Here is a 72,089-nt window from a genome sequence, read left to right as displayed (position 1 = left end):
GCATGTGTTTCTATCTCAAGCATGTTTGTCAATGTTAGTGATCAAAACTATGAGTCTTGATTTATAGCCTACATAGCTAAGTCTCGGACTAGGATAAAAAAGTGTAGTTGAGCTCAAGGACTTTATGGCGATTCATCATACCACGACGAATATCTACTCAAGAAACCGTGGAACTTCATCAAAAAAAAGTTATGTGGAGACTTGAACTTATCTATCAATCAAAAGTCTATCTCTTCTATCTCTTACTTCTTATGAGACAAAAGTCGTATGCTATATAGACTATACCATACACATTTGATATTTCGAGCCGAGTATATCTCGCCTATCTATATCTCGAAATCATGTGTTGGTAAAGCGTTCGCTTTGATCAAGTTTATCTCCACCTAGTGACGAAAGTCATGAAAAGTTTCAATCACTTTGAGAATTGCTCTGACGTGAATCGGTCTATGAATATCGGTTACATAGCGTCCTCTGAGAATGTCTCAATGATTGAAATGAGAGTTTAGATTACATAACCATGTATTCCTTGAACCAAAGTTTTCGAAATTTGTTGATCAAGAGAAATCGGAAGGATTGTGGAATTGGCTTGCCAAGTCCGCGAACCCAGTCCGCAGACTCAGTCCGCGAACTGTCGGAATTTCTCGACTGAGAATTTCTTCTGGATTTTCCAAAACTCTTTTGTGTGCTAAGTCCGCGAACTCAGTACGCAAACCCAGTCCGCGAACGGAAGTTCTCTTTCCGAGAATTTCTGCTGAGTTTGGAAAACTCAACCGATTAACTTAAGTCCGCGAACTTGTTTGTGAACTTCAGAGTTTATGATCTAAAGATGTGCTCTGAACATGAAACTTAAATTACTAAGGAATGTTTTATGCAAACCGTGGCTATAAAGTTTATGAACTGATTCAATCGAATCGAATCATCTTTGTTTCAATTGTGTATTGTGTAGTTACATAAGATCTCATGGAAATTGAACAACTCTTTAACTAGTTAATTTGAGTCATTTGAACTAGTTATGGTGAAGAAGAACAAGGTTAATATGAAATGATCATATGGTTAACCTTTTGGGTTACTATGTTGAACCAACATACACGTACACCTTTGGGCATGGTTTTCGCAAACCCAGTAAACGTATACCCAAGTGTGTGTGACAAGCTAAGTTTTCGATCTAACGGTTGAGAAATATTAACTTGAATCTAAATCAGGTTTTCATCTAACGGTGAATATGGATTGCTTTGTAACTAAGGCAAACCCTGATTTGAAGACTATAGAAAGGAGACATCTAGCTTCGAGCAAAACTAATCCCCACACGTCTGTGTGATACTAGTGCGCTCGCTAGAGTCGATTCTCCTTTAACCTTTGGTTTTCTTCTCTAAAACCAGGTTAATGACTTAAATACTTCATTGGGATTGTGAAGCCAGGTCGATACTACTTTTATCGTAGTTGTGTGATCTGATCTTGCATCTTCTATCGTACGAGTACAATCGATTGATTGGCTTGAGATCGTGAGAGTTCTCCTATAGGCAAGATAAAGAAGTCACAAACATCTTCGTCTCGCTGTTTGTGATTCCTCGACAAACCGCCTGTGTAGTCAGGAAGGATTTTAGAGAGGTGATTGATTAATCTAGGCTGTTCTTCGGGAATATAAGACCGGATTATCAATTGGTTCTTGTTCACCTTGATTTTATATCTTAAGATGGAGCAAAACCTAGGGTTTACCTGTGGGAGACAAATTTATCCTATGATAGACTTTTCTATCTGAGACAGATCTGTTTATTATTAAGTCTGTGATTTTTGGTTGCACAGACTTAATAAAATTAGCTTGGAGTAGGCTAGTGTCTGTAGCGGCTTAATACAGTGTGTATTCAATCTGGACTAGGTTCCGGGGTTTTTATGCATTTGCGGTTTCCTCGTTAACAAAATTTCTGGTGTCTGTGTTATTTCTTTTCCGCGTTATATCTTATATAATTGAAATAATACAAGTTGTGCGTTCGTGATCATCAATTGGAAATCCAACCTTTGGTTGTTGATTGATATTGATTGATCCTTGGACATTGGTCTTTGGTACCGTCCAAGTATTCCTTGTGTTTGATTAGGACTCGCTTATTTCTATTAGCTTGAGTAATATCAAAAACAAGAGAGAGATATTAACTCTTTGATATAATTTTATCTAGATTGAGTCTGACTGTCTAGTTGATTCTCTAGCAAAATATTTCGGAGTTAGTCCATACAGATTGCTAAGCGAAATATTGGGTGGTGTTGTTAGACACCCGCTTTTTCAATTGGTATCAGAGCAGGCGTACATGTTTAAGACCTAACAAGTCCGTGTTTGTAGCGATCTGACTCTATGGACAATAGTATTATCTCTGAAAACGCAACATCAGTACAAGACTACTCAGATAAATTTCAAAAATCTGAAACCACTGAGGAAAACTTCTTATCGTCTCCTTCAACCGAATCTAAATCCAACTAGAGGAAATCTCTTGATGAACAATTGGATGATCTCTCGGATGATAGTGATTCTGAAGAAGGACAGAGTCTTGATGAGGAAGTTTCTCAATACATCAAGTTGTTTAATCCTTAATTGAAGGAAACAAGGACAACTGATTGCTTGAGAAAGTATATGAGTCCTCTCTGTCCAGAAAACAGAAAGTTGAGAAAACTCTTCTAAGGTTACGATGGTGGGTACAAACTGTTACAATCTACCGTTAAAGATCATGAAGAAGAGGTTCGCTCAAAAAGATTTGAATGTGATAATCTTCTTCGTAACCTCTGTATATTAAAAGAGAGGCTTGCCGAAAGTGAAGCAAGATGTGAATCTCAACAGAAGTGTTTCAATGATAAAGAACGCAGTCTTCTTATCAGAGAGAAATCCTTGGAAACCAAACTCACTGTTGCTCTTAACAAGGTAAAATCACTGGAAGAGAATCTAAATAGGTTCGGTTCTAGCACTACAAAACTATCTTCTATGCTGGGAGCCTGTAAAGAACATCATGATAAACGTGGTCTGGGATATAAAGGAATTGACGCTCCTAACAGTGGTAAGACTAAGTTTGTTAAAGCTGTTAATATTTCTCCATGTGAAGAACCTGTGTCATCTTGCAAAAACAAGGATTCTACTTCTTCTAAAAGAGAACTACTGAACGTAGATCCTTCAACTGCTATTACTGCGGAAACAAAGGACACTCTGAGCGAAGGTTTCACCTTCGGATAAGGAATGAAAAATTTCACAACATTCTTACTTGGATGTCAGAAGAAGTTGTTAAACCTATATCACATATTGGAATCATTCCTGTCCGGCCTCAAGGGACATACTGTGATCGGGATTTTCCTAATTATGTATTCAAACTGAAGGATGCCTACAATGGTGGAAGGAAAAACAACAAAAGTGTGACAGATGTTGTAAATCATTCTTGAAGGAGAACAAGGAACAGGAGAAAGAAAAACGAGTCAAGTTCCCCGAATTTTCTCAAAAGGGACTGTGAATCCAAGACTTCCAATTAAGACTTCCTACATGTCAACAATCGAGTCTCTGATCTGAAGATTCACATAAACAGACTGAGACGGAATATCGAGAAAACATGGAATGATGTTAACCCAGGTACCTCTAAATCTTCTCTTGATAATGCTTCTTCAACTAAACCAGGTAGTTTGTTAAATACCGATGAAAAGGAAAAAAAAGAAGTGAATAATGATGAGCAAGATGCTCGTCTTCTTACAACCTGACATGTTCATGTTGCATCTCTTTTTAATTTTTTGTCTTGTTAAAAAGAGATGCTCATGGTTCTCAGGATTTTCATATTGAGAAAGCTGTCAGGACTGTATTGCATTCGTTGTTAAATTATTCCATTTGCTCCTCAACATATTTTTCTTTTTCTTTTTGGGCTTCCTTGGTCTATCATAGGACCGATTCTCTAGTACACGCACCAACCCTCACGAACGTGTTTCCTAGGGTTTGATGGAATCCCTTATTTTTATAATGTGTTCCAGAGGTGCAAAAATATTTTATAAAAGTCTTTTTGGTGCACAATGGAGGGAAGCAACAAGGTTGATGATGTTGAGCTATGTCCTATTGATATCTCATGCTTTCATGCTCTTGATCATGAAAACGAAGACAAACTGCCAGTTCAGATCTCTTCACAACTGGTAGGAAATCTTCTTGGAGATTTTAAGGTCGTTCGTGAACAACTTGGTATCGCAACACGGAATCTAGACTTCCTAAAAGACGAACTAAGGAAGGCAACTGAGGAACTCGTTCTGGTTCAATCCCTGGTTGCAGACATGATTTAGTTTTTCGTCTGATCTTGGTTCTAGTTGGCTGCCTAGTATGTCTTCTTTTTGGATTAGTTGGAAGAATAACTAGTGCTTTGAATAGCGATGATTGTAAGTACACATAACTATTTTTGTTTTCATCTTCTTGCTATTATTTTTTAGGTTTATTAGTTTTAAATTCTAAATTTTTTTGGAGGATGATGTTATTGCAGTATTGATCTTTATGATTTTGTGATATTGCAATTTGTTTATGGGATATGTATTGTTTGTGGCCGTGAATTTGAAGGTCCCATATGCGGTCAATAGTAAAATCGTTCATGAAATAGTATTCATATTGATGAAAGGACGAATGGACTTTTGACAAATACAAAAGTTATGCCTATGCAGTCATGTATTTGATGGAAAATAGGATAAAGTCTTTTGTTTGACAAGGATAAAGTCTATTATATCGTTATGATTGAAAATATAATAGATCCTTGTATGTTATCCACGATATTGATCTTCATTGATCCATCTTGTTATGTTTTACCGTGAAGGCTCCATTATGTGTCTTATGTTGAGCACGATACAACTAAGTCGATTTTTCTTATTGGGTTGTTGGTTGTTCCGTAAGATGCTATATGTCGAGCATTAAGAACTAAATCAATCATCTTGGTTGGTTATTTAGTTATTTTCTCCGAAAGTATTCTTTTGTCGAGTGGTAATGTTTTTGATTGTCGTTGTTTTTTTAGTAAATAGGATTCGAACTCTAAGACTTGTTAAGATTAATTTTAAAGGAATAAAATAGAGAGTTACTGGGTCTAGGATTCGTCCAAACTCATATCAATAGGTTCAATTATTCATTCTCAAACAATTATCGCTCGACAAATAAAACAACATCGACTCTTATTCTTGCCAAGGTAGATTTTCCAAACATTAGTTATAAATCGTGAGCATGGGACATCAAACATCTAAGCAAGCATGACCCATCTAATAAAATGATAACTAATTTTTTCAAATCATAATTCTATTTTAATTAAGTGTAAAAGTCAAATAGAAAATAAAACAAATTCACCCATGTATGAAGTCCGGCTTCCTCCGTCGACCCAGTGTTGGGGTCTAGCTTCTCATGATGAAAACACACTCAAAAAATATAATTAATAGCTCAAATGGTGTTTACAATGGTGAAAATGAAAAAAAATTAAATGCAACAATTTTGCTCTACCAAAACTCCCCCCTCTTTTTCCTGTTTGGTCATATTAGCACCCTATTTATACACAACAACCCATTACTCAAACATCTTTTCAAAATATTCTTCCATAACTCCACCAGATCTTCTCTTTGATGAAAGATATCTCAGGAATAATTTCTTTCTCCATTATCACACATCTTCCTCTATTTGCTAGAATAAAATCCTGAGGATATTATTATTATTTTTTATTTATAAATAAAACCACAGATTTTATTTCTCCTTTTCAATAAAACCAAACTCATCAATATATTATCTCTTTTAACTTCAAGATATGAAAACTTCTTGTATAATAGGCAACAAGATATCTTTGCCTTAAATCTTTGAGATCTCCCATAAATTATGTGAATCTGTTTCAAATGAAGAAGAAGAGGGTGCCTCTATCCATTTGTTCATTTGTTGGGTGTATTTAACAAGTTGGGTGACCGTATCTGAAATGATGGGTGCCTTTATCAGTTCCTCTGGCTGCTTTTAACACTTTTTTCGATCTATTTTTCCAAAAGAGCTTATTTCCTTGAAAATACTTAAAACAAGTTTATTAGTGATAAAATGAGTCTCAGCTAATGTATTTATGGGTGAAAATGCGTCGCACTTTCGTGCTTATCATCGAGGAAAACCTTTTGACAATTAAATTGATTACCTTTGTAATTAGTTTGGTTATTTGTATTCCAATTAGATTAATTATAAGTTCTCTTGTAATTAGTCTAGTTGAGTTTTCATATATTCCACAAATTCTTGTGTTGAGTATATAAACGGCTATACTAATCATGTGTTTATTGGTTAATGTAGTCGTATATTCCGTAGGTTCTCCTTATGTTGAGTATGTGAACGATTAAGTTAGTCATCTCCGCATTATTACCTTAGTCGTAGCTTCATAAGTCTACTTATGTTGATCATCTTCAATTAAATTGATCACTTTTGTGGTTTGATTTAGTTGAGTATTCCAATTAAATTAATCATGGGTTTACTTGTGATTAATTTGGTTGAGTTTTTGGATATAGAAAATCATTTCTATGGTTTTTGGTGTCCAATTAAAAAAAAATCCTTCTTTTTTTTCGAAATTAAGGTCGCTCTTGTTGTTCTCTCGGAAATGACATCAAATGGGGGAGAGTCCTTTTGAACTTGTGCTTAATGGTAATATCTTGCGGGGTATGCGGCTGTGGAACTTTATAGGGGTTATCTTGTATCTTAAAACTCCTTGATGAATGCATTTAGCTTCGGCTTTATGATTGCATCTAAATTAAGTTGGTATGTATTTTTCTTTTAGTCTATGAAATGTCTCTTGTGGAAATTTCATTATGATCCCGTTCTTGTACCTTTGCCAATTTTATTGACAAAAAGGGGGAGAAATAATGTAGTTCACACTACAAATACATATGGTTTTCGGATCATTGTGTAAGGGGGAGTGGTTTCCATGATCGAGATGGAGTATTGACTAAGGGGAGTGATACATATCACCGTAGTATTATTGTTAAAGTCGTGATCCAATTGGACTTTGATGTTACATAATAATACTATGTCACTGTATAATAATGATCGAGAATCTCGATTACTCTCATTGTTATAGCTACGGATCTTCAACAACGGTGATGCTAAACTTACAACTTTGGGATCATTGGAGTACTTGGAAGGACGAAGATTTCAGGGAACGTTGAAGATTAGACTATGGAATAGGAGCCACTAAAGTTTATCTTTTTTCTATTTCATATATATTAATAGTTTTGTCACTAAAATTGACAAAGGGGGAGATTGTTAGAGCATAGATCAGTCAACCTCGCATGCGTTGCTATCTCAAGCATGTTTGTCAATGTTAGTGATCAAAACTATGAATCTTGATTTCTAGCCTACAAATCTAAGTCTCGGACTAGGATAGAAAAGTGTAGTTGAGCTCAAGGACTTCATGGAGATTCATCATACAACGGCGAAGATTTATACAAGGAGCCGTGGAACTTCATCAACAAAAAGGCATGTGGAGACTTGAACTTATCTATCACTCAAAAGTATATCTCTTCTATCTCCTACTTCTTATGAGACAAAAGTCGTATGCTATATAGACTAAAGCATACACATTTGACATTTCGAGCTGAGCATTCATTGCTTATCTTTTTCTCGAAATCATGTGTTGGTAAAGCGTTTCGCTTTGATCAAGTTTATCTTCACCTAGTGACGAAAGTCATGAAAAGTTTCAATCACTTTGAGAATTGCTCTGACGTAAATCGACTTGTGAATAACGGCTACATAGCGTCCTCTGAGAATGTCTCACTAATTAAAATGAGATTTTAGATTACATAACCATGTATTCCTTGAACCGAAGTTTTCGAACTTTGTTGATCAAGAGAAATCAAAAGGATTGTGGAATTGGATTGCCAAGTCCGCAAGCCCAGTCCGCAGACTCAGTCCGCGAACTGTCGGAAGTTCTCGACCGAGAATTTCTGCTGGATTTTCCAAAACTCGTTTGTGTGCTAAGTCCGCGAACTGGTGGAAGTTCTCTTTCCGAGAATTTCTGCTGAGTTTGGAAAACTCAACCGATAAACTTAAGTCTGCGAACTTGTTTGTGAACTTAAGAGGTTATGATCTAAAGATGTGCTCTGAACATGAAACTTAAATTACTAAAGAATGCTTTATGCAAACCGTGGTTATAAAGTTCATGAGCCGATTCAATCGAATATAATCATCTTTGTTTCAATTGTGTCTTGTGTAGTTACATAAGATCTCATAGCAATTGAACAACTCTTTAACTAGTTCATTTGAGCCATTTGAACTAGTTATGGTGAAGAATAACAAGGTTACTATGAAATGCTGATATGGTTAACCTTTTGGGTTACTATGTTGAACCAACATACACGTACACGTTTGGGCATGGTTTTCACAAACCCAGTAAACGTATACCCAAGTGTGTGTGACAAGCTAAGTTTTCGATCTAACGGTTGAGAAATATTAACTTGAATCTAAATCAGGTTTTCATCTAACGGTGAATATGGATTGCTTTGTAACTAAGGAAAAATCCTGATTTTAAGGCTACATAAAGGAGACATCTAGCTTTGAGCAAAACTAATCCCCACACGTCTGTGTGATACTAGTGCGCTCGCTAGAGTCGATTCTCCTTTAACCTTAGGTTTTCTTCTCTGAAACCAGGTTAACGACTTAAAGACTTCATTGAGATTGTGAAGCCAAACCGATACTACTTTTATCGTAGTTGTGTGATCTGATCTTGCATCTTCTATCGTACGAGTACAATCGATTGATTGGCTTGAGATCGTGAGAGTTCTCTGATAGGAAAGATAAAGAAGTCGCAAACATCTTCGTCTCACTGTTTGTGATTCCTCGACAAACCGCCTGTGTAGTCAGGAAGGATTGTAGAGAGGTGATTGATTAATCTAGGATGTTCTTCGGGAATATAAGACAGTATTATCAATTGGTTCCTGTTCACCTTGATTTTATATCTTAAGACGGAACAAAACCTAGGGTTTATCTGTGGGAGACAAATGTATCCTTTGATATACTTTTATGTGTGAGACAGATCTGTTTATTATCAAGTATGTGATTTTGGGTTGCAACAACTCTTGGTTGTGGGTGAGATCAGCTAAGGGAATCAAGTGCGCAATATCCTGCTGGGATCAGAGGCGTAGGAGTACAACTGTACCTTGGATCGGTGGGAGACTGATTGGGGTTCAACTATAGTCCAGTCCGAACCGATTTCCAAACCAAAACTGTATATTCATGTTTGTGTTTCTTTTTTTTTTGTTTTACCAAAAAAAAAAATCAGTCGAAAAGCCAAACTCATATTTATCCATCATCCCATGCATGGATCTGTTTTGGTAGTATTGGTCAACAATTCTGTTGATTATGATGTTTGAGATAAAATGCTATAATTACTAGTACTCTCTGTTGGATCAATACCACTTTTGTAATTCAAAGCTAGAAGATTGATCAAAAACTTCTTTATTAATTCTCATTAGCACACTATGGGATGTCATCTTAATGGCATATGCGCTTTTGGCGTAGTTCCTTGTTAGTTGACTTTCTTCTTTAGTTCTAAAAGAGTCACACACAGAGAAGTATGATGTTGTTTTGGTTTAAAAATGGGTTCAGTAGAGATTTAAACCAAAATGGTAAGTTAAAATGTTTTATTTATTTATTTTAGTTTCCTTTTTCTACTCGATCTCTTAACTGTCTACGAATTTTGTATTTTAGGTATGTATACATCTGTAGGTACACATTTCATCTTCCGCCACGTGTCCACAAAGACACACGTGGAGGACATGCGGCTGAGAGCATCAAGATATGATATCACACGCGGACAGCCAAGAGTCACTTTATCCTATCCCCAGAAAGATCTACGATCTACGGCTGAGGATAGTCCGACTGACGCAGAAAAGACAGGGGCAGAAGACAGCTGTCTACCGCGGACAGACATCTCAACTACCCGCATTAAATACCCTCAAACAGCATACGTGTCAGTCAGCCTGTGGAGGAAGCGCAGATAGTACTGCATATTCAAACAGAACACGCAGAGAGAGCCGAGAACACGAAGACTTCTGCGTAAGCGGCACAAGACACAAGAGGATAAGGTTATAACGGGCTTCAGAAATGGACCCCACGTAACCACCCTATAAATACCCCTCTCTTCCAAGTGAAGAGGGGATCCGAGAATATTGAGAGGAGAATAGGAGAGAGAAATAGAGAAAGTGTAAGTGAAATTCCTCCTGCTACGCATGCTTATGTAGATCTCAAAGTCATTCGACTATTTCTGTAACCATCATACATATAATGAAAAACCCAAACCCGCAGACAGAGATCTGAGTGATGAATCATATAAGTTAATCGTTTCATCTATATTCATGCATTTATACTTTACATATTCGATTCGATATTTATGGTACATCATGTTCGTACGTTTTATACTTCATCCATTATTTATCTTATTATGCGAGCTAAGAACAATGATTGTAGTTGATGAGACGAGGAAGAGTTTTAAGACTCTGAGTCAAGGATTCAACATAACCAATTCATCCCCCTCAGGCGCAGCCTATTTAATATATTGTCATGAGTCTGCGCGCATTATTTGTGAACACTCATATGACAATGATATTTGTGTTCACAACATCGACACATGTCAAATTTCTAATGGTGGCACACGGGGAGACACGGAAATAGGAGACAGGCGATCCGGAACCGTATGATGTTGGATAAAATTGGTCCCACCAATTTCTTCCGATTCGTAGAACTAGATAAAGCAAAAATTACCAAATAAAAATTATTCCTTGAGCATCTGTTGTCAAAGATATGCCACGAGTGAACAGACTAGAAACATGAACATGCACTGCTGTCTAATAGGCTAACAAGAACATGAAACCAGATTAAAGTTCATATTTGGTCTCCATCTCGACCGATTTATGATATTCGGATCAGCTTTATACAAAGAAAGTTCCAAATTGAGCCATTTCCTTCGCCCTTTTGATCAGTGTGAGCTCAATGAGATAAGGACTTAAGGTAACAGTAAACCGTTATTCTAAAGCATCCAATTTTAGAACAGAACCAGCGCCACAGTTTAGGTTCACACCAGTTCTTTGTCAATTATTTATTTATTGACAGGTATTGTTACGATTCTGTTGTCCTGCTTGTATCCAATCGGATTGGATAAAAAGTGTTCATTTTAAAAAAGAAATATTTATATGATTCCTTTGGATGGGCAACAACTCTACAGTGTGACAAGAATACAGTTTTCTCAAAGTTTGGACAACAAAATATTTCGATATTGGTTCCATATCTAATCCGGATACTAATGCTCTTGAGTGTGTTTTAGGTCTCACTTACCTATATCTTGGTCGCCATGGGAGCGATCCAACAGGGGAAATCCGAGGATAGTGTAGGACAGTAAGTTTCAGCATCAGATTTATTAAAGTGGTCAAAAACCAAATGGAATAATGGTCCAATTCACATCCTTCTACAAGCAAGAATTACAAGGAAAGAGCGGACCAAGGCTAAATGACTCGGTGATCATGTTAGTGCAACCGCGTCAGAGACCAACTTCTTCTCAAACACGGCGAAGTGTCACTTATAAGCTGTTCAATGGCGTCAGTATCCCAATTTCTACTAGACATGCAAACAATAAGACAAATAAATCCTCAGCATCCCAATTTCAATCCACTGACGTATCTCTAGATGGGGGAGTTGATGATTATTTCGTATTCAACTTTGTACCAAACTGCCGACCGTTTTATATGTCCACCGTAGTCCACAAATACGTTTTCTCAAACAGAATAAAAATAGGAGTATGTATTACGCACCCAGCTGAGGAAAAAAAGCTAGCGACGCCACTATATAAAGAATGAAAGGAGTTGTAGAAATAACGTAATCAGATTTATTTTTTAAAAAACAAACAAATCTCCGTCTCAAAAACCTTTTCTTTCTTTTATCTATTCTCTCTGAAAAAACCTTCGAAGATTTCAATCTTTTCTTTCTTCCTGGTTAATAGATAGATATAATAGAAGAGGAAAGGAGAGATTTTTATTAGAGAAATGCCGGCGTTTCTTCACGCCGGATTTCTGATCTTTACTTTAGGGTTAATTTTATTACCAGTAGCTTTTGTTTATAGTAATCATTATCTAACTCTTGAAAGAATTATTCCGAATAATCATAATATTGGATTGAATGAGTTAAAGAATAGAGATAGAACAAGACATGGTAGAATCTTGCAACAACAACAATCTTCAATTGGTGTTGTTGATTTCTCTGTTCAAGGTGCTGCTGATCCTTACACTGTCGGGTAATCAATATTCTTGCTTTTTTAATTCCTGGGGTTTTATTGTTTAGTTGAACGTGATTATGTTTTCATTGAAAATTCTCGGAAAATCTTGATTTTTTTTTGGGAAAGATTCCTCCTTTATTTGTTATTTGGGCTTAAATTGATTTGGTATTGATTATCTGTGATTTTTGAATTTTGGGTTTTATGGGTTTGATTTATGTAGGTTATATTTCACGAGAGTGAAATTAGGCTCACCACCAAAGGAATTCAATGTACAGATTGATACAGGAAGCGATATTTTGTGGGTTAATTGCAATTCATGCAGTGGTTGTCCGAAAAGCAGTGGACTTGGAGTAAGATTTTCTTTTTCCTTTCTAATGTCCTTTGCTATGCCAATTTAATCTTGAGAATCAGATTTGTCAGTGAGTAAAAATATTGTGTATTTCTGGTTTGCAGATAGAGCTGCAGTTCTTTGATCCTGGCAGTTCATCTTCAGCTTCTCCAATATCATGTACTGATAGCGTATGCAGCTCTGTTGTTCAAACTGCCGAGGCTGGTTGTTCTGAAAATTCTCAGTGTAGTTATCAATTCCAATATGGAGATGGTAGTGGGACAGCAGGGTTTTATGTGTCAGACATGTTGGATTTTGACACAGTTACTGGCAATTCTCTCATGTCTAACTCTTCAGCTCCCGTTGTTTTTGGGTGTAGTAACTATCAGTCTGGGGACTTAACTAAGACAGATAGAGCAGTTGATGGAATTCTTGGTTTTGGGCAACATGGTATGTCTATCATCCAACAATTATCTTCAAGAGGGATAACACCAAGGGTGTTCTCACATTGTTTGAAAGGAACCGACAGGGGTGGTGGTGTATTAGTTCTTGGTGAAGTTGTGGAAGAGGGTATTGTTTATAGTCCGCTTGTTCCATCACAGTAATGCTCTTCTTAACCTACTAAATATTCCTGTTTACTGAATTCATGTCCTTAGTTTCATCATCCGTGCACGTTTTGCATTAGAGAATGTTTTGATGAAGTTGATTACTCACTTCTTAAGTTTTTGAATTTGATGAAGTTGATTACTCACTTCTTAAGTTTTTGAATTGTGTCACATCCATTGTTAGGTTTTTGATATAGTGATGGCTATCAATATCGATTAATGACATAAAGGAACAAAATTGTGCCTATTAGTAGGTTATTAGGTTTCGTGTTTAAAGCATTTTCCCTTAATTAAGAATTCTTTTCTTTTCTTTTTTCTGTAAGTGTCATGCTTTTTAAATTTTATAGAAGTTTTTAGCAGTTTTCACCGAATGTGCCTTTGTACATTCTTATCTTAAAAGACATCATTTTCTTCTAATATTTACGCAGTGGTGGTGAGCAACTATTTTGATTTTATTTAGACCAAAAATCTATTATATAGCGGAACTGCCAATTTTAAATTACGGAGTTCCTTTTGAAGAGTTTAGTTTTATTCATGCTATTTTAATGCTAATGATGATTGATTTCTCTTTTCATTCTTGCAGGCCTCACTATAACTTGAATTTGCAAAGTATTGCTATCAATGGACAACCGGTGCCTATTGATCCAGCTGTTTTCTCAACATCAAACAGTCAAGGAACCATTGTTGATTCTGGAACAACTTTGGCATACCTAGCTGAGGAAGCTTTCGATCCATTTGTCAATGCCGTAAGTTATCAGTATTAGTATCACATTGAAGTTGTTCTTTCCTGATCAGTATAAAAGAAAGTGACTATATTATGTTTTTCTCGTCTATACAGCTTGTTGCTGTTGTTCAACAGTCCGTAAAACCATTTATAGATAAAACAGGAAACCAATGTTTTATTGCCCAGACCAGGTTCGTTTTTGAGAACCCTTATTTTTTTTCCAATCATATTTACTGTCTTACCTTTTTACTGGTATGTAGGGTGCTACGACTGATTGCCTTAACCATTTGAATTACATTTGTTATGTTCAGTGTCAGAGAAGCATTTCCTCCAGTTATGTTGAATTTTGCGGGTGGTGCAACTATGGTTTTAAAGCCTGAGGATTACCTACTACAAACACCTGGTCATCAAGTGAGTGTTTCAGTATGATCCAATAGTTTATAATACCTTAGATCTATAGCAAATAGTGGCTGTTCATGTTAGTGAAAATTTAGAGTTCCACCAGTGTTTACCCCTCTGAATTTGCGGAAAATCTATTGTTACAGGGTGAATGGTGTGTTGGCTTTCAAAAAGTGCAAGGTCAAGGAATTACAATTTTAGGAGGTTAGTTCACTGAACTGGAAAGGCTTCATCCAATTAGTTTTTTTTTTCCTTCTTCTTCTTTTATCTTTTCCTTCTACTGAATTCTTTTCCTTAGCTACTCGAGTAGAAGCTGGTGTTATGATGAGAACAATCTAATATCGGTTTCTCTCTTAACAGACCTTGTTCTTAAAGATAAGATTATTGTATATGATCTGGCTCGCCAGCGCATTGGATGGGTAAACTATGACTGTAAGTTTAGCTTCCTCAAATTCCATAATGTTCTGTTTCCTTTATTTCTTGCGCTTATCGGCAATTCAGTACTATCCTTGGGCATTCGACGATCTTCGAAATCTCACTTGGTACCTCTTCTTCTGTTACTAAAATTATTTATTATGTATACAGGTTCACAGTCAGTAAATGTCACATTGGGTTCTGGTAATGAGAAAATCAGCGAGGCACAGCTGAACGGAAGCAGATCACCGCAGGATGCTTTATACCAGTTAATAATACCAATAGCTTCCACTGCAATCTCACTGTATACCTCCTTGTTTACCCGGTTCTGATTTTTGTATTTTTGTAAATTAGGATTATATACCACAGCTTGGGCAAAAAAAGCCCATTATTTTATTGGATGTATATTCTTACAAGTGCAGCCCTGTCTATTATAATGATTTCAAGGGTCATTTTTTCTTCTCCTCTGTTTGTCATAGTTTCTTGTACAAAGTATAGTAAGATTTGAGTAACTACAAATTTGATCTTAGTTGTCAGTCTTTTTTCCTTTCCTTTCGATGGAGAAGTATCAAGTGTAACCAACGTCTGTGAGAATCAATCCGTCATTAGCAAGAACATCAAAATCTTAAAAGAATTATTCCCCATTTATTCCTCTGGTTTGGTGATTGAAAGTTGGACCCCCAACACACATCAAGGAAAGAAGATTGTAGTGATCTATTGGGAAATGAAAGAACGAATTGCATGTTCTATAATCTTTGATTAAAACTACTGGTCTGATAGATTTATATATATGGCAACCAAAAAGATGTATTTTGGAAATAAATAAAGAACTAAATTTAAGTATATCTGTAATCAATAAAACATATCAGTGGAAACTTGAAATAACCAACCAAATCTAATTTTGATCAGATATGTTCAAAGAGGGTTTCCTTTGACTGCAAAAGCCTTAGACCATTGGTCTGACAAATTTAGGGAGATACATTTATGAAGATCACCGGTGAAAGGTAAAGGAGCATGTTGCGGGCGTAAAAGGAAAGCACCATCTTTGATTGTCCAAGTACTGAGCAAGACTTATTTAAGTGCCATCACTGTTTTCCTATCACATACCACGGGGAATCATGTATTACTGTCCATCCTAATGCGAGGGACATGGTGCCGAGACTTGAAAGAGTTGCCCAAAACACAATAATCGATTCCTGAGCGCCGCATGACCGAAGTCCCATGCGGACTTGGGCCAGGTCAACGACGCTCAAGTCTAAAGAAAATAGACCAGCCACGAAAGAGAGCTGACCGGTGATAAAACCCCAGCGTAGCACTCTGATTCTTCCTTCTTCCTCAGTCATTCCTTTAATCTTCATTCTTGTGAAGCCAGAAAACATGATGGAGCCGCCAAAGCTTAAGAATGATGCAATTCCTAACAAGATAACCTTCATTACCATTTTGGGGCCCGCGTTACACTGAACACGGCCCCCTAAGTTTCTTGTGGCTATAGTAGCTAAGGGAATTCCAATGAAGGCGACGAAGACGAAGAAGGTATTTAGTGTTGGGTGCAATAATCAAAAACAAGGAAAAATCAAATAAGCAAAAGTTATTGATATTTAGCTCCTTTATAATGGAAGTGATCGATTTGATGAAACGAATGAGCTCCCTATGAAAAACAGAGTGAGTCACATGTTCAACACGTTGCCCTTAAGACATTAGCGCCCGGCTACACTCAAGAGTGATGCTATAGCCCTCACAGGACGAATATCTCCAGGATAAAACACCCTAATACACCTACTACTAGCATATGTAGTAGATGCTTAACTTGAGCTTGGCAACTCCGAAAAAACCATAAAGGAAAATCTCGAACGCTTGAGACAACAATATAAAATATTTTTTTCCCTTGGGGGTCCCTCTAAATATAGAGCAACCCATTTCCCATAGATTTTACAAAAATAGTGAATTTGTTTATATAATTGACAAATACAACTTAAGAAGAAAAACTCCCCGATGTGGGACTAAAAGGTTTATATAGTTTCTTAAAACTACTAAAAATTGGAAACTCCACGATGTGGGATTAAAAAGTTTCATTCACAAAATAAAACAATAAATTATAATTTTTTATTAAAACTTTAAAAAATTATTTTTTTATTAATCGTTTTCCAACAATCCCCCACATGAATGAAAACTCAATAAAACATGAAAACACAGATAGATCTTGGTAAATCAACATCCCAACCTCACGATCCAAACAGACTGATCGTGCAAGTGTTGAAATCATACTAGTCATTTCTACGTCCTCTCCCTCACACAAAAGTGTGTTGACCCCAGGGTCATACTATGGATTGCATAAATCATAATAGTATTGAGAGCTTTCATCTTTAGTTCTCACATGGTGAGACTATAGGTATCTTTCACCAAAGTGAAAAAGCATGAACTAGTGAACCCTTAGTGACCTTTAGGTCCTAAGTTCCAGTAATACCAAAACCATCAAAACGAAAATCACATAAAAAGCGCAGGAAATACCATTTTAGGCAGAGGTGTCCATGAGGTCTTGAACCTTTGCTTAGTGAGATATTACCGGAATTACTTGCTAGAGACAGTGAACTATGTCTTGAACTGCTAGCATTTGATGTAATTCGTGATAACAACCACGGGTGATATCTCCAAGATTGCTGCCAAGCTCGTGCCGTTTTGTCCAATTTGGCCCTGGACATATCCTGTTTCTCAGAATGCTCTAGAGAATCAAAGCTCATATTCTCATAGGAAGCGGCCCACTTCCTCATTCAGATAGGTGAGTTTCCATAAAGAGTGTTACTGCTACACCCCACTTCAATCTTAAATTGAAACTATAGAACTCATTAAGACTTCTTAAAAGTCATCCTTCACATGCAGTCACACTATCACGTCTACACCATAGGGAAGGGACAGAGAATAAAATTCTCTGATAGTGTTTACCTTTACCCCACAAATTAGTTGTCTCATTCGAAACCTTGATCTTGGGATCTCCAGTCAGCAAGGTTGAGTATCCTTCATGGCAAGTTTAATTTATGAGCTTAAGCCCCTTCCCCTCGATGCATTTCTAACTATCTCTTGGGATAAACCTTTCGTCAAAGATTGCGCGATATTCTCCTTGGACTTTATCCAATCAATGGAAATAACGCCGATTGAGATTAGTTATTTTCAGCTTTAGCTATTATATCTTGGCTAACACAATGTATAGATATAGCTGGCACAGGCCTATGCCAGAGAGGAATGTCTTCTAAAAAACATCTTAGGCACTCGGCCCCCTCTCGTGCTTTATCTAACTCAATACTCTCAGATTCCATAATGAATTGAGCAATATATGTTTGTTTGTAAATCTTCCAAAAACAAACCCTGATGCTAGAGTGAAACATATCCACTCGTAGACTTAGACTCCTCTGAGTCAACTATCCAGTTTACATCACAAAGTCCCTCAAGGACAGCAAGATACCTTTGATAAATCAAATAAAAGGTAATAGAGTATTTTAGGTACCATAATACTCTACTCAGTGCATCTGAATGCTATTGCTCTGGACTAATTATATCTACTTAACTTACTCACAATATAGGCAATGTCTGGACTCTTACAGTTCATTAAATTCATCAGACATCCTATAACTCTTGAGTATTCAAGTTAAGATACTCCATTACCCTTTTTTCTTGAGTCTACAAGAATAATCGTACGGAGTACAAGAGGCTTACAATCACACTGATTGTATCTCTTAAGCACAAATTCAAAATAATGAGAATGACTAAGACTACATATGTTAGATTATTTTCTAATCCTCATCCCTAAGATTACATCAACAGGGCCTAAGTCTTTCAAGTCAACGTTCTCATTCAGCGCATGTTTTTAGTGGAATTAATCACATCTATGTTTGTATCAAGTATAAGCATATCATCAACATACAAGCATACAATCACACATCCTTAACAAGTTACTTGTAAATATACTTGTCAGATTCATTAACTTAAATCCACTACACATTATCACATGATCAAATTTTCCATGTCACTGTTTACGTGCTTATTTTTATAAACCATACAAAATTTTGTTCAACTTACAAACTTTGTCATCATAACCTTTCACTACAAAGTCCTCAGGTTGGTCTATGTAAATTTCTTTATCTAATTCACGATTTTAGAAAAGCTGTCTTAACATCCATCTGATGTATCTCTAATTTGTTTATGACAGCAATAACAATTAGCATCTCAACGTAAGTAAATCTCGTCACATGTGAATAAGAATCAAGGAAATATACACCTTCTTTTAGTTTATAGCCTTTAGCTACCAACTTAGCCTAATATTTTTCTACAGTTACATATACCTAATGTTTCCTCTTAAAGACTCATTTACATTTCATGGTCTTACTCTCTGGAGGTAAACTATAAACCTCCCAAGTCAGGTTTCGACGGACTGAGTCCATTTCACTAAATGAAGCTTCTTACCAGAATGGGGTTTCAGTAGATATCAGGGCTTCTTTACAAGTCCAGGGCTTAGACTACGCTAGGCATGTTATGAAGTCGGCTTCATAAGAAGTCTCAAGTCTAATTGTTTTACTTCTCTTAGGCTCAACCTTAACTTAATATTCCTTTAAGATAAGTTCTGACTATTTGAAAATAAATCTAGGGGATCAACAACACATCTGTAATGAGGTACAGGTTTAAGAATAAACATGTTCAAAGAACTCAGCATCCCTAGATTATGTATAGTATTCACAACAAATTCAGAAAAATCACACCAAAAGTATGAAAAATCAGAACACACAACCAAAAATCTATATGTAGAAGTATACTCAACATACCTTATATGAAGACACAATCACCATTTTTGGTTTCTATCTAGTTCTTTTAGGAAGAGGAATGACAATCTTGGTCAAACACCCCCACACTTTGACATATTCATAAATCATATGGAGTTTCATCTTATCCTTAAGGGTACTATATTCAGGATATACTAGTTAAGAGGACTTCCTCCTCCCACAAGACCGCATGTAATCCTGAACTAATCAACATGGTAATTATGATCTCCTTAAGGATACAATTAATATGTTCAAGGCTTCTAATTGGTTATCAACTTCAAGTTTATACATCTTAAGGCTTCTAAGGCATCATCCTTATCCCTAAGCAATTATACAAGATAGTACCTCGTACAATCATCTACGGAAGTTATAAACCATCTTTTACCATAGTGGTTTTGGGTTGAACTCATGTCAACTAGGCCTAACTGAATTAATTCTAAGGGATTATACTGAACATTTGTGCTAAAAGATTTTATAGCATATTCATTTCACTTTTGTGTTCAAGATCCAAACTAAATTTGGGTACGAAGCCTATGCTAGGCAGTTTATACATTGACTTATAATTTTACGGTTCCAAGTCTACCATGCAAAACATTCAAAGACACACAAAAGAAAGCACAAGAATCAACTATGTTCACTTCATCAGATTTTCCTTCAAACTTATATAGACCCTAAGTCCTATAACTGTTGCCTAAAAAATCAATACCCTTAGTTATAACAAGTTTTCCACATTTAATTAAGATCTTCAATCTTTTACCATCTTCAAGAGAACAAGATACAATTCTTTCATATGCTCGGAACATGAAAACTTCATTCAGTGTGAGAATATTACAGATATGAGCTTATGCTCGACCTTTCCCTTTTATGCAACCTCTGTCGCAGATGAGTTACTCATATAGAGTTTCTCGACATCCCTTATCCTCTGATAAGAGGTGAACAGGTCTCTGTTTCAACAAACATACTTAGTGGCTCCAGAGTCCACCCACCAGTCTCTCACATTGGTTATTAAAATAACTTCCGACATCATGGTTCTTTTGTTTCAACTAAATTAGCATTAACTTTCTACTTATTAAGGTTTTATGTTGTCTACACTTTACTGCCGTATGGCCAGGAATTTTACAAACATAACAATCACCCTTAATTAAAGTAATGCCGGATTCAGTTTTAACGAAACATACCTTTATTATGAAGACTATGCTTAGAGTTGTGTTTGATGTTCTCGCCTTTGTCAGCTTTGGAAGACTTGTGTTCATCCACATGCGCCTGGTAGCCATGTTCCTTTTCAATTTCATGTCACAAACTTCGTTTATACTCTGACCACGGACACGGTAATTTCCCAATCACCTAATACACCATCTCACAAACCTTAGTTCAGATAAAATATGAGTTTTGAAGATAATATCTAGATTTATAAACTTCGTTTAACCACCATATCAAAAAACTCATGGTTACCCCATAAAAACTACTTTAGTTAACAACAAAATTCTGCCCGTCAGAATTTTTCAGGAACGTTTCTCAGTTTTGTAAAATATCAAAAAATACTTTTACAACTCCAAAATTCTGAAATTTTACGTGGGTAACTATCAGGATGTCTACTACTTGTGTCAAAAGGGTTCATCGAAATTCCTTCTAGGTTAAGAGATAAACTCGAAACTCTACAGCTGACCAAAAATTCGTTTTTGTTTTTCACTCCACAATTAACATCCATGATTCACAACCAACCAACCATTTTTTATTATTACAAATAATGTCTTAAGATTGTTGGGTGCAATAATCAAAAACAAGGAAAAATCAAATAAGCAAAAGTTATTGATACTTAGCTCCTTTATAATGGAAGTGATCGATTTGATGAAACGAATGAGCTCCCTATATCTCCGCAACAGCAACAAGGCAAAACTTTGGAAAAACAGAGTGAGTCACGTGTTCAACACGTTGCCCTTAAGACATTAGCGCCCGGCTACACTCAAGAGTGATGCTATAGCCCTCACAGGACGGATATCTCCAGGATAAAACACCCTAATACACCTACTACTAGCATATGTAGTAGATGCTCAACTTGAGCTTGGCAACTCCGAAAAAACCATAAAGGAAAATCTCGAACGCTTGAGACAACAATATAAAATATTTTTTTCCCTTGGGGGTCCCTCTAAATATAGAGCAACCCCTTTCCCATACATTTACAAAAGTAGTGAATTTGTTTATATAGTTGACAAATACAACTTAAGGAGAAAAACTCCCCGATGTGGGACTAAAAGGTTTATATAGTTTCTTAAAACTACTAAAAATTGGAAACTCCACGATGTGGGACTAAAAAGTTTCATTCACAAAATAAAACAATAAATTATAATTTTTTATTAAAACTTTAAAAAATTATTTTTTTATTAATCGTTTTCCAACATTTAGATCGAAGGTCCATTCCTGAAAATCGATAAAATCTTCCTCTTTCCATCTGTTTGTCCTCTCAAGAAGTCTCTTCAAGTTCCATCTATTTGTCCATCAAGAAGTCTCTTCAATTTCCATCCATTTGTCCTCTCAAGAAGTCTCTTCAAGATGCTGTTCTCCCTGATAAATAAAAAGTAACATCAGTATATTTCCTTTCCATCACTATTTTAACTACACAGATTCGATTTTAATTTCACTATTTTACTGCAGAGTGAAATTTCCAATTATCTATCTTACAAAAACAAATGGTTTTTTGCCCAATCCGACGGATGTAGACAGGTGTTTTAAGGCCATCAACGGCTTTTATTCGTCTTAAAATGCAGGAGATAAATCGTGGCTCAAAATGCACCCCTCTTCTACGCCCTCATCCGACGTCCCAGAATCAACTCCTGCAACCGTTACACACAGAAAGGGGGAGTTCATAAACACACTCTCCACGGTTACAATTTTTTTTTTCAATATCTACCATTATTGGCCTTCCGTTTCGCCAAAAAAAAAACTTCCCACATTGAATGTATTAACATCCCCATTCATGTTTCACCCTTTATATTCACTTCACCCGTTCAAGAAAATCATGTTGCCTACCCTTACCCGATCCACTGTTACCAATCAGTAATCTATACCTTGGGTTAGCATTCTACCGTGTTTAGGTATTTTGATTTCTTTTAAATGGGTATTTTAATTTCTTGCTAAAATAGGTATTTTGATTTCTTTTAGGTACTTGATCTCCTTTGATCTTTCTCTCCACTACAGATTTTCTTCCCCTGATTATCCTCCCCGTCCACCTATTGTCCTCTTCTGTTACAATACAATTTCGTTTGTTATTTTGTATGAAATATTTCTTTGATTAAATCGTTCAGCTTGAGTGGTCGTTATAAAATCTTGATATATTTTTGCAGATTTTTGTTGGCGAAGGATATATTGGGATTCAAGCCAGCATCCGGCTCAGGTATGTTGGCAAAGATTTTCACTTGATTTGATTTATTTTAGGGTGTAGGTTAGGGCTTGATTTGTATATCAGGTGGGAGGTTTAAGAATTAAACCATTCACCATATTGTTCACTTCATATAACGCAATTTGGTGGAGATGAATGAGAAGTCGGGAACGAAATTTCATGATATTTTTTATAGTAGAGAAAAAAATCTCTTGATCCTATCGTTATGAATTCATACCAAACTAAGGCTAGAAGAATAATGTGGTTGATAGTAAAGAAAAAATGTGGAATCAGTAATCTAATGGAGAAAGATGCGGTAGCTTTTTTGTTTACTTAAGCATGCTTATTACCGTCTAATGCAACCCACATGCATATGAACTTACTACTTTATTTTTGTAGCATATTAACGAGAATTACTTATATATTTTTTTTTCAGGAGGATGATATCTTATCTCTTCTATGTGAGGAAAAAGATCCCAAGGATTTGATGATCGAGGCTGATATAAATGATGAAAATCTTGAGAAAATCATGGAGTGCACCATTGTTGAACAAAAATCAAACATAAAAGTGGTCACTTGCTGAAAGGTCTAAGATGGGAAGTGGTACAGTCCGCTACAGTTGGACGCATGCTTAGTTTCAATGGTGAGTATCTTTTTTTGAATTTCGTATATTTGGTGTACGTGTTTTTTTGTCTGGGTTGATGGTGCTAAGCAGTTTTAACTGTTCTTCCCAAAAACGTTTCGCTATGTCCTGTACTTGAAAAATGTTCTTTGAAGTGGTTTTCTGATTTCCGTAAATGCTTAGAGAAAATACCAAATACTTGGGGAACTCTAAGATAAGTTACGAAAAAATGGTTAATCGACATTGGAGGTTATCTATTGAAACATAGAGGGGAAAAAAACAAAAAAACTATGGTAATGTTGTTATCAGTATTACTGACTGCATTTTATGTTGCTTAAAGTGTTACTAGGCAAGTTCAACCGCGAAGAAATGTGCAATGAAGCCAATAGTGGTCTGGAGTAACACTATATTATTGGTAGCTGCGAGGAGTTGATCAGTGCCGAGGTGGGATGTGTACAGTGCAATGACTTTGATATTAAGAAAGGCCGTAAAACATTTTATTATTAAAGGACAACAATGGAAAGTACATAGAAGAGAACCACAAGAAGCATGAAGAACAGAAAGGTGGAGAAAGTGTGTAGCTGATGTGACTTTGAGATTTGTCGCTGTTGTGGAAAACCATTGAGAAAGCTTTTCTAGGGTAATAACAAGATTTTCAAATAAGGAAACAAAAATGATTTACTTCAACTATTGACATTGAAGCCCCGGTAATTAATTTCCTCATACCTTACATGAATATCAACCCATTTATTTTGGAACTTATAGTGGAATTGGAATATATATCTTGGCTTACACTAAACGAAGTACATGTATTTGATTATGCTTGAGGTAAGATGTCAGATGATGAATTGGAGGTTTGTTGTTTCTACAATGTTGCATCACATGGTTCTTATTTCATTACCATTCTTACATGAATTCCCACTTTTGTATATGCCCGATTCTTATCATACAAAATTGTGCTGTGATAACCTAACTTTTATTGAATGAAGAATTGTTTGATTGCAGGAACATCTTTATCAGAGAAATCCATGGTTTTGGTGCTTCTCTGTTGGGGGAAGTTTTGGTGTACATCAATGAGAAGGGCAGAGAGGATTTAGTCCAATGTAGCGTCTCTACATTGATGGACGTTCACAGGGTTTTGGTGCTACATTATCACTAAGGATAGATACATCTATATTAAAATATAAAATCTATGTAATACTAAATTTGTTTGTCAAACAAACGTTCTTCTATGCAGGTCCTTCCCCGAGTCATGTATTTGAAGTCCTATACGGGGTTTTACATAGACAATTAGGTTTCGAGCTATGTGTTGCAGATGCATACTCCCGAGACGGACAAACTATATCTCCGGTGAGGTGACAACCGTGATAAGGCCAAATAATCAGGAGATGTTGGGATATTCTGATAGGATGCTGAGTGAGGTCAACCAATAATTGTGTGTATTAAAGTCTTCACTGGTACATATTCCAATCTTAACTCTCCATTTCAGATATTACTCCTTTTATCCGGGGTTTCCAGATATAGAATTTCAGTCGCGTTTTCAAATATATAGAGGGTTTTATTGCTAGAAGTCTTTTTTAACAACGAAGTCGTTGCCCGGGCTGATAATGCATTTTTTATTCGTTAACATTTTAAGAATATAACAACCCTGTTCACGTTGGTGAATAAAATTTTCAGTGGTGGATTATGTTGCTGAGGGAAAATGGGTGCATCAAGAACGATATTGAAGAAGATAGGTCAACTTACAATATGCCTGCACTCTAAAAGTCACAATGTAAGTGTTTTCCAGGATGAGTCCTGCTTAGGCATGGATTTAGATACCTTCAGCGTTGGAGTTTGCGGTCTTTTTAAAATGTATTATACTTGGGTTTTTGTTGTTCCCTTGGTCTCAGTCAACTTCCCTACTTAGATGGTCTTATTGTATCTCAGCATAGTTCATGTAGATCAGATTGTTATGGGTCCTTGATTGGGTGGCTTATGATCATGTGGAAACTGCAATGTGTAAAACTACCAGTATATGCCATGCGACATTGCTGCATATATAGGTTTAAGCAGTAATGAATGAATTGAAAGTTATCCAAAAAAGCAGAGAACAAATTGTTGGGCGCTTTGTCTAACCAGTAACCAACCACTATAACTTGCCCTTTGGGAGGAGGCATGTGAGCTGGTATAACCTGGACACTATCATTATGACTTAGATTACTGCATATATTCCCCATATTACTTGAGATGCTTCCGGCAGACCTGAGCTGTATGGCTATCCAGAAGATGTTTCGGTCTTTGGACCATAGCACTCTGAGCAAGAATTTTTAAAATGAGAGACTCAATCTCCGTTATTATCTGATGCATTGGAAAAAGGGAGGAGATTTTTTTTTTTGACCATAGCAGGTTTTAGAGGCATTTATTAACATGGCTAATTCTTTTTCTTCTGAATTAGATGATGAAAAGAGAGAGAGATGAACAACATGGCATGAAAAATAAAATGATGACAATTACGTGATAACTGAAAAAAAAATGTAATAATAAAAATTTGAGTAAGAAAAATATACTAAACCGTCGTAGGAAAAGTATTTTTTTCATTTTTGCAAATAAAAAAAAGGGGATGTATAGCTGAATGAATACTTCGGTCCTAAAATATGAAATCACACAATGAATCTGTATATAAGTCCAGGGAGTCAAAAATGCAAAATAGATCGTAAAAGTACTATTTCCCCGATAAGTTACAGTGGTCCTCCAACAACGACAACCACCCGACCAACTGATGGCAGGAAGAAGACAGGGACGCTCATACTACAAACGGTACAAACGGATCATAGAAAAACAATGATTTCAGATTATAAATGAGTAGTTGCATTTAAACTTTAAGAAGCATCTTAGTGAGCAAAAGGGAAGCAAATAGTTGAACATCAATGAATCGTAAGTAACACAGAGAGCAACGTTCTGTTCATAGTGGAAGTGGACTTTGATTGTTAATTGAACAATACCAATTGAGTTTTGATATACAAAATTTATGTGTGCAATGTCGAAAATAAACTCCAAATTTATTCAAAAAATAAATAAATAAATAAGTATAACCACAATAATTCTAAGGATGTGTATTTCAGAAAGAAAAAAAGCTTCCAATGTACCAAGAACTGAGTATCGATACGGCGGTGTCTAAATCAACTCCCCATGAGTTTTATATAGGTTTATAACCTACATGTATTGCAAGAAAGAAAAAAAAAAATATTATTTTTAACATGAAATAGAAACCCGGGCCGTTACGGCACGGGTCGTATCCTAGTAAATAGACATAAAACAACGTAAATGCTCTGCTCCTGTCATACGTGGCACGCCTTACTGTGCATAAAACAAGAAAATATGAAAATACATAATCCACGTAGGGAAACAATCACGTGATTCTCTCTGTGTAACTTCTACTTCTTCATCTTCCATATATTTAGTCCCCATCAAAAATTGAGAAAACGATTGTAAACTAGATTTCAGTTATCAATACTCAATTTAATCAGGATAATTTTGATATCCAAATGAGATCTAACTAAGATTAATAATACCTTCCATGAAGAAATCAACCTATGAATTTTTTCCATTGAGATAAGATAGAATCTCAGGATTAGAGCGAGAATCATCACAAAGCCATGAATTATTTTCCTCTTCATCTTTTCGGTTTGACGATTTGAAGATTGATTGAACCATTTTCGATCTTACATACTGTCAAGGCTAGCTCTACCAGAAACGCTACAATCTCTGAACTGACTAGTTCAGCTGACCACAACAACTGAGTCTAATCTTCCTAAATAATTTCCCATTTAATGTTGTAACTTTCCTGAAAAATAGAATCTGTAAAACTGACTTTGTATATGTACAACTCTATAAATAGACAGATTGAACTCCACACGTTTTTGTGGAAGATTCACCAAAACCAATTCTTGTGTTGGTATCAGCCAGAGATCCTGAAAACAACGCTACCGCGACAACTTATCTCTTCCAATGGCTGACATTAATACTCTTCAAAACGTTCATATCAATCATCTCATCACACTGAAACTCACTGAGACGAATTACATTCTCTGGAAAACCCTCTTCAAGCCAGTTCTGAGAGGATACAAACTCATTGGATTCGTTGATGGGACAACTCCATTTCCCCCACGAACCCTTCCAAATTCCGAAGCCGTTAATCCTGGATACACAAAACATGAAGACATCGATCAACTTCTGCTAGGTTGTCTTGTCTCTTCATTAACTGAATCCGTGATTGGAAAAGTCACAGGTCTTGACACATCAAAAGCAGTACGGGATACTCTAGAAAAGGAATTTTCCCCGAAAACAGCTGCTCACCGCAGACAACTGCACAACCTATCGAAAGATAATCTCACGATGCAACAATATTTTAATCATGCTAAAACTTTATCTGATGGACTTGCAGCTTGTAGATACACTGTATCTAATGATGATATGAAGTCTGTTAACAAACTCATTATTAAAATCTTCAAATAAGCTATTAAAAATCAAAAATTACTAACCCATTATTTGAATATAACACTTCTTGTAATGGAAACTTCAATCAAAAAGATATCAATCTTTTGATTTCACTCATTTTAGATCTAAGATTTTGTGATTTCAGTTGAAAAATCTGGATGTTTTTCCCCCTTAAAATTGAATATCAACTGTTGATTTTGGGTTCAAGAGGGTTTTTAAAATAAAAATATCGCAAATTTCAGTGAAAATTTGGTGTTTTTCATGCGGGCTAATTTACCACGTGTCATCGGAAGTTGAACTTTTAGGGTTCTAAGTTTTCATGATCAAAAAATCATGATTCTTCAAAATTAAGGGACAAAGGATCTGTTCGGTAAAGAGGAGAGAAAAGAAACAGAACCATTTAAAACAAATAGAAGAGAGAACCATTTAGACGAAGATGCAAAAACAAATCATAAAAAAGGCTGAGTTCACACAGTAAAGCTATGATAAAAAGAGAAGTGCAAAGTGATGCGGAATGATGAATTAGAGAAAACAGTAGAACGAATCATGAAGAAAACAAGAATATGCTATAGAAAATGTGTTTATGATTCACCTGACAGTGTGGAGACGATAATCATCCCTGGGAGGCACTACTACAATAATCTCTTCAATCTCTTTTTCTACATCTTCATTACCCGGTTCTTGAGTTTCTTTTAAATCTTCATCTCGTTCCTGAGTTGAGGCCATTGTTCGAGTTGAAATTGGTTAAAATTTGTTCTGCTATAATTTCTGGATGGAGTTCACGGAGTTATATAGAACCTAAATATTACGTTTATATTTCTAGCTCGGTCGCGCCTTTTATTTCCTAGCGTTTTTAGGGGTCACTCAAAAGAATTTAGGGGCCAATAATAAAACAAAAAAGGTCACCCAAAGGGAAAATGTAGCCAGTCCTTATCTCGCGTGATTCGTAATGGCGAAATTACCCTTATATATTCGGAGGATATGATAACATTGTTACCCTCCGAATGCAATCGGAAGCCAAAATATTTCCCAGACTTCCGATTAAAGTCGGTGCAGTATTTCTTGGTTCGTGTTTTGGATTCAGCGTTAATCGGGAGTTAAATATATTACAAAACCTACCGATTATAAGTTGCCGCAAATTCAAATTTTGAAAGCTACCATAATCGGTAGATATGCTAAATCTAATACCTACCGATTATTGGTTTCTCCACATTCAACTTTCGTCAAATTAGCCGTTGGAGTTTTTGGGAAAAACAAAAAGAGCCGTTGGACCCTAAACCTATATGAAGAAACTCATATCTATCACCCCAATTGCACCAAACTCTTTCCTCTCTTCAGTTTTAATTTTCATAACAAAAAACATGGATATTGCTTTTGCCGAAGAAGAAGATTGTGCTATTTATAGAGCGTGGGTTGTGGTAACTACTCATGATCGTGTTCACAAGATCCACAAATCAGAATCCGAAGAGCAGATATGGAACCGTATCTTAATGGTATTTGAGGCCTTAGATGGTAATCGAATTCGAATATCATCCAATGACATTAAGATGAGAAAGAATGCGCTCGATAAGGAGATTGACAAACTTGAAGATGAGGAACGGTTTGTTAGGAACGCTTTTCCTTGGTGGACGTATGAAAAACGAGTAAGTATCTCTGTAACTCCAACTCACATTAACAAAAGTTAGTACTAACTTGTTACTCATTCGTAATTTCAGAGAAATCTTGCGGATCGCCGGTATGTGGACCTCTACGGGAAACGATTTGAACATGAAGGATGCTACAAAATCAAGAGGGACAATTTCTATGGTCACTGGAAGTTATGATCTGTTTTAATACTTTTATGGTCAATTAGGAGTATGGATTTAGGTGCTTTTGACGAAATTGTAAGGTTAAGGCCGTTTGAATTTTATGTAATGGATGTAATCGGAGTATTATTAATATAAAAACTAGCCGATTATACGAAATCGGTAGATTATTTTGTTAAACAAACTACCGATTGTAATATTCGGTTATGGTATGAGTCAACTTTCTTTCCGATTATGGTGTTGTTTGGTTCCGATTGTAATATTCGGTTAGAATAATCGAAAGGGTAATAAAAACTAAACTTCCGATTAGGCTTAGGGCCATGGCGTGGTTTGTTTTGAACTTGTAATATTCGAAGGATAATTTTTTTTGTAAAGTTCCGAATGTACGATGGCCCAAAAATCAGAATTTGGGAAAAACTGATACTTTTCAAATTTTGAAATTGAATTAATCGGAAGTTAAACAGTTACCCAAACTTCCGAATATGGGCTGTCTAACCTTCTATATTGGCCCTTGGAACCACCTAGAGCCATGGCGTGGTTTGTTTTGAACTTGTAATATTCGGAGGATAAATTTTTTTGTAAAGTTCCGATTGTACGATGACCCAAAAATCAGAATTTGGGAAAAACTGATACTTTTTCAAATTTTGAAATTGAAATAATCGGAAGTTAAACAGTTACCCAAACTTCCGAATATGGGTTGTCTAACCTTCTATATTGGCCCTTGGAACCACCTAGAGCCATGGCGTGGTTTGTTTTGAACTTGTAATATTCGGAGGATAATTTTTTTTGTAAAGTTCTGAATGTTCGATGGCCCAAAAATCAGAATTTGGGAAAAACTGATACTTTTCAAATTTTGAAATTGAATTAATCGGAAGTTAAACAGTTACCCAAACTTCCGAATATGGGCTGTCTAACCTTCTATATTGGCCCTTGGAACCACCTAGAGCCATGGCGTGGTTTGTTTTGAACTTGTAATATTCGGAGGATAAATTTTTTTGTAAAGTTCCGAATGTACGATGGCCCAAAAATCAGAATTTGGGAAAAACTGATACTTTTCAAATTTTGAAATTGAAATAATCGGAAGTTAAACAGTTACCCAAACTTCCGAATATGGGCTGTCTAACCTTCTATATTGGCCCTTGGAACCACCTAGAGCCATGGCGTGGTTTATTTTGAACTTGTAATATTCGGAGGATAAATTTTTTTGTAAAGTTCCGATTGTACGATGGCCCAAAAATCAGAATTTGGGAAAAACTGATACTTTTCAAATTTTGAAATTGAATTAATCGGAAGTTAAACAGTTACCCAAACTTCCGAATATGGGCTGTCTAACCTTCTATATTGGCCCTTGGAACCACCTAGAGCCATGGCGTGGTTTGTTTTGAACTTGTAATATTCGGAGGATAAATTTTTTTGTAAAGTTCCGAATGTACGATGGCCCAAAAATCAGAATTTGGGAAAAACTGATACTTTTCAAATTTTGAAATTGAATTAATCGGAAGTTAAACAGTTACCCAAACTTCCGAATATGGACTGTCTAACCTTCTATATTGGCCCTTGGAACCACCTAGAGCCATGGCGTGGTTTGTTTTGAACTTGTAATATTCGGAGGATAAATTTTTTTGTAAAGTTCCGAATGTACGATGGCCCAAAAATCAGAATTTGGGAAAAACTGATACTTTTAAAATTTTGAAATTGAATTAATCGTAAGTTAAACAGTTACCCAAACTTCCGAATATGGGCTGTCTAACCTTCTATATTGGCCCTTGGAACCACCTAGAGCCATGGCGTGGTTTGTTTTGAACTTGTAATATTCGGAGGATAAATTTTTTTGTAAAGTTCCGATTGTACGATGGCCCAAAAATCAGAATTTGGGAAAAACTGATACTTTTCAAATTTTGAAATTGAAATAATCGGAAGTTAAACATTTACCCAAACTTCCGAATATGGCTGTCTAACCTTCTATATTGTCCCTTGGAACCACCTAGAGCCATGGCGTGGTTTGTTTTGAACTTGTAATATTCGGAGGATAAATTTTTTTGTAAAGTTCCGAATGTACGATGGCCCAAAAATCAGAATTTGGGAAAAACTGATACTTTTCAAATTTTGAACTTGAATAATCGGAAGTAAAGTTACCCAAACTTCCGAATATGGGTTGTCTAACCTTCTATATTGGCCCTTGGAACCACCTAGAGCCATGGCATGGTTTGTTTTGAACTTGTAATATTCGGAGGATAATTTTTTTGTAAAGTCCGAATGTACGATGGCCCAAAAATCAGAATTTGGGAAAAACTGATACTTTTCAAATTTTGAACTTGCAATAATCGGAAGTAAACAGTTACCCAAACTTCCGAATATGGGGTCTAACCTTCTATATTGGCCCTTGGAACCACCTAGAGCCATGGCATGGTTTGTTTTGAACTTGTAATATTCGGAGGATAATTTTTTTTTGTAAAGTCCCGAATGTACGATGGCCCAAAAATCAGAATTTGGGAAAAACTGATACTTTTCAAATTTTGAACTTGCAATAATCGGAAGTAAACAGTTACCCAAACTTCCGAATATGGGTTGTCTAACCTTCTATATTGGCCCTTGGAACCACCTAGAGCCATGGCATGGTTTGTTTTGAACTTGTAATATTCGGAGGATAATTTTTTTGTAAAGTCCGAATGTACGATGGCCCAAAAATCAGAATTTGGGAAAAACTGATACTTTTCAAATTTTGAACTTGAATAATCGGAAGTAAACTTAGTTACCCAAACTTCCGAATATGGGTGTCTAACCTTCTATATTGGCCCTTGGAACCACCTAGAGCCATGGCATGGTTTGTTTTGAACTTGTAATATTCGGAGGATAATTTTTTTTGTAAAGTCCCGAATGTACGATGGCCCAAAAATCAGAATTTGGGAAAAACTGATACTTTTCAAATTTTGAACTTGAATAATCGGAAGTAAACAGTTACCCAAACTTCCGAATATGGGTTGTCTAACCTTCTATATTGGCCCTTGGAACCACCTAGAGCCATGGCATGGTTTGTTTTGAACTTGTAATATTCGGAGGATAATTTTTTTTGTAAAGTCCCGAATGTACGATGGCCCAAAAATCAGAAAATCATTGTCATTTGACTTGTCTAACTAGTTACCCAACAAATTCCGAATGTACAAACAAAATCATTGTCATTTATCTGCTCTTCTTTACTTTACGACCGTGACTACCTCCCGTCCTGCACGACCCGGGTGTTGGAGCAGCTTCAGTTGAGCAGCTTCAGCGCTCGATGAAGCTCGAGTTCTTTTACCCGTCTTTGATACTGCCACCTTGGGGGATGCCTCTTCGTGACTTTCTCCCCAAACTGGGCAGCATAATCTTCGTTATCCATATATCAACTAGATCTCTAGCCTCTTTGATCTTCTCAGCTGCATGGGATCTCCGCTCTTCAGGCATGCAGTTAACATTTTGGAAACACGCTTGAACCTATTCACCTGTTTTTTATACGTAATGACATAACATCAAACGGTAATTACCTAAGATTATAGGAATCATATAAAATGAACAAAATATAAGAACACGCACCAGTCTATCATAACCAGCTGGTTTTCTTTGATGATACAATTATAACTTGAACCCGCCGCAGTAGTGTTGGATTTGATTTCACGGATAACCACAAGGATGTGATACCTTGTATACCAACTCATATAGTCTGGAGAAATTTTCATCACCTCGGTTTGGTTCGTCTACAGTGTCGATAATGAAAGTCATTCCTCTTATCCCAGTATCAAGAACAGTAGGTGGCCTGTGTGAACAATTGTAAGATTATCACCACTAGAAGAGCCAACTCCAACTCCAATTTGTAGTAATCCCCATTTTCTCCAGAGGTTGTTGGTTGTATATACCGTGTTGTCGCATAACCCTAGAGGGATTATACATCACATATCCTGTGGGGTGCCACAATGGTCCAAATAAAGGGACAAGTCCGACCGAAAATTTATATGCCCACTGCTCGATCTTCCTTGTATGGATCAAAGCATACGTCCGAGGCCTTCAATTGGTCAAAATCTCCCTCATGCGAATCAACTGCTGCTCTTTTGTCCTAGAACGGTGTCTTCAAATATACTTTGTTCCTCTAGGAGTACCTTTGCACCACCCCGGGTTCTCTCCGGCCAACTTCAGGATAGGGAAGTGGTCATAGATCCATGCCTATATACATAAGAAATCAAGTTTTAGTAATAGATTGTGTATATTCGTAGTAATTTCCAAACATAATTTCCGATTATATATAATCGGAAACAAAACTGAGTACCTATCCACCGAATACCCAACATTCGGAATAGATATGGATCATTTCCTACCGAATATGCGTCATTTGGAGTTCAGTAACCTATAGTTTTTCTGGCCTGTATATTCGGTAGTAATTCAAAAAAATATTTCCATGATTATATAATCGGAAATAAAACTAAGTACTAGCCACCGAATACAAACACTTGGAAAAGATGGATCAATTCCTACCGAATATGCGTCCTTTGGAGTTCAGTAACCTCTAGTTTTTCTGGCCTGTATATTCGGTGGTAATTCAAAACATATTTCCGATTATATATAATCGGAAATAAAACTAAGTACCTAGCCACCGAATAACAACATCGGAAAATAAGATGGATCATTCCTACCGAATATGCGTCCTTTGGAGTTATGATATGCATCATATGTATTGTCTACCGAATAACTATAGAGTGAGTTATAGAGTTAAAGAAAAAACCTGCAATAGAGCCACGTTCCCGGCAACTTGGCAGGTTCCTAGCCTCGACGCCTTTCTCAACTCTTCCATCAAGAATGCTAGGCATGCCGTGCCCCAAGAATAGTCACCGACTTCATGGAGAGGATCCAAAAGTTGTATAAGGTTGGCGTCGATCCGGTTGCCAGAAGTATTGGGGAATATGACACATCCCAATACACAGAGGAGATATGCAGTGGCAGCGTGGTTCACTTGCTCATCAGTTAACGTTCCATTCTTTTCCTTCTCCAAGGTGCCTCGGAACATATTCATCAAAGCTGTAATGTTGATCTGTCTTGTTCTATAACTGGCATGCCTCCTAAACTCTGCTGTTGTTGTCTCTTCATCCCAACCTAAGCACTTGTTAGTTAGAGAATAAAGTTGTGCCCAACTTAACTGCTTTGTGTAGTTAAACTTCACAGCTGTGCCTTGGTCGGGAAGGTTAAGAATCTGCACAACATCATCCGGGGTGATCGTCATCTCCCCAAACGGCATATGGAAAGTATCGGTCTCAGGATACATTCTCTCCACGAACGCCGATATGTCCACACGATCATGTTCCAAAAATGAATTCTCGGCGACATTAGCTAACCCCGAGTTGGCAACAATTGTCTTGAACCTTTCACATTCACCGGATAAAGGCCACGCAAGCATTTTTGTTGGTGCGGCCCTAGGTTTGAGTAGACGGACCGCATCTTGATGATCCTATTAAAGTACATAAAAAAATCCTTAATACAAGTATTACGATATAACACATAGACAATACATTAATAAAAAATAGTAATTTTATTACCTCGGTTTCATATATTTCTCTGGCCCATGAGTCTTTGTATCCAAATAGCATTTTTCCTCCATCCGCTGGTAGTCCAAGGATTGTGCCTGCTGGAATACCCTTCTTCTTCAAGTGCTGAGGGACAAGATGTGATGCTTTCTTAGCAATATCCTTCCTCACAACATCTTTTCCTTTTTTGGCTTTTTGGGTACCACTTGGTTGTCCTTCTTCTTCTACTCTTGCCACTGGATCAACTGGTTTAACACTTGGTCCTGCACTTTGTTGAGCGGGTTGTTCAACACTTGGTCGCACCCCTTGTTCACTGCCTTGTTGTTCAACAGTTGGTTGCACTCCTTGTTGACTGCTTTTTTCTTGTTCGCTTTGTTGAGCACCTGAATTATCTTTGGCACTCCTTTCCCTCCTAGCACTAGCTGTCACTTTCTTCCTCCCTTCTCGACTTTGTCTAAACAACAAAGAAAGGAACAATATTTACAAACTATAGAATCAGAAGACAAAGTATGGAAATATAACCCGAATGTACACATTCGAACGTAAGAAGACACATATTGTTCCCGAATACAAAACAATCGGAAGCTAACTAAACATATTTGCAACCGAATATACATCAATTGGAGTTCACAAGCTGTAAATTTTTCATCCTACACAATCGGAAGACAAAGTGCACATCTATAACCCGAATGTACAAATTCAGAAGTAAGAAGACACATATTTTTTCCGAATGAAAAACAATCGGAATATAACTAAACATGTTTACAACCGAATATTCATCAACTGGAGTTCAGAAACTCTAAAATTTTATCCTACACAATCGGAGGTATAAAACATTATATTGTCTTCCGAATAAATACTGGCCCCAAAATGGGATTTTTCCTATATCAGAAATTTTGAGATTTTTTCAATATATACATTCGGTAGTGAGTGTTCTTCCGAATACTTTGTGTCTACTTAAATATATTCGGTAGCCAAAAAATTCATCAAACTACCGATTATTAGCAGTTTGTATCCAGGAAGATATGGCCACCAATATTCGGCAGATAATCATCAAATCTTTCTCCCGAATACTGTCGACGTTCTTGAAAAATGAAGAACACGACTACATTCGGAAGTAAATGAGCATGCATATCGTCCGAATCTGGATAAATAACCGAAAACCCTAGAAATTTTTTTTCTCGATTCGACGAATTAAAGCGAAATAAACCCCAAGAATGATAGATTCTTACCTAATTACGGCCATTTGAAGTTGACGAAGTGTTTGAGTCTCGGAATCGCCACCACCGACTACATTTCCGGGTACTTCTTCTTCGCGTTCTTCGCGTTCTTCTTCATTTGCAGCAAGAATTTCTTTATTTCTTGCTAAAATTCCAATGTTTGGATCGATACCCCGAGCAACATTTTTGGTTCTAGATCTGTGGGTTTCATTTCTCTTATCCATTCTTTTATAATCGAATCGACGATGTTTTGATTTTACGATTCGCGGCGATGTTTCGGTTGAACGAGGAAAACTTTTTTTTCTTCCACAATCGGAAGATAATATGAAACTGGAAGAAGAAGAGTTGAAATGAGTAGAATTTTTTTTGATTTGGTTTTTATACAGTTTTACCAGAAGGGCATTTATGTAACTTCAATATCATATAGGGTACCCCTTAACTAGAGTTTTTGGCTGGGTATAAATTGATGGCCCCTAAATCCTTTGGGGTGGCCCCTAAAAACGCCAGGTTTTATTTGTGTTTCACAGAGTCTAAAAATTGCTTTTCAAACCCTTACGAGATGGGCCCACAAAACCAACGCACTGCAGATTCACGTGGTGAAAGGCCTACCCTTGGTGAGTGGACGTTTACAGAATGCTTATTTTTAGCATACACGTAGAATATTGGAAAAACGTAACATAAGAAAAACACGGGTAGAATATGTTTATCAACGGCTGAACGTCTTATATTATATCAAGAACAATTGAACGTCAAAATGGGATAATAATATGAGTTTGGTCAAGATGAATTGTACTCCAGCAACTCCACCGCCTAAAGCAGTAAAGTGCAAAGAGTAGCGGTGACTGTACTGGCCTAACCGCGTAACCTCCTAATTTGCTACCGCGTAAGTCGTAACCTCCTAAGCTTAGATATAGCGGCTTAGTAACAATTTCATATTACTTGGAGATATTATTAGATGTCACCACCACCACCCCACCTAGTGGGCCCATTGATAAACACGTATGTGCTACATTTTATACCTATATTTATATTAGTTAGGACTTGATATTTTAACTAATCACTCTATTTTAGTGTTTTTGCAGAAAATACAAGTAAATTCGTTCACCGCATGGATAAGTGACTAAGTTGGAAGTTACAATGGTGTTTGCTACGTAAAAAAAACAAATGCGCTACTCATGACACCAAAAGGAGATGGGTTAATTAAATGCGTCTGCCACTGCCATGTTATTCACATTTGTTAAGCACCCACTCATGAACAGAAAGAAAATGGTAAACAAAGAGTTAGTTTTTTTGTATTACAAAGCAAGTGAAGCTTACTGGAGCCCGAAGAATAGTGGGACGTGTCTAATTATTTCACCACATCTCTATATGTGTCAAAACAAGAAGAACATTTCCCATTCCATTCAAGCAGGTCGTAGTGTTATGAGAATAAAAGAGATCTGAGCATAAACTGTGATCGGGTGTTGTATGTCATTCCAAGCAGCCATTTTAGTCACGGTCAAGAGGGAAACTTCGCAGACTGATTTGAAAAATGAAGCCGCAACGAGATGAATACAATCTGCAGTCGATTAGTGAGATGGGTTTGAGTAATGACCAGGAGACATTGTGGACGCTGGTTTGAGAAGGTTCAGTAAATTGTGAAGTTGGTCTTGATCGAGAACCTCAGGATTCAGGCGAAGAATGGTGTTGGCTGTTGTGGCCAGAATCGAGTCAGAAAGGGACCGGTGCAGTGGCCTGAGCTATGACAACCAGTGGTGGCTGTATGGAAGAGCTTAGGTATGAACTGAAATTAGTATGCTTCTCAAAAGGACTGTCATGGGTATAGTCAGAAATGAAAATAAGTGGTGCCGTAACCTGAGTTTGAGAAGAATTGAATTGGGCTGGACTTCGGTGGAGGATTGGCAGTGAGAAGATGAAGAGGAGTTAATGCTCTGACCGAGATTTAGATGGACTGAAGAATGGATTGGCAGCAAACAAAGACTTGAGACACAGGGTTTGGAAGGCAAGTCTGTGTGTGCGAAATCAAGGGACAAAGAGAGTAATTGGTGGAGCTGATGTTTGGCTAGACTTGAGAAGAGATTCAGAAGAGAAGAGTGCGTACACGGCCAGAAAAACTGAAATAGACAGTGCCCGGATTTTGGTATTTGCCTGGTGTTGCGAAATGGTGGTTATTGGACTGGGCCTTGGGCATTATTATTGAACTATGATTTTGGGCATACCAAAATCTTTCAAGGCATATTGAATGAAGACAAAAAAGATTGTGAAATAGCAAAATCAGATAACCCCTTAACCCAAATTTTTTTTAATGGCAAATATGTCCTTTACGTATTAGTGTTAATAATCTTGATTAGTGATTAAATATTTTGTTTAGTGATTAAAATAATTTTCAGAATTATAAGAGTTGTTTAGATGAAAAATTTGTGGAAAAAAAATCAAAGTTTTGGTTTGGTTAAGAAGGAGAGAAAGAGAAGGAGAAAGTGAGAAAATTCTAATTCTTGATTCAATGGAGGATGAGGAGGGTCATCATTCATCTAAAAAACCTAGGAAAATACATATCAACTACAACAATGATCCAGAAATGGCTGATTTCTTAGATTTTGAGAATGATTTTACACCCACTCAAACTCAAGCTCAAACTCAAACACAAACTCAAGATGATGATTTTTATGAGCCAAATCCTGATGATGAAGACATTGATGAGGAACCCAATGCTTCTAATACACAGGTACACTTATATCCTATACTTAATGTCACTTCTATAACTCTCAATTATCAAAAGTTAGGTTTTTTGAATCATGGTTCGGCGAAACAGATTGAGGTTCGGCTCACATCTATGAGCCGAATCTACCAATTGATGAACGGTTCGTCTTACTGAATCTGTTTACTGCATGCGTCGAACCTATAATTTCCAATTCCAACCCTTTTGCTAGACACTAGTTCGGCTTATATGAAAGTTTCATAGTAAGCCGAACAACATCCTGAATAGCCCGGAATAGAATCATTACTAATTCGGCTTACATATCCAAAATCGTATGTGCCGAACATAATTTTTTAATTTCTGGGTTGAAATATTGTTACTGGTTCGGCACATATGGAGAATATCGTATCAACCGAAACCTCTTATGTTCAAGATTCGGCACATAATATGATTATCGTCTGAGCCGAACATGAATTTGTAAATTTTTGGGTTAAAATATTTTTTGTGGTTCGGCACATATTGAGGATATCGTATAAGCCGAAACCTCTTATGTTCAAGGTTCGACACATAATATGATTATCGTCTGAGCCGAACATGAATTTGTTTATTTTTGGGTTAAAATATTGTTCGTGGTTCGGCACATATTGAGGATATCGTATAAGCCGAAACCTGTAAATGTTTATAGTTCGGCACATAATGTGATTATTGAATGCGCCGAACCTTGTTATTATATTCCCTTTCTAGTGTTTAACCTTGTGATATTCTTTGTAGATCGTGCTTGGACCCATGGAAAATCAACCTGATCCAGTAGACATAATTCACGAGGATACCAAGGATCACTAAAACATGAAATTGAGGACCATCAACCTGATCGCGCTTGAGGAACACCAATACTGGATTACACCAATAATGATTTTTAAGGCTCGGCTTATAACTCAAATTATAGAAAAAGCCGAACCTGAAGGACCATTAAAAACAAAGTTCAGCACCTAAAAGTAAAGGTGTTTGCAACACCATAAAAGTGTACTTAAAACTTAAGAAAAAGTGTACCATAAAAGTGTACATAAAAGGGCATTTAACCACGACCCCTCTTCTTAGTTGCACGACCACCTCTTCTTCCACCTTGGTCTTCATCTTTCGACGCATCATTACCAGGTTGGACGGTAGCAATCACCTCAGGAACCTCTTCATCAAGACTCCATTCTGCTGCCCTCTGGTGTCTTAATACTCGGACTGCACGGTTGTGATCAGGAGTCTCATAAATTTTCTTCGCCCAAGAATCGGCATAACCAATCAACACATTTCCTCCATCTTCTGGAAGACCATGAGGCAAACCATCTGATCGAGGTGTAATTACGTCATCTTCATCAGGAATGTGTAAACCAGTGATCCGTCGATCATCATCGTTCTTCTCTTTCTCGGGTTCTTCCACCTTCTTACCTTTCTTGTCTTTCTTGGGTTTTCCTTGGGGTTGTGTTTCTTGATGAACTTCTTGATTATCATCAACTTCTTCATCTTCAGCTATTCCTTCTTCTTGTCTTTCAATTCTTACTTGTTCAGCTTCTTCTTCTAAATTCCTCCTCTAGCTCCCGCTCCCAATTTTTTCTTACCTCCTCCTCTAGGATCGGGAGTTTTAGAAGTAGAAGGTGTTACCTCCATCTTCTTCCTCTTTGTAGCTGCATTGGTCCTGACACAAGTATGAAAGTCATAAGACTAATTCGAACAACAAAGAGATTTGGAAAACCAAAAACTTGTAAGAAAATAAGAAGGCTCGGTTTACCCGAAATAACACATATGAGCCGAATCATGTATTGAATTTTTATTAGCTTACACAGAGAGTGGATCGGCTCATACCACAAAACAATTATAAGCCGATCCTATATATTCGGCTCACAACCGATACTGTCCAATAAGCCGAGTCTATGGTTATGAACTCAAACATGTATTCGGCGCAACATGATATCATATAAATAAGCCGATCCTATACACTTGTAAAATTTATGAAATTTTAACAATGATATTCGGCGCAACCCTAATACTATCGAATAAGCCGAATCTAGAATTATGAATTGAAACCTTTATTCGGCGCAAAACTAACACAACCATACAAGCCGATCCTAAGCACATGCAAAAATTCTGAAATTCAAACAACAATTATTCGGCACAAAACTAATACTACCATACAAGCCGATCCTACGCACATGCAAAATTTCTGAAATTCACAAAACATATTCGGCACAAAACTAACACCATCGAATAAGCCGATCCTAAATATAAGTCTCTGTGTCACTAAGTTCGGCTCAAAACGGATTTCAGATATATGTCGAGCCGTTCATATGCACTTTCAGGGTTCAGTTTCAAGAACAGCTCGGCGCACATCTAAGATTTGTTTTGCGCCGAACCATACCCTGTAACCGCCGCAGAAACATGATTTTGACGAATTAAATCAATCAAACCAATCAAAAACATCAAATACGACATGGGTTTGTAAAACTAACCTTCTTATTCTCATTTCTGGAGTTGGTTCTTCTTCAATCTCTTCTTCCGGTTGATTTTGTGGTTGATTTTGAGTTTCTTCTTCACTCTCTAAATCTTCTTATTCTTCAATGGGTTGTTCAATAGCTCGATTAGAACGAGATATTGGCTTACGGCGAACCATTATATAGACGAGTTTAATCGTCGACTAAATTTTCACGAATCGACGATTAAATTTCGGCGATGATACGATGAAAAAAAAGAGGAGAAGGTGGGTTCGGCTGTGGAGGATGCGGAGGAAGAAGAAGGGGTTGAAACTGATTTTAGGTTTATGGTTATAGATTTTTGTATTAAGGTTAGAGATAGATTAGTAATTTATAGGATTTAAGGGAATATAGGTAATTAAACCACCCATAGGGTACCCCTTATAAGGTCACCCAAGTTAGGACTAGTCCTTTGTATGCCTTGGAAGTTTTTGGTATGCCCAATATCATGGTTCTTATTATTTAGGTCTTATTGGGATTCGTCAGCAGAGCTATATATTTCAATCCAGAAGAACAGAAACAAAGCAGAGACCGGTTTGGAGGCTAGAGAAGCCAACGAACAGAAGCAGAAGAGGAGGTCGCCGCCGGTGCTACTGTGAATTTCCGTGAAGGCTTGGAGCAGAAACCAAAGGAAAGGAGGAGAGGCGATTCGATTGTGCTGACGCACAGTCGATTGATTTATTTTCATTTTCCTAGTAATTTATTTTTATAGGTTTTAAGAAATCCATCTCCATGTTTTGTTAAATTTCATAACTAGGGTTCTTCGGTGGAAACCATTTCTAACAATAGACCATGATTAAATTGATAATATTTGGTTTTAGGCAATTATGAATTGATTCAAATAATTTTATCTTTACGCTCTATTGATTTTCTATAGAATAATTGTTGTTGTTTCATCGGCTTTGTAATACAATACCCTAAATGCATAAATACATAGTTTCAGTGATTTGCTTGCCATTATAATTTGATAAGCCATGCTTTGGAGACTTTGATGGGTTATGCTTAGGAGATGCAAGTTGTATTAGAGAAAATATACCGATAATAGGTTTTGCAATAGAACAAAGATATAGACGCGTATTTAGAATTGTGAATCATTTTCGGCATCGAATAGAAATAATGGTGGAATCCGTAGACCCTGGTTATCGAAACTCTCTCATTGCATTTTGTAAATTCCTTTTATTCATTTTTATTGTTTCGAATTCAATTCTAAAATCCCAAAAATCATTTCTGGTTAATTCATTAGGATATTGATTAGATTATTTCCACCGCTCCTTGTGGGTTCGACCCGTACTTGCCTCTGTCTACTAGTTAGATACCGTGCGATTGCGATTATCACATATAGGTATCTCCGGATCCTATCACCCATAATCTTAGAAGCCAATGATAGGGACTTCAAATATTTGGTTTTGAGGGTTCCTTTGAATTTAAATGTTCTAAAATGTGGACTAGGAGGCCTAATCTACAACAAAAATACAAAGACATCCTTTGACAACTAACATAGTGGAAATTTCCGAGGAACCCTCTCTATTCCAAAGACCCATCATTAAGATGGTATATAATTTGAGCCCAAATCATACAATCAACAGCTAAAAATTATAGTTATAGAGTAAATACAAATTTTTACATTTTCGGATGGACTTAAATAACATCTATTTATTATGTATTATTAATAATATAATTTCATTAATAACTAGTCATCAGTCATGGCTTTTTGACGGCGTTTTTTAGGTTTATCTTCTTAATTTTGCTGGTGTTTGATTAACAATTTTTTCTATTGGATTATTAAGTTCGGCCAGTCACACTATAGTAATTTTTTTATTAAGATGTTGTTATAAGCACAAAAAATCTAGCAAATGCAGATAAAACTGATTGAAAATCCGAAGTTAAAATATTGTGACCGATCAAAAGGCTTTTTTCTTTTCGCGTAACTTGACCTCCGCTTGCCGCATACATAACTCAAATAATGGAAAGATGACTTGTTATTTAGGTTATGTGACTGATCAAAAGGCTTTTTTCTTTTCGCGTAACATGACCTCCGCTTGCCGCATACATAACTCAAATAATGGAAAGATGACTTGTTATTTAGGTTATGTGACTGATCAAAAGGTTTTTTTCTTTTCGCGTAATATGACCTCCGCTTGCCGGATACATAACTCAAATAATGGAAAGATGACTTGTTATTTAGGTTTCCAATATTTTTGACATGATTAACTTGCGGGATTCGAACACCCGACCTAACACTTGGGAGCCCGACTCCTGGCCAACTGGGTTATTCCCTGTTATTTAGGTTTCCAATATTACAAATACAATGGATCGTCATATTAATCGCCCTTAATTTTCTAGATTTTGATTGGATTAAGTGGCAAAATGTCCCCAAATGGACCCCAAGGTTGTGAAAATACCCCAGACGTTAGGGAAAAGATTAAAATGCCCAATTCCGTTAGATTTTCCGTTAGAGAGAGTCAAGCAGTTGAAATTGTACATTGTTCATAATTTAGGGTTCAATGTTTAAAATTTAGGGTTCAAAGCTCAGGGTTCAGGGGTTAGGGTTCAGGGTTTGGGGTTCAAAATTTAGGATTCAGGAGGTGGTGATGGTGGTGGCAGCGACGGTGATAGTGGCAGTGATGGTGATAGTGGTGGCGGTGGTGGTGGCGGTGTTGGTGTTGGTGGTGGTTGTTCTAGTGGTAGTGGTGGCGGTGGTGGGGATGGTGGTGGTAGTGGTGGCAGTGGCGGTGGTGACAGCAATGGTGGTTGGTGGTTATTCGTTTGGTGGTGGCGGTGGTAGTGGCGGATCGGAGCGATTTGATTAAAAAGGATAAAAATGGAATTTCAAAACTACATTAACCGGTCAAGATGCTCAATTTTGATCAAAATGCCCCAAAACTAATTGAATTGGGCATTTTAATCTTTTCACTAACGTCTGGGGCATTTTCACAATCTTGGATTCATTTTGGGCATTTTGCCACTTAACCCATTTTGATTACGCAATCTCAAAATGAGTTTGGTCGTTTTCTGTTTGTTTGGTTCCTTGTAAACGTAAGTGTTCCTGTGTCTCCTTTTTAATTTGCAGCCGTGAGTCCAGAAAATGAAGCCGCAATAGAGCAACCAAAGATTCTTGATCATGCGTAGAATTAGTGCACATTAATGCCGGTGGGTGAGTGATGTGGTGTTTCATACAAGCTGACAAATTTAAGATATTTTTCTTAGCAAAACCTATGTTACCTTTGTTGAGATTATTAGTCTCACCTTGTCTGGCATCTAAGATCCTGCGGTTTATAATCCTTTGGGTCTTTCCACTCATTACCAATTGGTTTTGAGTTGGATGCCCGTATTCTAACATGGTATCAGAGCAGGCTATTTGCGACGAGTCATTTACCGCGCCTTTACTCCGCGTCACCCGATTTAATTGTCACGTGTTAGACCCAACGAGGCTACACGTGAGGGGGCATGTTGAGATTATTAGTCTCACCTTGTCTGGGCATCTAAGACCCTGCGGTTTATAATCCTTTGGGCATCTCCACTCATTGCCAATTGGTTTTGAATTGGATGCCCGTATTCTAACAACCTTGGTAGGTGATTGTAAAAAGCGATGTTTGCGATTAGCACTCATTGTGAAATTTAGAATTTTCAGTGTATATGATTATTAAAAGAGAAATTTGTCATTATCACACAGTATGAAAATTAGAGTTTTCGGTGTAGCTGATTATCCAAAGTAAAATCTGAGATTATCACTCAGTGAGAAAATTAGAATTTTCAACTAATTGCATTTTTTTTCAAATCGCTACTAGGTGATAATTGTATTTTTTTCAAAACAATACTTGTCAGAATTCGTAGTATCGCTGAATTGTGAAAATTGGTATCATCACTTAATTATGAAAACTAGAATTTTCAGAGAGTAAATTATAATGATTTCGCGAAATCTAATTTTGTGAAAATTACGATTATCAACATAAATTATCCAGTCATATATTATGGTAAAAAAAATATAGAAATGAAGTTTTTTTAGGGATTAACATTAATTCAATTCTTGGATATTTGGCTTTCCAATCTATTTTTATTTAAAAACAATAGAGCGAGTTATTTTAGGGAGCTCTTTTAGGAATTTTAACTGCACAAAACGTTATTTAAGAATTTAACATTAATTCTTGGATATTTTGACTTTTTAAAATTTTTATTTTAAATATCTGTAATTCATACCTCCTAATTATTCATGTAATCTAACATAATTGTGGGTTCTTCAAACAGGAAAATAAACAATGAGCTGCACACGTTTTCCCCCCTAACATAATTCCCTAACCTAAACTAATTAAATAAAAAACTAAAACTAAATCTAATTAAAATCAAAAACTAAAACCTAAAAAAAAAGGATAATTGCCTTCGCGCACATCTTAAATATCCGGACGAGTTGAGCTCCATGGAGATTGATGAGCCCGTCATCTCAAGAAAGATTGATAACATCAGACACCGCCTTACTGATGGGAAGCTTTATGATGAAACTATTGTACTTATTACTGATGATTTCAGCAACAAAACTCAACAACCCATGACGTCGGAAATAAATCTCAATCAAGACTGTAGATACCAATACAACTAATTGGAGTACAAGTTCCTTTTGGAAAGTGTCTCTCTTTTTCTTATTGTCTTCTCCTCGATTGCCTCTTTTTTTATTTTTTCTTCTTCAACGATGATTATCTTAGCTAATAATAGATTCGATTGAATAAAAATTGCAAAACCCACATTTTTTTTATGGTTTCATGACTAGGTTAGACTTGATGAAACTAGGGATTTGGAAATTAGTTTATAACTGAATATGGTTGGATTTCTCAACCGTTAACCAATCCTACGGTTCAGAATATATGAAATTCCAAACCGTAGAAAATCTGTATGGTTGAGAAAACATGAACTCCCAACCGTATTTATGGTTTACGGTTAGGAAATCCAACCGTATTTTCAATTTTCATTTTTTTTTTAAATTTTTCCTGGATATGTCTACTTTTGGGAAAACATGAACTCCCAACTGTATTTATGGTTTACAGTAAGGAAACCCAACCGCATTTCAAATTTTCATTCCAGATTTTCCAATTGTAATTTACCCTGGATTTTTCTACGTTGGGAAAATATGAACTCACAACTGTCTATTGTATTAATGGTTAGGTTTCCCAGCCGTAAGTTCAAGTTCAGAAGAAAAAATCAAATTTTTTTGATCTTTGATTTTTTTTTATTTTTTTATGTTTAAATTCTGATATCAAAATGACTCTTCATTTAATTAATCAGTCATTAGTTAGTTAATCAATCATTAGTACTAATTAATTGGGGGTATTCTAGGCATTAAAAAAATTAGTAGGATAAGGAGTTTTGTTGATTGCTATCCGAGGACCTAATTTTGTCATCTTGTTAGCCCTTAAAGCCAAATGTTTGGAGCCCCTATAGTAGGTTTCTATTTTTAACGATTAAGACATCAATACAAAATGAGTACTCTTCAAATTAAGGAACCAATACAAGAGGTTCTGTAAACAGTCTTTTCCGAGAAGAAAATTAAAGAACATGGTAGAACACTTGTCGATTGGCCGATAAGGTGTGATGATTGTTGGAGTTGGGAAACAAGAAGCATTGGGTGTAAAAAAAAAATAGTCGAGGGAACAAGTTCCCTTGAAGAGAAAACATATAGAAACGTAAGAAAATGGAACTGCTACTCAACTTTCTCTTTTCCACCTTTCTATTCACCTCCCTATAATCTAAACCCAACATTTGAGGAATCGTGAACCCCACCTAAACTTAAATGTGAATCTAAACTCAGATGTGAGGTTTAAATTGAAGAGAGATTAACAGGGAGGTGAAAAAGAGGGAGTTGAGTACCATGTTCGACAAGAAAATTGTTATGTGAATATATGATCCCGATGGAAGACCAACTATTATTACTCAACAAAAGCGACAAGGAGATGTGAAGATAATATGCACCTGCAAACTTAGTTCAGTAGATTAGGAATAAGTAATGTTTATATAAAAAAAAAGGCTAGATTTATGATGCTACGCATCAGGCATGTGATAACTGTGACTACTCGTTTTCCCGTAGCCTACGTAATGTATACATCTCTGAGGATCTGATACTAAGAAGTATCGATACCTCTGTTGAACTGATAATACTAAGTAATAAATGATATCTAAGATCGCAATAATAACAAAGAACACAAATATAATGTAAAAGCTTCTAAGTTATCATGAGACATAAGAGATTACGTGGTTCGACATTTGTCTATGTCCACGAGGTAATGAGTGATTGTTTTGTATTAAATTTTGTGGTGGTTACAAAGATCTTAAATGCTTCCCAAAGTAATAGAGAGAACTCAAGTGGAAGTAAATACTTAAGTTCTAAACATTAAAGAGGTGTAAGCTTAAGACTAGATCTTCTCTCCTATATATTGAATGCCCTTAGTTTTTTGGTGAGGCTCGGTATTTATATCCCCTTTTTCTCCATGTATATCTTTGCTGCCTCTGGGTCCATCGTATGCTGATATACCTTCCGTACCAAAGGTACCTTCGTCCACCGCGTACCTTCTCCAGTTGTATTTCGCCACCTCAGCTAGCCCAGTTCCTTCGGGAACTACCCAACCTTAGTACATGTTGTACCTTCGTTCACCGCCAGATTCCGCCAATCGGGTTCCGCCACGCCTCCTCTCTCCACGTGCCTTGATTCATGCGTGTAGATAAGAGATTTGGGAATTTAATGCTGATTAGATGCGTCATCTACCTCTGTCCCCTCGCCAATTGTCTCCTCGTAGACTAGGCTTTTACTCTTCTTATCCTGAACGTTCATGCCCTCTTTCTTGGGATGAGATAAAGAAGATATGCGGAGGTATCCTTTGCTACTTAGGCTTCTCAATTCAGTGAAGGCTACACAGTTGAATATATGTGCGGCCACTAAGATAGCGACACGTGCTCCACATAATATTGGTATTCACAGTTTGCCCATTTTCTTTCATATTCTACCGTTTGGTAGAAGTGGAAGAAAACTTCCGTTACGCTGCCATTTTTGCACGTACCGATTGGGTGGTCCCCATATTTCCTTTCGTGCAATAACTTCCCCTTGAATTTCGGGACATCCAAATTTTTGGATTATCCAGTCGCCTATAAGAAGGGAATGATGAGTGCCAAATATTGTATATATTTATCCCTTTTTGTTGGCATTTTAACTCATCTTTTGTGCATTAATTCTACATTTTATCCCATATTCTGTATTTTCATTGTTTTCAAGAATAAATATTTTTATTAATTAATTTTGCATTTTTTTAGGTAATAAATAAAGTTCGGATGAGTCGCGGAGCGAAAAGAGCAGAAAAGTGGTGAAAAGCCGGGAGAAATTACGCAAGGAAGCCGCGAAGAATGGTGCGCACAACCTCATTTTCTACACACAAAAGCGCCTCCTTTCTCAGCCATCAGATCAGTTCTCAGAAGCATCCGATGGTCGCCCCCTTAATAGAGCATCAAAATCTGAAGTCTCTGCCAAGCACCACAGCGCTGAAATTTCAAGCCTTCAGATTAGATGGTAGTTGAATCCAACGGTCGCTCTCTTGCTGTGCATCGAAGTTTGATATCTCCGCCTAACACTACAACACCTAACTCCATCTGGCGTCGTTGATTTTGTTGTATTATATAATCCAGCGGTCGCTACAAACTTCACTTCATCTCACCGTCCGATTGATCTTTCATCTCCCTATCCCACGGCTCAGCGTCGCAGATCATCAAACTAGATACACTCGCCTCACACCCTAGCGACCGAGCACCTACACCTCAAACAAACGCACCCTTCCCCTTTCTCCATCGAACCCATCTCCTCCATCACCCCCCTCTGCAGAACCACCATACCCCGTACCACCACCATGTCCGTCTCCATCACCACCACCTCACCCCAAATCACTCCACTATTTTCTCCCCAACTCTATTCTACCTAAACCCATCACGTACCATCTCTTTAGCATCACTAATAACCTCAATTTCTCATCTCTCTGCCTGAAACCCTAGGTGATAAATTGGGGATATAAGTGATGATTAAAGCAACAATTGAAGCATGAGAGGAACGAGAAGAAGCAGGAGAAGAGTGGGTCGACGAGATGGAGCGAGTATCTCATCAACAGTAGGTAAATCAATTTCACCAAACCCTAGTTCTACTGATTTTGGGGGAAAATTGGGGGAAAACCCAAAAAGGTGTAATGGGTATAAATGGATGTGATGTGAAGTGTGTAGGGGGACACTGTATACCTCTCTGGACTAGCCAGTAGAGAATTTGAGACAAATTTTTATGAACTTAAAATTTCAGTGCTTGTCAGTTAACAGTGGAGTATTGCATATGTTTTAGTTATTTGATATGTTGCTGATTGTGTCTAATTTATATCATATGATGAATGTGAATGTTTTATACATGGTTAGCATGAGCTAATCAGCTTCAGGCCAAGGCTCAGTGAAGCCTTGTGCACTGTCAAGTGTAAATGAGCTAGGATAATTCTTCCCTGTATGTTTTTGATTGTGCAAATGAGAGATGCCAATGCTCATAGAGCCTGTGATTGGCTGTACTGTCAAAAGACAGCCAATGCTAGGGGTAGACTAGTGAGCAAGTTGGTGTTCTTCCATTTCTAGTTGTATGCTTAGGAATGAACATAACCTAGAAACATGCCACTTGATTAGGACACAAGGTGGATCATAAGCCTTGGCTTACCCACCAATTCCCTCTTAGTAATTTACATTTTCAGTTCTAAGTTTGCTTCCTGATCAGTCATTTTCTTCAGTTACTTTTCTTGCTTTTTATTTTCTTGCACCTTGTAGCTTTTGTGCACTGAAGTCAGTGCATAATCCTCACCCTGCCCTTGGCTGCCAAGCCTTGGTTATTTGCTGCTTTTCTTGGCTGTTTCTTTGCTGCTTTACCTTCCAAGCCTTGGTTATTGTCTGTTTTTCTTTACTTACCTTGCATTCTTGTCTGTATGCCATTTACTTTACATGCCCTTAGCTCACTGCCATAGTGCATTGTCACCATTGTTAGCCTAGGAAAACTTCTTGTATGCTCCTCTCCCTGTGGACAAACCCCTACTCATCACTATATTATAAATCTTGACCTTGTATACTTGCAAGTGTTTTGTGTGCATCTTCTAATCATCACACCAAGTTTTTGGCGCCGCTGCCGGGGAGCTGGCTGCCATCTTTTTGAAGTTTTCAAAGTCTGCTGTTGTTGTTGGCCCTGCCAAGCTGTTGCTGCCAAGCTGCTGCTGTTGCTGCTGCCAAGCTGCTGCCAACTGAAGTTGCCAAGCTGCTGCTGCTGTTGCTTCTGCCAAGCTGCTGCCAAGCCAACTGGGCTGCCTATTTCTGTTGCTGCTGGGCTTGTGCAACCTCTGTTGCTGGGCTTGCAACTTCTGCTCTTGGGCTTCGCTGCTTCAGCTGGGCTCCGTTGCTGCTGCTGCTGGGCTCTGCTCCACCTGTTGCTGCTGGGCTTGGACGTGAGCTGCTAGGACGATCCTAAAGCCCAACTGGGCTGTGCAACTAAAAGGGGACTAAAAGCCTATTTTTGGGCTTCCCTCCAAAAAACAAGTAAGCCTAACCCATGAGTTAACCCACTTGGGCCTCATTTAAATTCAAATTTGGGCTTGTAATAATTAATTTAATTATTTATTTGGGATTGTAATAATTTTTATTTATTTTTCTTTTTTTTTCTTTATTTTTCTTATTTGGGACTGTAATTATTTTTTTTTGTTTTCTTTTATTTTTCTTTTATTTTTATTTTTTTCTTTTATGGGTTTGTTTTAATTATTATTATTGTTTTTATTTTCTTTTATGAGTTGTGATAATTTATGCTAGGTTTAGTTCAAAAATTTTTTTCCAAAGCCCAAAATTTTTTAAACCAAAAACAAAATCCCTTCTTAAAACCAAAACCCATTCAAAACCAAATCTTCATAACCCTTGTGGACCAAATTGTTTCCGATTGCTCTGTCTGACCAACATGTTAGTTAAGGTACCTACTAGGACATGATTGTGACCTACAGAGACCAGACAAACAGACTTGTTAGAATTAACCCAGACGAACCTATCGAAATTCTAAGTTCTGAGGGAGACAGTCCAGATCAACTAGAAACAATGGGAGAACCACGTACTCTAAAGGATTATATGTACCCAACTAGAGCCAGTCAACCTTCTTGTATTGTGCTACCCGAGGCTAATGGCCATTATGAGCTGAAATCTAGCACAATACAGATGCTTCCTATTTTTAGAGTTGTTGAGAATGAAAATCCGTACCACCACGTGAGAGAATTCGAGGAAATTTGTGGAACTCTGCGTTTCACTCAAATGACCGACGAAACCCTGAAGTTAAGGCTTTTTCCTTTTTCCCTGAAAGATAAGGCAAAGGCCTGGCTTTATGCTTTACAGCCTCAATCCATCATGACATGGGATGACCTCATAAAGGAGTTTTTCAAAAAGTTTTTCCCGAACCACAAGACTGCGACAATTCGTCAAAGTCTGAATAGCTTTGTGCAATTAGAAGGTGAGACCTTAGCTAGATACCTGGAGAGATTCAATGAATTATTGCTCCAATGTCCCCATCATGGTTTTGAAAAATGGAGACTTGTGCAAATTTTGTATGAAGGTCTAGATGTGTCCACCCGAACAACGGTTGAGTCGATGTGTAATGGTCTATTCGTAGATAAAACTGCTGACGCGTCTTGGGACTTCTTAATTGAAGTAGCTGAAAAGACGCAACAGTGGGAATCCATCCGTGAAACCAGAAAGACTACATCCGAAGAAAAGGCTTTTAGGATTGAAGCGGATTTTGAGGGTAGAGCAAACATGGCATCAATAGTTAGGAGATTAGAAGAGTTAGAACTACATAAAAATTCAAAACCTTCCACCACTACTCTCCGAGAACATGTCGCTTCATCTGTTTGTGCTGCTTGTAACGACCCCAACCATCAATTCCAAAATTGTCCAGATTTGCTTGCAGTCCAGGAGTCTAGGCTTGAACAGGCACATGCCATGTTTCAAAAACCAGAGCATAACCCTTATTCACAGACCTACAATCCAGGATGGAGAAACCACCCTAACTTTTCATGGTCAAAAGGACCCACTCAAGGAGGACCATCTCAACCCAATCAGAGCTATCAAAACAATCAGGGATATCAGAACAATCAAGGTTATCAACACCCGAGAAACCCTCAACAACAATCAAACTCTCAACAACAATCATATCCTCAACACAATACCGACAAGAGATTATCCACCTTAGAGGAAATGTTCCAGAGTTTGATGCAAAGTCAGAAAAATCTAGATCAAAAGATGGATCAAATATGTGAGAGAGAAAAGGGTAAACTTCCGAGCCAACCCCAACAAAATCCAAAGAGGATATTTCAAACAGGCACAACATCCTGCACTGAAACCTCACCTGATCAAATCCATGCCATTACCACCCTCCGAAGTGGTAAAGTCATCGAGAACAACGTAGGCGAACCTAATGAGTCTGATACAAATTCCACGTTGTCTCCACAACCCCAGAAAACCAAAGAATCTGAGCAAGTTGGAAAATCTGACAATTCTACTGCTGTGAATGTCCCTTTGCCAACTCATCTTCCTGTTGCTCCATTTCCTCAGAGATTGATCTATCAACAGAAAAGTACCCATTACAATGAGATGTTAGATCTGTTCAAGAGAGTCAACATCAACATTCCTTTTCTTGAAGCAATCAAGCAAATCCCTGCTTATGCCAAATTCCTCAAAGACTTGTGCACTCAAAAGCGCAAGCTCAATGTGCAAAAACGTGCTTTCTTAGCTGAGCAGGTGAGTTCCATCATTCTGAACAAAACTCCACCCAAGTTTAGGGATCCAGGATGTCCAACAATTTCTTGCACTATAGGAGAACACACGGTCAATAAAGCGTTATTAGACCTAGGTGCAAGTGTTAACCTACTGCCATATTCTGTTTATGAGCAGTTAGGTCTTGGGGAGTTGAAACCAACATCTATCACTCTACAACTGGCAGACCGATCTGTCAAGATTCCTCGTGGAGTGGTGGAAGATGTTTTGATCAAGGTTGACAAATTCTATTTTCCCGTAGACTTCATTGTCTTAGACACTCAACCTGTACAAAACCCAGACTGTCACATTCCTGTCATCTTAGGACGTCCTTTCTTGGCTACGTCCAACGCGATCATCAACTGTCGGAATGGAGTGTTAAAACTGTCTTTTGGTAACATGACGGTAGAATTGAATGTGTTCGATATTAGTCAACAACCTGTGAATCTTGATGATGATGATGTGCATGAAGTTAATATGATTGAAGGATTAATGCAAGATTCGTTGACTAACATTCTATCCGTTGACCCCTTTCAAGCATGTATGGAGAACTTTAACCCTGATTTCTATGATGATGCATACTGTAGTGACGTCCTATCTCTGCTCGAATCTGTACCTCAAATGGATCACTGAAAGGAAATATGAAGTGGAACAACCCCTATTCTCTGATTCCAAGCTTATTCCATCCATTGTTGAGCCACCCAAGCTTGAATTGAAACCATTGCCTAGTACGTTGAAGTACGCATTCCTAGGTTCTTCTGATACTTTACCTGTCATTATTTCATCATGTTTAGACACGGAACAGGAAAGTAAGCTTTTAGAAGTACTTAAGGAACACAAAGAGGCCTTAGGATGGACCATCTCAGATCTCAAAGGAATTAGTCCCACCATTTGCATGCACCACATTAACCTTGAAGAGAATGCCAAACCATCGAGGGAAATGCAAAGGAGACTTAATCCTAACATGAGAGATGTAGTCAAAGGAGAGATCCTGAAACTACTTGATGCGGGTATCATATACCCAATTCCCGATAGCAAATGGGTTAGTCCCATTCAAGTTGTGCCTAAGAAGTCAGGCATTACTGTTGTTCAGAACGACAAGAATGAATTAGTCCCTACTCGTACAATCACAGGATGGCGAGTATGCATCGACTACAGGAAGTTGAACACAGTAACAAGGAAGGATCACTTCCCGCTCCCTTTCATTGACCAAATGCTAGAACGTGTGTCTGGACACAGTCACTACTGTTTTCTAGATGGCTTTTCCGGTTATAACCCCATTTTGATTGTGGAGATTTTTGATGTTTGGGGGATAGACTTCATGGGTCCATTTCCCATGTCTGACAGCAAGTTGTACATCCTAGTCGCAGTTGATTACGTTTCTAAGTGGGTAGAAGCCATAGCAACCAGAACAAATGACCACAAGGTGGTACTTTCATTTCTAAAGGAGAACATATTTTCACGTTTTGGTACCCCTAGAGCTATCATCAGTGACGGCGGTTCACATTTTCGTAACAAGTACTTTGAGTCTTTAGTACGCAAGTATGGCATAACTCACAAGGTTGCTACTCCGTACCACCCTCAGACTAGTGGACAAGTGGAAGTGTCTAATAGGGAAATTAAGCACATTCTGGAGAAGACGGTCAACCCGTCCAGGAAAGATTGGTCATTGAGATTGAATGATGCTTTGTGGGCCTATAGAACAGCTTATAAGACACCAATTGGCATGTCCCCCTATCGTCTAGTGTATGGAAAGCCGTGCCATCTACCTGTGGAATTAGAACATCGTGCCTACTGGGCAATCAAAGAGCTGAACTTCTCTGGACGAAGCTGGAATTCAAGGAAACTTCAACTCAACGAGTTGGAAGAATTGAGAAATGAGGCTTATGACAGTGCCAAGCTGTACAAGCAGAAGATGAAGATTTTCATGACAAGCGTATTCTGCGCAAATCCTTCACTCCTGGTCAGAAAGTCTTGCTGTATGACTCCCGATTACATCTTTTTCCAGGAAAACTGCGTTCCAGATGGAAGGGTCCGTACCTAGTACGCACAGTTTTTCCTCATGGAGCTGTAGAGTTGGAGGATGTCTCCAACAAGAACGTTTTCAAAGTCAACGGGCAGAGATTAAAGCCATTCCTTGAGCCATTTCCACCCGACATTGAAACAACCGACCTGGAGGACCCAGTCTATGTGGACTAAACTGGTCCACTCTTTCCCTAAATAACCAAACAGTTTTCCAAATGTTTCCCTAAAAACCAAAATTTTTCGTTTTCCCATCAAAACCAAATGTCTTTTCCCAACAAAACCAAATTTTTTCCAAAAAGTCCAATCCCATTAAAAACCAAAATTTTCTTGTAGATAATGTGTTAGTTAAATTTCCTTTTGTATATATTTTGTGCTCATCCATTGTGACTCCTAATATGATGGATTTTTGCCTTGAATAACGGAGTTTTAATCGAGCTCGCCGTACAATCGGGTATTCTCTCTCCTTTTACTCTACTCAGCATGTTCCTCTTCATATATTGTTTTATAATTCTTTCCATATTTTGAAACATTGAGGACAATGTTTAGTTTAGGTTTGGGGGTATAGAGTAGATACCATGATAATTTGCCATAATTGAAAACGAACTCCTTCTTTTTGAAAAAAAAAAAAAAAAAATTAAAAATCAAAATTCAAAAAAAATTAAAAAAAATTAAAAAAAAAAATCAAAAATGGAGCTCATTTACCTTGAAATGTTGACTCTTGTGCAAATATGTATTTTTATTAGGAGTCTTAGTCTAGATATTTAGGCACCCTGATTCTAGCACAATTCACATAGTGATAAGAAATTTGCACGCGCACGATCTACCAATACATGTATGGCCTCGATCTTCAAGGTGTTTGATAGGAAGTTACGATTGCCAATCACTTTAGAATACTGAACGAAACTGACTAGCTTGTTCTTTGGTTGGTTGGGATAGAAGGTGGAGGTTACATTAAGAAAGACAACCATCGAATTTAACTGGGTGCATCAAAAAGGGCTACCTCTTGCAAAGTGTCATGTAATTTTTGTTTCCTTTTGTATATGTATCAAAAGTGTTTCCTTCAAAAAAAAAAAAAAAAAAAAAAAAAAAAAAACGATGTATATCAGAAAAACAAAAAAATCAAGTATTTATCAATTCCATCATCTCTTGTTCCAAAAATAAAAAGAGAATAGTCAATGTAAATAAGAGTCATGTAAAGTCATTTTTTGTTGTTTTTGTAATAAGCAAGGAGGGTGTATGCCATTGATGTACAACGCGAGTAATTGTGAAATACCTCCAACTCATTCACAATTCTCGTAAAGTCCGGACAGCTAGCTAGATTTCGACCTCAGTTCTTAGCCTGAGAAACTATCTCTTGGTGATTAGTAGTCATGACTTCAGATCTTTCTTTACACATGTGTAGATACACTTTACACTCTTATCACATGTTTTTTTGTTATCAGTGCTAGGATTGTGCCTTCGATAGCTAGATTGACATCTCCATTTTGCTGTGAGCTTAAACTGTTTTGCACATGTCATTTGATGGAATCTGAGCTTATATTTTGACCTAGAACTTTGTAGGTACGTTCTAAGCAAACCTTCACGAGACTTCAACTCGTCCACTAGGGACACTTAGTGGTTTAAAAGGCTTAGTGCATACGCTAAATGCATTCGAGAGACCAGCGACAGTGGTATAGTTAGGATTTCCTTAGTTTTGTTTTACTTGAGGACAAGTAAAATTCAGGTTTGGGGGTATTTGATGAGTGCCAAATATTGTATATATTTATCCCTTTTTGTTGGCATTTTAACTCATCTTTTGTGCATTAATTCTACATTTTATCCCATATTCTGTATTTTCATTGTTTTCAAGAATAAATATTTTTATTAATTAATTTTGCATTTTTAGGTAATAAATAAAGTTCGGATGAGTCGCGGAGCGAAAAGAGCAGAAAAGTAGTGAAAAGCCGGGAGAAATTACGCAAGGAAGCCGCGAAGAATGGTGCGCACAACCTCATTTTCTACACACAAAAGCGCCTCCGTTCTCAGCCGTCAGATCAGTTCCCAGAAGCATCCGATGGTCGCTCCTTCATAGAGCATCAAAATCTGAAGTCTCTGCCAAGCACCACAGCGCTGAAATTCCAAGCCTTCAGATTAGATGGTAGTTGAATCCAACGGTCGCTCTTGCTGTCATCAAGTTTGATATCTCCGCCTACACTACAACACCTAACTCCATCTGGCGTCGTTGATTTTGTTGTATATATAATCCAGCGGTCGCTACAAGCTTCACTTCATCTCACCGTCCGATTGATCTTTCATCTCCCTATCCCACGGCTCAGCGTCGCAGATCAAACTCGATACACTCGCCTCACACCCTAGCGACCGAGCACCTACACCTCAAACAAACGCACCCTTCCCTTTCTCCATCGAACCATCTCCTCCATCACCCCCTCTGCAGAACCATACCCGTACCACCACCATGTCCGTCTCCATCACCACCACCTCACCCCAAATCACTCCACTATTTCTCCCCAACTCTATTCTACCTAAACCCATCACGTACCATCTCTTTAGCATCACTAATAACCTCAATTTCTCATCTCTGCCTGAAACCCTAGGTGAGAAATTGGGGATATAAGTGATGATTAAAGCACAATTGGAGCTCGAGAGGAACGAGAAGAAGCAGGAGATGGGTCGACGAGATGGAGCGAGTATCTCATCAACAGTAGGTAAATCAATTTCACCAAACCCTAGTTCTACTGATTTTGGGGGAAAATTGGGGGAAAACCAAAATTATGTATGGGTATAAAATGTGATGTGAGTGTGTAGGGGACACTGTATACCTCTCTGGACTAGCCAGTAGAGAATTTGAGACAAATTTTTATGAACTTAAAATTTCAGTGCTTGTCAGTTAACAGTGAGTATTGCATATGTTTTAGTTATCTGATATGTTGCTGTTGTGTAATTTATATCATATGATGAATGTGAATGTTTTATACATGGTTAGCATGAGCTAATCAGCTTCAGGCCAAGGCTCAGTGAAGCCTTGTGCACTGTCAAGTGTAAATGAGCTAGGATAGTTCTTCCTGTATGTTTTGATTGTGCAAATGAGAGATGCCAATGCTCATAGAGCCTGTGATTGGCTGTACTGTCAAAAGACAGCCAATGCTAGGGGTAGACTAGTGAGCAAGTTGGTGTTCTTCCATTTCTAGTTGTATGCTTAGGAATGAACATAACCTAGAAACATGCCACTTGATTAGGACACAAGGTGGATCATAAGCCTTGGCTTACCCACCAATTCCCTCTTAGTAATTTACATTTTCAGTTCTAAGTTTGCTTCCTGATCAGTCATTTTCTTCAGTTACTTTTCTTGCTTTTTATTTTCTTGCACCTTGTAGCTTTTGTGCACTGAAGTCAGTGCATAATCCTCACCCTGCCCTTGGCTGCCAAGCCTTGGTTATTTGCTGCTTTTCTTGGCTGTTTCTTTGCTGCTTTACCTTCCAAGCCTTGGTTATTGTCTGTTTTTCTTTACTTACCTTGCATTCTTGTCTGTATGCCATTTACTTTACATGCCCTTAGCTCACTGCCATAGTGCATTGTCACCATTGTTAGCCTAGGAAAACTTCTTGTATGCTCCTCTCCCTGTGGACAAACCCCTACTCATCACTATATTATAAATCTTGACCTTGTATACTTGCAAGTGTTTTGTGTGCATCTTCTAATCATCACACCAGGGAACAGAGAGAAGGAATTTTTATTAATTCCTTTTCTCCTTCTTCTTCGAACTGTCGCCTCCCATCTCTTTCATTGAGATTCTTCTCTGCTGCTAACTGCTTATTCTTTTCTCCGATTCTTCGCGCGCTTTCGGCTCCACAGTCGATCGTTCAAGTAAGTGATACTCACTTTTCGGTTTTGATCTTCTTCATGCTTTCCCCTGTTGTCTCTTTTCTTCTGACTAGGATATTTGCTGATGTTGTTGTTATACTTGCATGTGAGAATTTTTGCCCTTTTTTACTTGTTTGCACTGTATGGGAACTTGGGTTTTGTTCCAGTTTGATCTTTGATGACGATTCTGCCATGATCGTTCCTTGCCTTCAATTTTCCTGTTCGTGATGCACGACATTCATTTTTTCTTTATGATGTGCCCAAATCGTTTCCTTTGGTTGGTTTAGTGAAACCCATACCCAAAGTATATCGGTTTCTGCCCCTTTCTCTTCTTTGAGTAGACTGTGATTTTCTTCTGTCATTGTTAATGGAGATGTTCTTCTTGTTGGTGTTAGGAATTATGAGACTTCCGAAGAAACCTATGCGTAAGGGTCCAAAGATATCTTCGTTGACTGACCCCCATCCGCGAATAGATCATCCTGATGCTACGCCATCTCCTCCTCCTGAGAGCTTTGAGGTGCCTGCTGGTACTGAGGTGGCTACGGTTGCTGAGGAGGTTGCGGACCTTGATGCTGAAGAGTTTGTTATCGAGGATCTTCCACCTCCTCCTCCTCATCATAAATTACAAAGGCTGACACTTCGTGACAAGGATAGCTATTCCCATCTAACTTTGGATGAGATTTCTAAGTCTTTTCGTCTTCACAAGTTTGAGATTTCCTTTGTCAATGGCCCTGACGTTCTCACCGAGTCTCTTATGCGAAATTTTCCTTATCATGAGAATAACCTTTTGATTGGCGTTGGCCAATTGGCCGCAAGTATGCTTCTTCCTTTATATAGTAGAAAGGATCCTTTATATTACTACGTCTTATCCACCAGGGATGACCCGACAAATAAGTCTCAGGTCCGAGGAGTTATGCAGTATGCCGGTAATTACTGGCGTGCCCTTTGGGAGTATTGGTATCGTAGCAAGGGAAAAACTATTTTGAAGTCCTATGACCCCTTTGCTGAAGGAAGGTCTAAGCAGGAGGATTATACCCCCACCAACTTCAATGCTTCGTGTGATGATGTAGTCCAGAAAAGTAACCTTCTTCCTTGGAGCGTTGCTCCCTGTCGTATTCATGTTACTGTTAGGAAGCTTAGGGAAGGTAACAACCTTCGCTTACTGGAGGAGATTGATAAGACTGGTTTGACTACCATCCCTTATTCTGCTAGGATGCTTTTTCCAAAGTCTGATCGCATTCGTCTTGATCATGATGATCGCTGGCTCGTACTCCTCTTTGTGTGGTTGGTCCTTGGGATTATGGTTTTACCACCGCGAAACCCTCAGTTCCTCGTTCTTTGCCCAAGAAGTATGATGGGTATCGGCCTTGGATTTTTAATCCTTCCCCTCTTCATGAGGTTCCTTCTCTTTTGATATCTTCGTTCGCTTTGATATCTATGTCTGCTTTGATACCTTTGTTCTGACGTTTTTCTTTTGCAGTCTGCCCCTGCTTCTTCTGCTGGGACTGCTCCAGGTTCTGCTGGTAATCTGTGGCCACAAGAACTAGCAAGAGAAAAGCTTCGGTTGAAACGCCTGCGGAGGTAAGGATCATTATCATACCTTTGTGCTTGTAAGTTCCTTAGTACCTTGCCTCTGATTCTTAGCTGGCACATGTATTTCTTTGTAGTCTTCCGAGAGGAAGGGTAAGTTGAAGACCGTCATTGATCTTGATGCTTTGGATGATGATCCTAAGGCTGCTGGTGAGGTACCAGGTGACGAAGATATGGAGGATATAGAGGATACTGGCCTCAGTCCTCATTTGGATGATATCGAGGAGGATTTTGCCAAAGATAACCCTAGTCCCGTCCGAGCTGCCTCAGTTGAGGGTGAGAACCTTCTTGTTGGTGCTGGTGCTCAGTTGATAGAGACTGTTAGTGTTCAAGCCCCTGCACCTATGTTGTCTTTGAAGATGCCTTCGTTTTCTACTCATAGCAGGGCTTTGCCCGCTACTTCTGTAGCTGCTGGAGCTGCTGGAGATGCTGTTGTAGCTTCTAAGAGTCTGCCTTCGTCTCCTGCTACCTACCTTCAATCGAGTGGTTCGTTTTCTAAGGTTGTTACTCCTGCGGTGAGGGTTGGTAGCTCAGATTCGCAGCAAAATAAGAAGGTTGTGATTTCACTAGACAGCTTCTCCTCCAATACTGCTCATACTTCACTTGGGAGTGCTCAGTCTGCCTCTACTGCCCCAGTTAGCAAATATATTGGACCCCCACCTTCGTCACCAGACTGCACCGTACTGGGTAATCTTCCTTCTGCCGGTGACATGGATTTAGGCAGCTCTCAAGCTCCTCTTTCTGTTCCTAGCTCATCTACCATACCATTTCTTCGTCGTGGTGAGGGTTCAGCAGCTCTGCCCCTCGCTCGCGTTCAAACAAACGAGGGAGCTGCTGCTGAATCTAGCCAAGGTAGGTTGCCGGAGAGCTTGAGCTTAGGTAGTTCTGATGACGCTATTGTTGAGGCCATCCTGCGGGATTCCAAGGGTCCCTTTTCTGTTGGAGTTGATCATCATCATCTTGGTAGTTCTTTCGAGATAGCTTCGCAGCTGGGCGTGTTATCTGCCCAATATCGTGCCGCCAAAGACTTGTTCTTTGACCCTGATTGTCTCCGCTCCAGTCAGAGCTTTGGTGAGATCCGTAGGGGTAGTCTCTAAGAAATGGAGGCTTTCATGGATACCTACGCCAACTTTCTCCCTCGTCTTTCAGCATTCTCATTAAGTGATCCTTACCTTGTCGTTATTCTTCCTAATCTGATCCTTCGTCTGTCCTTACACTCCTTTGTTTGCAGCTTTGCAAGCAGATCGATGTTGGTTATTCCTTATTCAAGGTTTACAGGACTAAGTGCACTCATTTGAGTGCCCTGTTGGAACGTGCTCGCCAAGAGTATGCTCTTGTTGTTGCTCAGCATCCTTCGTCAAGTGATGCTACTTCTGCTACTAAGATTTCTTTGTTGGAGGAGGATCTGAGGAAAACTCAGAGGTACCTGGAAGCTTGTTTATTGGCTCTTGAGAGATCTAACAATGCTGCTAAGGTTGCCGAGGATGGTCGCAAAGCTGCTGATGCTTCCTTAGCTTCGGAATCTTCTAAAGCCATAGGTTTGTTTCTTCTTCTTCTTCTTCTCCTTAGATTTTCTCTTTACTTTCTGGTTGCATAGTCTTAAGAAAACCTTCGTCTTCCAGTCGGTAGCTCTAGTGAACTTAGATGTCTCCAAGATCAAGTGGCCAAGTTAACCTCCCACGTTTGGTATTATCAAAATAAGTCTGATAGGCTGATGAACGTAACTGTTCATAATGAGGCCCAACTTTCCCTTGAGTCCGCCCATAATGCAGACTTGGTGAAGCAGATGGCTTTGCTTCGTGAGGAGTGTGACGAATCCCTTAGCTGGAAGGAGAGTCTTATTTTAAAGCAAAAGGATAATATTGCCTTAGTTGAGAAACGTCTCTCTGCCCAAGAAGTTATTCGCAAGAAGTATCATGCCGATTTTGAAGATGCTTGTGCTTCCTTAGCTAAGGTTACTGCGGAGCGTAATGTTTTATCTTCTGAAGTCTGTTCTCTTAAGAACAAACTTGTTGATGCCAGCTCCATGCCCTCTTCCATGTCTCATGCATCAAGAAGGTTTGAAGAGTTAGAGAATGTGTACCAAGCTTTATCCTCTGAGAATTCTTCGCTCCGGATAGATGTTGATGATCTCCGGACTGAAAGGGATACCCTTGTGGAAGACCTTGATGCGGCTGAGGTGGATCTTGCTGAGGCTCAACATAGTTTAGAAGAGTCTCTGCTGTTGGAAGCTTAGAATAATTTTTTCTTTAGTTTCCTTTGTATCTTTAGCTGCTTTTTCTTGCTGTTGATACCCTTCGTATCCGCAGGTCTCCAAGAGAAGTTGGTGGGTGCAAACGCCAAGATTAGCCGCCTTGAAGGTCAGATATCTCAGTTGGAGATATCTCGTCAGTTTGATGCTGCTGCTAAGCTTAAAGCTGAGGCACTTCAGCAAGCCAATGATCAGCTTAGCGCTCAGATCAGGGAGCTCCGTCAGAAATCGGCTTCTGACCTAGAGGTGCAAGCTTCTCAAATGAAGGTGCAGTTCGAGCGTTCTGCCATTGATTACATTAACGCTGCTTTTGCGGAGGCTGAGCTCCAGGATGAAGGTGTTGTCTTTCCTCGTCTTCCTTACCAATGATTATGTTATGCTTACTTTGTTTTCAACTGAACTCCCTTGTTATATTATACCCCCAGCTGAGGGGCCTTTGTTGTCTCCTTTCTTTGAAACAATGCTTCGTTTCTTTATGAACCTTCATCACCTGCAACTTTTGAGATGTGTTAGTTTTATTTTGGTAGTACTATTATGGTAACTTTTTATTATTATTATATATAGACGTATTGTGTCTAATTATTTGCACATTTGAGTCATCACAAGGTGCTAAGGTATTTTTAACCTTGGTGGAACATTCATCATCCTACCCAAATATCCTTTGGCCAGAAGCTACCGTGGTGGCGAGGGTTCCTACGTGGGTAATATTTTTCCTGTAACCCTACGCGTTCAGTGCGATGGCTGCTTTCCTTCGACAAGGTATCTCTCTTTGTGGGATATATTGCTTATTATCTGCCTTTTAGTGGGATTCATTTGCCCTTAGGATCCGAGATTGACATATGCGCAGTTACGCCGTGCCTTGCCTCATCGTCAATTCTGACGGAGGGTGTCTATTCTAACCCAATTTGTATTTAATCAACATGCACTTTTTCTTAGCAAAAAGTTTCTTTCATTGATTAGTTAGGTTTTGTAATACCTTTGATCAGGGATAGAACATGATGGGCCATTGCCCCTTCCCTTCTTCTCCTGAGTAATAACCATCCTCTTACGGGTAATACTTATTTAGGTACATCGCATTCCAAGGGTGTTGCAATACTTCTCCTTTAAGATTCCTTAGGTAGTATGAACCCTTTCCGGCAATATCGTGCATAATGTAGGGTTCGTCCCATGTCGGAGCTAGCTTTCCCCTTTTTTCTTCCTTTGATATGGTGGTATTTGACGTAGTACGTATTCTTCAACCACAAAGTTTCTAGGAATTACCCATTTGTTGTATTCACGAGCCAGCCTTCGTTGGTAGTTCGACATTCTTTGCAGAGCTACTTCCCGCCTTTTTTCAAGGTCGTCAAGCTTTTCCAGCATAAGATCTGTTGTCAGGTTCTTTTCCCATGCCTCTGTTTTTTTTGTACGCAGTATTATCTCAGTTGGGATGACTGCTTCGGCTCCGTAGGTTAGCAAGAACGGAGTTTCTCCCGTGGTTGCCCTTCTTGTAGTGCATTAGGCCCATAGGACATTGTGCAGCTACTCGCACCATCTTTTCTTGTATGCCCCCAGCTTCGTTTTTAAGTTCATTGCTATCGTCTTGTTAATGGCATCCGCTTGTCCATTGCTCTTAGGATAGATTGGAATAGACTTTTTCTTCTGAATGTTGAAAGCGTTAAATAACATGTCTATGTTATTTCCTTCCAACTGTTTGCCATTGTCAGAGACTATGGCGCTGGTATTCCGAACCTGCAGATGATTTGCTCGAACAAAAACTTAAATATATCTGTATTGGTAATTCTTGCCAAAGCCCTTGCTTCCACCCATTTGGTGAAATAATCCGTAGCTACGATGAGGTATCTTCTTTTTGATGTCCCCTCTATCAAGGGTCCAACAATGTCGACTCCCCATTTTCCGAATGGACATGGGATGATGAACGAGTTAAGCTCCGTTGTCGGTGCTTTAATTAATAGTATCCTTGCATTTTGGCATCTTTCGCAACGCCTTTCCACGTTCTTTGCATCTTCGTCCATGCTTAGCTAATAATATCCTTGCATTTTGGCTTTGATTACCAAAGAACTTCTTCCGCTATGATTGCCAGCTTCTCCGCTGTGTATATCATGCAGTATCCTTCTACCTTCGATCTGTAGAGGCACCGCATCAAAGGTCCCAGAAATGACCTTCTATACAGTATTCTGTCTCGTAGGTTGTACATTGCTGCCTTTGACTCGAGTTTTCGAGCTTCTTTGACATATGTAGGTAAGGTGCCTTTGTCAAGGTACCGGTGTATTGGAATTCTCCAATCATCCTCTGTTTCGTCCTCGTTGCTTCCGTCTGTCATGGGTTAATCTTCATCAGATTCGTCGGCTTCGTTATCTGGTTCTTTCATTCCTTCATCTTCTTTTTCTTTTTCTGCTTCCCTCATGGCCCTGGTCTGGACGGCTATGGTTTCCTCAGTGGCGGAGGTTAGTCCTTCAATCGAAGGTTCATAAATTCTCCCAATTTGGACCGAGGTAGTGTTTTTGCCCCTCAGCATTGATGATATAATGCTAAGGCATCTGCGTGTCTGTTGTCTTTCCGACAGACATGTCTGAATGTGACCTTGTTGATCTTTGATGCATGCTCCTGAGCTAGCTTTAGGTACGAAGATAGTATCGGATCCAGAGTTTGGTATTTGAGCTTGTGACTACTCGTTTTCCCGTAGTCTACGTAATGCATACAACACTGAGGATCTGATACTAAGCATTATTGATACCTCTGTTGCAACTGATAATGCTAAGTAATGAATGATATCTAAGATCGCAATAATAACGAAGAACACAAATATAATGTCAAAGCTTCTAAGTTATCATGAGACACAAAAGATTACGTGGTTCGACATTTATCTACGTCCACGGGGTAATGAATGATTGTTTTGTATTAAATTTGAGGTGGTTACAAAGATCTTAAATGCTTCCCAAAGTAATAGAGAGAACTCAAGTTGAAGTAAATACTTAAGTTCTAAACATTAAAGAGGTATAAGCTTAAGACTAGATATTCTCTCCTAAATCTTGAATGCCTTTAGTTTGTTGGTGAAGTTTGGTATTTATAGCCCTTCCTGCTCCATGTATATATTTGCTGCCTCTGGTTCATCGTCTGCTGATATACCTTTCGTACCAATGGTACCTTCGTCCACCGCGTACTTCTCCAGTTGTATTCCGCCACCTCAGCTGGCCCACGTTCCTTCGGGAACTACCCAACCTTAGTACAGGTTGTACCTTCATTCACCGCCAGCTTCCACCAATCGGGTTCTGCCACGCTTTCTCTTTTCACGTGCCTTGATTCATGCGTGTAGATAAGATATTTGAGCATTTAATGCTGATTGGATGCGTCATCTACCTCTGTCCATTCGCCAGCTGACTCTATGTGGACTAGGCTTTTTCCTTCCTTATCTTGACCGTTTACACCCTCTTTCTTGGGATGAGATAAAGTAGATCTATGGAGGTATCCCTTGTTACTCAGGCTCCTCTGTTTAGCAAAGGCTATACAGTTAGATATGTATGGCCACTAAGATCGTGACACGTGCTCCACAAAATATTGGTATTCACAGTTTTCCCCTTTTCTTTCATCTTCTACCGTTTGGTAGATGTGGAAGAAAACTTCTGTTACGCCGCCAATTTTGCACGTACCGATTGGGTAGTCCCTACATGTCCTTTCATGCAATAACTTCCCCTTGAATTTCGGGACATTCAAATTCCTTGGATTTTTCAGGCGCCTATAAGAAAGGAATAAAGAGAAGGGAAATTTCATTAACTCCTTTTCTCCTTCTTCTTCGAACTATCGCTCTCTGTCTCTTTTATTGAGATTTTGTTCTGCTGCTAACTACCCTTCTTTTCCTTCGATTCCCCGCGTGCTTTGACTCCACTGTGTTGATCATACAAGTAAGTGATACTCGTTTTTGGTCTTGATTTTCTCCATGTTTTCCCCTCTTGTATCGTTGTTGGACTAGGAGATTCATTGATGTTGCTTTTTATGCTTGCATGTGAGAATTTCTATTCTCTCTTACTTGTTTGAGATGTATGGGAAGTTGGGTTTTGCTCCATTTCGATTTTTGATGATGTTTTCGGCATGATGATTCTTTGCCTGCAACTTTGATCATGTGATCAATAATTCTTGTTTTTTCTCCCATGATATGTTTAAACTGCTCCCTTTGGTTGGTTAATTGAAACTCATGCCCAAAGTTCGTCAATTTTCGCCCCTAATTTGTTTTTGAGGGAACTGCAACTTTTCTTCCGCCATTGTTGATGGAGTTGTTCTTCCTGATGATGTTAGGTATAATGAGGATTCCAAATAAACCTACGCGGAAAGGCCCAAAGGTATCTTCGTCGACTGACCCTCCTCCGCGAATGGATCATCCTGATGTTACGCCTTCTCCCCCTCCTGAGGACCCTGAGGAGCCTGCGGGCGCTGAGATATCTACAGTTGCTGAGGAGACTGTGGATCCTGATGTGAGGAGTTTGATATTGAGGATCTTCCACCTCCTCTTCCTCATCATGAATTGCAAAGGCTGACACTTCGTGACAGGGTTACTCCCATCTATCTTTGGATGAGATTGCTAAGTCTTTTCGTCTTCACAAGTTTGAGATTTCCTTCGTCAATGGTCCCGACGTCCTCACCGAGTCTCTTATTCGAGATTTTCCTTACGATGAGAATAATATTTTGATTAGCGTTGGCCAATTGGCCGCATGTATGCTTCTTCCTTTGTATAGTATAAATGATCCTTTCTATTATGACGTCTTGTCCACCAGGGATGATCCGGCGAATAAGACTCAGGTCCGAGGAGTTATGCAGTATACTAGTAATTGTTGGCGTGCCCTTCGGGAGTGCTGGTGCCATAGCAAGGGGAAGACTACTTTGAAGTCATATAACCCCTTTGTTGAAGGAAGGTCTAAGCAGGAGGATTATACCCCTGCTAACTTTAATGCTACGTATGCTGATGCAATCCAGAAAAGTAACCTTCTTCCTTGGAGCGTTGGTCCTCGCCGCATTCATGTTACTACTAGGCATATTAAGGAAGGCAACAACCTTCGCTTGCTGGAGGAGATTGATAAGACTGGTTTGACCGTCATCCCTTATTCTGTTAGGCTATCTTTGCCAAAGTCTGACTGCATTCGTCTTGATCATGATGACTGTTGGGCTCGTACTCCTCTTCGTGTGGTTGGTCCTTGGGCTTATGGTTTCACCTCTGCGGATCCTTCAGTTCCTCGTTCAGCTCGTTCTCTTCCTGAGAAGTATGATGGGTATCGACCTTGGATTTATAATTCTTCCCCTCTTCATGAGGTACCTTCGCTTTGGATGTCTTTGTTTGTTTTGATATCTTCGTTTACTTTGATATCTTAATTTGCTTTGACACCTTTGATATGACGGTTTTCTTTTGCAGTATGCCCATGCTGGGACTGCTCCAGGCTCTGCTGGTAATTCTGTGGCTACAAGGACTAGGAAGAGAAAGGCTTCGTTTGAAACGCCTGCGGGAGTAAGGATCATACATTTGTGCTTCTATATTCCTTAGTATCTTCCCCCTGATTCTTAGCTGGCGCATGTGTTTCTTTGTAGTCTTCCCAGAGGAAGGGTAAGTTGAAGACCGTGATTGATCTTGATGCTTTGGATGATGATCCTAAGGCCGCTGGTGAGGGAGTTGTTGACGAAGATATAGAAGATATCGAGGATACTGGCCTTAGTCCTCATCTGGATGATATTGAGGAGGATTTTGCCAAGGATAACCCTAGCATGTTCCGAGCTGCTTCTGTTGAGGGTGAGAACCTTCTTGTTGGGGCTGGTGCTCAGTTGGTCGAACCTGTTAGTGTTCAAGCTCCTGCACCTACGCTGTCTTTGAAGATGCCTTCATTTTCTGCTCCTAGTAGGGCTTTGCCCGCTACTTCCATAGCTGCTGGAGTTGTTTTTGTAGATTCTAAGAGTCTGTCTTCGTCTCCTGCTACCTCCCTTCAATCAAGCGGTTCGTTTTCTAAGGTTGTTACTCCCGCGATGGGGGCTGGTAGCTCAGATTCGTAGCAGAAGAAGAAGGTTGTGATTTCACTAGACAGCTTCTCATTCAATGTTGCCCCTGCTTCACTTGAGAGTGCTAAGTATGTCTCTACTGCCCCTGTTAGCAAAGCTATTGGGACCCCACCTTCGTCACCAGATTAGACCTTACTGTATAATCTTCATTCTACTAGTGACATGGATTTGGGCGGCCCTCGATCTTCTCCTTCTGTGTCTAGCTCTTCCATCATGCCATCCCTTCGTCGTGGTGAGGGCTCAGCAGTCGTGCCCCTTGTTCGTGTGCAAACAAGCGAGGGTGTTGTTGCCGAATCTAGCCAAGGTAGGTTTCCAGAGGGCTTGAGCTTAGGTAGTTCTAATGATGCTATTCTTGAGGTCATCCTGCGGGATTCCAAGGGTCCCTTTTCTATAGGAGTTGATCATCATCAGCTTGGTAGTTCTTTTGAGATAGCTTCGCAGCTGGACGTGTTGTCTGCCCAGTGCCGTGCTGTCAAAGACTCGTTCTTTGACCCTGATTGTCTTCGCTCCAGTCAGAGCTTCGGTGAAATTCGCAGGGGTAGTATTCAAGAGATTGAGGCTTTCATGGATACCTATGCTAACTTCCTCCCTCGTCTTTCAACGTTCTCAGTAAGTGATTCTCACCTTGTCGTTCCTCTTCTTGATTTGATCCTTCACCCGCCCTTATACTGTTTTGTTTGCAGCTTTGCAAACAGATCGTTGTTGGTTATATCTTATTCAAAGTTTATAGGGCTAAGTGCACTCATTTGAGTGCTCTGTTGGAACGTGCTCTTCAAGATCGTGCTCTTGCTGTTTCCTAGCAGCCTTCATCGAGCGATGCTACTTCTGCTGCTAAGATATCTTCGTTGGAGGATGACCTGAGGAAAACGCAGAGGTCCCTGGAAGTTTGCTTGTTGGCTCTTGAGAGATCTAACAATGCTGCTAAGGTTTCCGAGGATGGTCGCAAAGCTGCTGATGCTGCTTTAGCTGCTGAATCTTCTAAAGCCATAGGTTTGTTTCTTCTTCTCCTTGGCTTTTCTCTTTACTTTCTGGTTGCATAGTTTTAAGAAAACCTTCGTCTGCCAGCCGGTAGCTCTAGTGAATTTAGACTCTCCAAGATCAAGTGGCCAAGTTAACCTCCGATGTTTGGTATTATCAAAAGAAGTCTGATAGGCTGATGAACGTAACTGTCCATTATGAGGCCCAACTTTCCCTTGAGTCTTCCCATAATGCAGACTTAGTGAAGCAGATGGCTTCACTTAGTAAGGAGTATGACGAATCCCTTATCTGGAAGGAGAGTCTTATTTTGAGATAGCTTCGCAGCTGGACGTGTTGTCTGCCCAGTACCGTGCTGTCAAAGACTCGTTCTTTGACCCTGATTGTCTTCGCTCCAGTCAGAGCTTCGGTGAAATCCGCAGGGGTAGTATTCAAGAGATTGAGGCTTTCATGGATACCTATGCTAACTTCCTCCCTCGTCTTTCAACGTTCTTAGTAAGTGATTCTCACCTTGTCGTTCCTCTTCTTGATTTGATCCTTCACCCGCCCTTATACTGTTTTATTTGCAGCTTTGCAAGCAGATCGATGTTGGTTATATCTTATTCAAGGTTTATAGCTCTAAGTGCACTCATTTGAGTGCTCTGTTGGAACGTGCTCTTCAAGATCGTGCTCTTGCTGTTTCCCAGCAGCCTTCATCGAGCGATGCTACTTCTGCTGCTAAGATATCTTCGTTGGAGGATGACCTGGGGAAAACGCAGAGGTCCCTGGAAGTTTGCTTGTTGGCTCTTGAGAGAGCTAACAATGCTGCTAAGGTTGCCGAGGATGGTCGCAAAGATGCTGATGCTGCTTTAGCTGCTGAATCTTCTAAAGCCATAGGTTTGTTTCTTCTTCTCCTTGGATTTTCTCTTTACTTTCTGGTTGCATAGTCTTAAGAAAACCTTCATCTGCCACCCGGTAGCTCTAGTGAATTTAGACTCTCCAAGATCATGTGGCCAAGTTAACCTTCGATGTTTGGTATTATCAAAAGAAGTCTGATAGGCTGATGAACGTAACTGTCCATAATGAGGCCCAACTTTCCCTTGAGTCTGCCCATAATGCAGACTTAGTGAAGCAGATGGCTTCACTTCGTAAGGAGTATGATGAAGCCCTTAGCTGGAAGGAGAGTCTTATTTTAAAGCAAAAGGAGGATATTACCTTAGTCGAGAAGCGTCTCTCAGCCCAAGAAATTATTCGTAAGAAATACCATGCTGATTTCGAAGACGCTTGTGATTCCTTAAATAAGGTTACTGCGGAGAGCCACGTGTTAGCTTCTGAGGTTCGTCCCTTAAGAACAAACTGGTCGATGCCGGCTATGTTCCTTCTTCCATGTCTCATGCGTCCTTAGTTAAAAGGTATGAAGAGTTGGAGAATGTGTACCAAGCTTTATCCTCTGAGAATGCTTCGCTCCGGATAGATGTTGATGATCTTCGGACGGAAAGGGATACCTTTGTGGAAGATCTTGATGTGGCTGAGGTGGACCTTGCTGAGGCTCAACATAGTTTAGAAGAGTCTCTTAACCATGCCGGAGGTAGCTTAGGATGATTATTTTTTCTGTAGCATCCTTCGTGTTTTTAGATGCTTTTTCTTGTTGCTGATACTCTTCGTATACTCAGGTCTCCAGGAGCAGTTGGTGGGTGCAAACACCAAGATTAATCTTCTCGAGGGTCAGATATCTTAGTTGGAGATATCCCGTCAGTTTGA

At 38.5% G+C, this 72,089-nt stretch overlaps 2 protein-coding genes and 1 long non-coding RNA gene across 3 annotated transcripts; 2 read left to right on the top strand and 1 right to left on the bottom strand.

Moving 5' to 3' along the window:
- The first annotated feature begins 11,840 nt into the window (after positions 1-11,840).
- Positions 11,841-15,237, top strand: LOC113310531 (aspartic proteinase-like protein 2). Its single transcript, XM_026559230.1, has 9 exons — positions 11,841-12,266; positions 12,469-12,598; positions 12,702-13,177; positions 13,765-13,927; positions 14,020-14,096; positions 14,217-14,316; positions 14,451-14,508; positions 14,665-14,736; positions 14,890-15,237. Exons 1-9 carry the CDS (start codon positions 12,019-12,021, stop codon positions 15,048-15,050), a joined length of 1,485 nt encoding a protein of 494 aa, XP_026415015.1. The 5' UTR covers positions 11,841-12,018; the 3' UTR covers positions 15,051-15,237.
- Positions 15,238-22,455: 7,218 nt separating this feature from the next.
- Positions 22,456-25,621, top strand: LOC113308744. The gene is made up of 6 exons (XR_003340036.1): positions 22,456-22,618; positions 22,868-22,917; positions 23,339-23,545; positions 23,865-24,231; positions 24,530-24,981; positions 25,202-25,621. It is a non-coding gene; the product is annotated as an uncharacterized LOC113308744 (long non-coding RNA).
- Positions 25,622-26,677: 1,056 nt separating this feature from the next.
- LOC113309341 lies at positions 26,678-28,789 on the bottom strand. Its single transcript, XM_026557764.1, has 2 exons — positions 28,596-28,789; positions 26,678-27,704 (listed from the first exon to the last, which is right to left on the bottom strand). Exons 1-2 carry the CDS (start codon positions 28,727-28,729, stop codon positions 27,503-27,505), a joined length of 336 nt encoding a protein of 111 aa, XP_026413549.1. The 5' UTR covers positions 28,730-28,789; the 3' UTR covers positions 26,678-27,502.
- Between the last annotated feature and the right edge of the window lie 43,300 nt (positions 28,790-72,089).

Source organism: Papaver somniferum, chromosome 9 (genome assembly GCF_003573695.1).
Source record: "Papaver somniferum cultivar HN1 chromosome 9, ASM357369v1, whole genome shotgun sequence".
In the NCBI taxonomy this organism is placed as follows: domain Eukaryota; kingdom Viridiplantae; phylum Streptophyta; class Magnoliopsida; order Ranunculales; family Papaveraceae; genus Papaver; species Papaver somniferum.
The sequence above is the reverse complement of the archived record's forward strand: the minus strand, read 5'-3'. Positions and strand labels throughout refer to the sequence as shown.

Bases quoted from the DNA above. Each gene is read 5' to 3' on its own strand.
- LOC113309341 (XM_026557764.1), bottom strand. From the start codon at position 28,729: ATGGCCTCAACTCAGGAACGAGATGAAGATTTAAAAGAAACTCAAGAA. The intron at 27,705-28,595 runs GTGAATCATAAA...TTGTGTATCCAG, and splicing joins TATCGTCTCCACACTGTCAG to GATTAACGGCTTCGGAATTT.
- LOC113310531 (XM_026559230.1), top strand. From the start codon at position 12,019: ATGCCGGCGTTTCTTCACGCCGGATTTCTGATCTTTACTTTAGGGTTA. The intron at 13,178-13,764 runs GTAATGCTCTTC...TCATTCTTGCAG, and splicing joins AGTCCGCTTGTTCCATCACA to GCCTCACTATAACTTGAATT. The intron at 14,509-14,664 runs GTTAGTTCACTG...CTCTCTTAACAG, and splicing joins AGGAATTACAATTTTAGGAG to ACCTTGTTCTTAAAGATAAG.